The sequence below is a fragment of the Bos taurus genome, chromosome X (assembly GCF_002263795.3).
Source record: "Bos taurus isolate L1 Dominette 01449 registration number 42190680 breed Hereford chromosome X, ARS-UCD2.0, whole genome shotgun sequence".
Classification (NCBI taxonomy): Eukaryota; Metazoa; Chordata; class Mammalia; order Artiodactyla; family Bovidae; genus Bos; species Bos taurus.
Window position 1 is genome coordinate 89,583,184 of NC_037357.1, and position 70,086 is coordinate 89,653,269.

General features: G+C 50.0%; 3 protein-coding genes and 4 non-coding genes across 10 annotated transcripts; 5 read left to right on the forward strand and 2 right to left on the reverse strand.

Annotated features, from left to right (window-relative positions):
• Positions 1-4,612: 4,612 nt before the first annotated feature.
• Positions 4,613-12,164, reverse strand: MAGED4B (melanoma antigen family D, 4B). Of its 4 annotated transcripts, none has more exons than XM_015461704.3 (13): positions 12,087-12,164; positions 10,918-11,128; positions 9,701-10,534; positions 9,127-9,333; positions 8,954-9,017; positions 8,634-8,713; positions 8,142-8,233; positions 7,410-7,489; positions 7,279-7,321; positions 6,806-6,868; positions 5,747-5,861; positions 5,004-5,434; positions 4,613-4,819 (listed from the first exon to the last, which is right to left on the reverse strand). In XM_015461704.3, the coding sequence occupies exons 2-13, from the start codon at positions 11,125-11,127 to the stop codon at positions 4,810-4,812; spliced, it is 2,229 nt and encodes a 742-aa protein (XP_015317190.2). In that variant the 5' UTR covers position 11,128; positions 12,087-12,164; the 3' UTR covers positions 4,613-4,809.
• LOC112445262 (small nucleolar RNA SNORA11) lies at positions 6,108-6,234 on the reverse strand. The gene has a single exon (XR_003033628.1). It is a non-coding gene; the product is annotated as a small nucleolar RNA SNORA11 (small nucleolar RNA).
• A 28,656-nt stretch (positions 12,165-40,820) lies between the features above and the next one.
• LOC112445144 (melanoma-associated antigen D4-like) lies at positions 40,821-48,356 on the forward strand. Its single transcript, XM_024988732.2, is given in 15 exon segments — positions 40,821-40,898; positions 41,855-42,065; positions 42,453-43,286; positions 43,654-43,860; positions 43,970-44,033; positions 44,274-44,353; positions 44,754-44,845; positions 45,499-45,578; positions 45,667-45,709; positions 46,120-46,182; positions 47,128-47,245; positions 47,557-47,572; positions 47,575-47,684; positions 47,686-47,989; positions 48,174-48,356. Coding segments are annotated over 14 exon segments (2,340 nt in total). The 5' UTR covers positions 40,821-40,898; position 41,855; the 3' UTR covers positions 48,293-48,356.
• Positions 46,755-46,881, forward strand: LOC112445264 (small nucleolar RNA SNORA11). Its single transcript, XR_003033630.1, has one exon. It is a non-coding gene; the product is annotated as a small nucleolar RNA SNORA11 (small nucleolar RNA).
• Positions 48,357-56,040: 7,684 nt separating the features above from the next.
• Positions 56,041-56,170, forward strand: LOC112445267 (small nucleolar RNA SNORA11). The gene has a single exon (XR_003033633.1). It is a non-coding gene; the product is annotated as a small nucleolar RNA SNORA11 (small nucleolar RNA).
• A 4,486-nt stretch (positions 56,171-60,656) lies between these two features.
• Positions 60,657-66,818, forward strand: LOC112445044 (melanoma-associated antigen D4-like). The gene is given in 14 exon segments (XM_024988528.2): positions 60,657-60,746; positions 61,269-62,001; positions 62,004-62,125; positions 62,490-62,598; positions 62,601-62,694; positions 62,802-62,826; positions 62,828-62,867; positions 63,107-63,186; positions 63,585-63,676; positions 64,325-64,404; positions 64,493-64,535; positions 64,945-65,007; positions 65,950-66,064; positions 66,376-66,818. Coding segments are annotated over 14 exon segments (2,121 nt in total). The 3' UTR covers positions 66,811-66,818.
• LOC112445265 (small nucleolar RNA SNORA11) lies at positions 65,579-65,705 on the forward strand. Its single transcript, XR_003033631.1, has one exon. It is a non-coding gene; the product is annotated as a small nucleolar RNA SNORA11 (small nucleolar RNA).
• Positions 66,819-70,086: the final 3,268 nt, after the last annotated feature.

The window sequence follows — 70,086 nt, forward strand, 5'->3', positions numbered from 1 at the left end:
CCCCAGTACAACTGATGAAGAGAATCTTTGAGTATTTGGAGGAATTCGGGTTGCAAATAAGCAACATCCAAACCGTGGACCTCTGATAATGAAAATCTTCAGGGCTTTATCAGTCACGCAATGTTCTCTTTGTGGGCAGCAAGCAGGGGACTCTCGCCAGGCTCTGCAGTCTTCCGAAACCCGCCCACACACAGAAGAGCACAGTGTACTTTGGGCAAGAATGTGAAACTACAGCTGAGGTTGGACACCATTTCCTGGGAACAGCCTTCTGCGCTGATTCTTGCCCTTGCTGCCCTCGTCCCTCCTGCAGTCCGAACCTTGGGCCTAGGGCCCATTTCCTCCCCCGTGTTGGGGAAGGAAGGAAGAGGAGATTTGTCAGGGTGGCCTGATTCTAGGACCCCTCCTCTGCCTCCCCACTCTGGGCGCCAGGACACCACAGTGTCCTAGAGAGCTTCAGAGAGAAGCTAATTTGTAGATGTTGCCTTCCTGAAAGGTACACGATTGTCAGGATCTCAGCTCGCTCAGATTCCTGGCTAAAAGCGGCGCACTGCTCATAGTGAAGCTTCATCTTCCAATGTCTTCCTTCCTTGCTTTCAGAAGGCTCACTTTCACCTAGAGCTGATGTCTCATGCCTCCTCCATCCAGGTGGCTTCAAGTAGCCTCAAGCTTTCAGCTTAGTTCAGCTCAGTCGCTCACTCGTGTCCGACTCTTTGAGACCCCATGGACTGCAGCACACCAGGGCTCCCTGTCCATCACCAACTTCCGGAGTTTACTCAAACTCATGTCCATTGAGTGGCCATGATGGTGATGGTGTCCATCCAACCATCTCATCCTCTGTCGTCCCCTTCTCCCGCTTTCAATCTTTCCCAGCATCGGGGTCTTTTCAAATGAGTCAGCTCTTCGCATCAGGTGGCCCAAGGATTGGAGTTTCAGCTTCAGCATTAGTCCTTTCAATGAATATTCAGGACTGATTTCCTTTAGGATGGACTGGTTGGATCTCCTTGCAGTCCAAGGGACTCTCAAGAGTCTTCTCCAACACCACAGTTCAAAAGCATCAGTTCTCCTGAGCTCAGCTTTCTTTATAGTCCACCTCTCACATCCATACATGACTACTGGAAAAACCATAGCCTTGACTACATGGACCTTTGCTGGCAAAGTAATATCTCTGCTGTATAATACGCTGTCTACGTTGGTCATAACTTCTCTTCCGAGGAGTAAGCGTCTTTTAATTTCATGGCTGCAGTCGCCATCTGCAGTGATTTTGGAGCCCCCCAAAATAAAGTCTGTCACTGTTTCCACTGTTTCCCCATCTATTTGCCATGAAGTGATGGGACCGGATGCCATGATCTTAGTGTTCGGAATGTTGAGCTTGAGGCCAACTTTTTCACTCCCCTCTTTCACTTTCATCAAGAGGCTCTTTAGTTCTTCTTCGCTTTCTGCCATAAGGGTGGTGTCATCGGCATATCTGAGGTTATTGATATTTCTCCCGGCAATCTTGATTCCAGCTTGTGCTTCATCCAGCCCAGCGTTTCTCATGATGTACTCTGCATATAAGTTAAATAAGCAGGGTGACGATATACAAGCCTTGACGTACTCCTTTCCCTATTTGCTACCAGTCTGTTGTTCCATGGCCAGTTCTAACTATTGCTTCCTGACCTGTATACAGATTTCTCAAGAGGCAGGTCAGGTGGTCTGGTATGCCCACCTCTTTAAGAATTTCCACAGTTTGTGGTGATCCACACAGTCAAAGCCTTTGGCATAGTCAATGAAGCAGAAATAGATGTTTTTCTGGAACTCTCTTGCTTTTTCCACGAACCAACGGATGGATCCCTCCTGTTTTCCAGGGGCCTCGTACAAATGAAGACTTCTCTGGACAGTGTACGGGAGTTCATTGGCTCCACACTCCCCTCAGCTCTTAGCATCCACTGCCTTTTGCATCTTCGACTTTCATGTGTTCATTGGGAATGTACACCCCTTTTCACTTCTCGAAATTTTTAACCCCTGGAAAGTCGACTGTCTCAAAATAAATTGAATGTGTTTGCTTAACCGCACACTAGGGCAACTGGCCTGGAAAGGGACTGTTGTGTCCCCCTCAGGTGTGAGAGTCCATTTCTGACCAGGATGTTGAAGTGTTGGCCTCTCCAGGCCGCAGGAGTGAGGATGTGCCAGGAGGTTGGTGGGCAGTGGCAGGCCTCAAAAGCCTAGGGTGACCCTCAGGGGCAGGGAGGCCACGAGGGGTGGGGTTCTGGCTCAATGAAGGGATTTGGAATGCTGTATATGTTTCCTGGGCGATCAGGAGGGGGGGGTGTTTGCAGAGAGGTGTGAGAGGTGGGGGTGTCCCCGCATGGCACTCACTGGGACTCCCTCAAAGGCAGTGGCAACAGACTGCAGTGGTCAGAGCACACATTTGGGCTCAAAGCATCCTGGGTTCCAGTCCCAGCACTGCCACTTCCTGGATGTGGGACTCAGGGCAAGTGTCTTCCCTCTCAGAGCCTCAGGGTCCCCGTCCATGGAATGTGCCTGATCATCTGCTCCCTTGAGGCTATCTGGTGATTGACATCAAGGCCATGCCAGCCATTGCATGCGAATCGTCAGGAACCGGACACAAGTGAATCAATCGGTGAATGCTTGTCCATCAACAAGTGTCTGAGGAGTCAGAGGGCACAGGCCTGGGCTGGGGAGAGATCTGTGGGAGCTGCCAAGGTGCATGTACACCTCCGCCAAGGCCCTGGCGCATAGTAGGTCCTCAGAAAACACTGGCTGAGACCTGTTGTGGCCTTTGTGGTGGGGGACCCCGTGGAAGGGCTGACGCTGGGGGTGGCAGGGAGGTCTGCCTTGGTCTCATGTCTGCCCTGCGGTTGAAGGTCGGCCACCTCTGCGGTGCCAATCGTCAGTTTCTGGGGGACTCAGGGTCTGTCCCCGATCCCTGGGACCCGCCTTCCTCCTTGCTCCTGAGGCTGCCTCTCTGCTCACTTCCTCACTCCCCACCCGGCTCTCAGCACTGCCCCCTGCACGGTGTGGAGGGGCAGGAGCCAGGTGAAGATATCCATAGGGAAGGGGTTGGAAGGAGAGAGAGGCGCAAGCCTGGAGGCCCGGAGAGGCGGTGACTTCCCCAGCATCCTGCCTCTGAGAGCTGCTCTCGCCTCCTTTCCAGATGAGCTGCCTTATCTCAGGTGCCTGCGGTGCACAGTGCTCCCACTCACACCTACGGCTTGTGGTGAGTGCCCCGACCTCGTCCATGAGAAGGCAGGTACCTACTGAGTGCACAGTAGGGTCCTGGGAGGTCCCAGGTTGAGGGAGCCAGAAATAGTCCAGTGTCATTCATCACGCCAGAGCGGGGTTCCCCAAATCCCGACCATCAACCGGATACCTGCACCTGGGAGGGGACTGAATCTCTGTCAGAATCACAGAGTGTCCACGGGGCGAGGCATCAGCCCAGCAGCCAGGGAGGCAGACAGCAAAGCACCAACAAACAAGGCAGAAACCCACGTGAAGCCTGTCTTTAAGGGAGGGGTACACACAGAGCCTGCCTCCTGCGGGTACGGCCCAGGCCATCACTCAGAAGGGTTGCGCTAGTGGTGGACTCCTGCTGCCTGCTTGGAATTCTTACTCATTTTTGAGCCAAGTGATGGGTGTTTTTGCTTTCCACTGGGTCTGGAACATGATGCAGCTGGGTCTGGGTCAGGATGCAGGTCTGGTTGAGGGAGTGGAACCTGTTCTTGGGGCAAAGAGGCAAGCAATGGGTGGCTGGGCAGGTGGGCTGCGGTCTTTACACTACTCTCTCTTTCCTCTTAACCTGGAGCCTTGTCCTCCAAGCTGTGGACATCACTGAGATACCCAGAAAAGCCCCAGATGGCCCCTTCCTGCTACAGAATCCTTCCCAGAGTTCCAAAGTGTCTCTGCCCTCACTGTCGTCTGCCTGGGGAATGAAAATTTAGCCTCAGCCCTCTCAGGGATCACACAGCCCTTGAAGACTCAGGGACCTAGGCTGACCTTGGCCTCACTGGGAGAGCCCTGCTTCCATGGAGAAGTACCCTGGAGCCTCCCAAAGAGTCTCGGGTCATGGTCATGGGCAATGGGCTGTCCAGGTCTACCTGCAGCTTTCTCCCATGAAACAGGCTGTCTTGCCTATGATGGTTTCTGCTCTACCTGCTGGAGGTGTGAGGATGTCACCGTGAGGCCTACCTCGCTGTCCTTAGGACTCGGGAAGAGGCATGAGGTCCTACAATTGTGTGGCTGATGAGGGAAGGAATCCTGGACAGCGACTCCAGAGATGGGGAGGGGCAGGTAGGTCCTGGGGGATGTCTGTGGAGCCTGTGCCTTGGTGGGAGGGACAGTGGCACCAGCTCACAGCCCTCCACCCCACCCTTGCTCCTGTGAACCGCCCCTGTGTTTGACTGGGCACACGGTGTAGGAGATCATGATGCTGGGGACCAGAGCCTTTGGAAACTCATGGTTGCCCCCCCTCAGGGGCATCTCTGCCCTTCCCAGCACCGGACCCACCCACACCTGCCTGTCTTTTAGGCAGAGGCGGCCCCCGCCTGTCCCCGAGGGCCTGATCCTTGGGCTGCTCAGAGCCACACCTGCCCAGGAAAAAGAGGAAACAACCGACTGATTTCACAACTTTAATGTAACACAGATACCCAAAACACGACAGCACGAGAAAAGCACACAATGAAAGCAGGAAGGGCATAGAGTGTGTCATCTTGCATGCCATCTTCCATGGACGGGGAGAAGCGGGCCTGGAGTGCTCTGTCGGGGACCGGGCAGCGGAGGCACTCTGGCTCGGCGGGGGACTGCCGCAGCTCCTCAGGGCTGCCTGGAACCAGGAGACACAAAAGCCAGAGTAGAGGTGTCAATGCATGTGAGGGACAGCAAGCACAGACTGAGTGTCTTGTCCCGCTCTCCTCGTTCCCCCAGGACACCCCAGGCCTGCCCCTGATATCTCCCAGCCCCTCCCCACCCCAGCCTCCAGAGTCCCGTGTAATGACCTCCAATCTTACTGAATCCAGGAGAAGAAGCTGGCACTAGTTCTGGCGGCGTTTCTGGTCCGGATGGTGGAGCTGGTGCTGGGGCCATCGAGCATGCTGGCGCTGGCCGCGCCATTGGTGCCACTGCTGACACCAGCCCTCCAGGTACCTCTCCTGTTGGCACGGTTGCTATTCAGAATGTACTGATGGTATCTGGCCCAGAAAGCGAAGGGGATCCTGGACCAGGCGTCGCCAAAATCTCCGTCCTCATCCCAGGTCAGGAGCTCCACCTGGATATCGTCCCAGCTCCACCGTCCAATCAGAGCTTCCTCCCCGATGTTCATCTGGGCCCTCATCTGGGCCCTGGCATGCTCCTCGGCCATATCCACATCCATCGTCTTGAAAGCATCATCCACAGCCTCCAAGAAATGAGCCCTCCATTCCCGGGGGTCTCGGTTCTGATACTGCGATGGAAGCACAGCAACCGTTTGCACACTTACCCTACCTCGCTCAGCACCCGCTTCCCGCCTTTCACTCGCTTAAGCGCTTTGTGAAATCATGTTAAAGACCCACACGACTGAAATCAGGCTCCCGTCATTCTGTGCCAGACCTGGGATTTCACCCCGTCCACTCCCTACAGCCTGTGAACTGGTGTCAGCGACTTGGGAACCTTGCTGGGCCTTGGCGTCCTCACTGGACAAACGGCGTCAGGAGGCCGGGACCAAGACACAAACCAGGTATGGGAAGATGCAGCCAGAACACAGGCTCTGCCTTACCTGGGCGATGAATCTCAGCACCCTCATCTTGCTGGTCTCATGGCAGGCGCGCAGACCCCAGAGAAACTCATACTCGGGTGGGCTGCTATTGGGGACCTTCTTGTATTCCAAGTACCTGTGTGAGAGAGGACAACCAACCTCTGCTCCCAGACAGGCACACCTGTGGCTGCTCCGGTGGCTCCCAGGTAGTTCCTTCCCAGCCCCGAGGCTGCAGCTCAGCTGCTGCAGGAGGTCTGCCCTGGCCCCGCAGCCCCTGCCCCCACTTCCACACCGGCTCCCAGGGTTTCTGCCTCCTAAATGGAGGGACTCACATCCCTAGGCCACTGCTCCTGCCCAGTAGACATGGGGAGGTGCAGGAGGCACGTGTAGGGTACTTGTTCAGAGGAAGGCCACGAGTTTTGTGCCCCTTGTCACAATAACCCAGATTCCTGTTGGGTCTGGTGTAAGCAGGAGCCATTTCTTCAGGCTCCATGCTCTGAGCACAACCCACCATGGGGCTTGTCCGTGACCTGACTGAACCCTGGGAGAATCCATCCTAGAAAACGACTGTATGGGAAGAAACAGTCAACCAAGAGTAGGGGACTCCACGCATACTCCCAAACATCTGTGAACGTGTGTTTGTGGGGCGGCGGATGGATGAACATGCACACGGGGCCTTTGTGAGGGCACAAGAGATCTCCAAGCACTGATGATGGGGGGAGCCTGGGCTAGAAAATCGGCAGGGCCAGGCTCCAGGCCCAGATGGGCCTTACTCCAGTCAGGGCCGTGATCAGGTTTCCACTCTCGGAGTCCCAGGCCCCTGACATGTAAAGCCGGGACACTGCCTACAGGGCAGGTGCTGAAGGAGGTGGGGGCTGTACCGTCCCACCCGGTGTTTACAGACTGCCCCTTTCCCCAGGCTTCCCTGGAATTGTCCCCTCAACCCCCACACTCGCATCCTCCCAACCCACACTCACACCAGACACCCATCCCTCTGGTGTTAAGACATGGGCCGGGGAACGGCGTCCTCAGCCAGAGCAGCACACGAGGAAGGCCTGAATGGGGGGCAGAGATACTCACTTCTGCTTCACAAAGTCCTCTGTAATGAGTTTCCTCAGATCGCCAAGGAATGGGTGCCTCACCCTGAGTGCAAGGAAAGGAATGTGTGACTAGAGAGAGTGGCAGTGCCTGGGTTGGGCAGGAGCGCTCCCAGCAGGACTGAGGGCCTCCTAGCCTGTGAGGTGTCCTCATGGACACCTGGGCTGGCAGCAGAGGCCAGGCAGCCACTTGTCAGCAGGGCCCCAGGGAGGGGCTGGATGGAGCCCCCAGCTCCGATGGTGTCTCTGAGGTCTCGTGTGGGAACAGAGAGGGGACACGGGGCAGAAGAGGGCTCGGGGTTCAGGACTATTTCCCCACGCACCCTGGTGGACCCTTGGCACTCTACCTAGTCTAGGATGCCATGCCCCACAGAGACCGCTAGGCCACTGCAATCCTGGGGCCTCCTGTGCCCAAGGACACACTGAGGAGCGGGAGCCAAGAGACCCCAAACATACCCGGGGCGCAGTCCCATCTTGCGGAGTGCCTCCCAGAGGACAGCTGTGAGGAGAGATGAGGTACAAGAGTTTAGCAGACGGAGGGAGGTGAGACGACCGGCAACCCCCCAGCTGCCTGTCCAGCCACTCACCCTCGCTGGCGCGGTTGCCGTTCATGAAGATGACACCCAGAATCACCAAGAGGAGACTCAGCCTGGGAGTATCCTTGGTCCTGAAGGCGTAGAAAGAGGGATCCTGTCCAGCAGCCATTTGCCCAGGTGACCACAGCCGGCTCACCCAACTAGCCTCTCCCACACTGCTGGGCTACAGGGCAGTTCCTCCCACTCTGTACGGCTTGCTATACCTGGTGCAGACAATTCCTGCCTCGGCCTGAGACTGAGGCCCTTCATCCATCAAACGTGGATGCTAACACCTCTTCCCAGGGCTCTGTCGAGGATGGGGTTAGGCGGGGGAGCAGACAATTGGCAACCCGGAGTCCAGAGGCACACCCTGACCTTCCCTGCCCTTTGCCCACTGCATCTGGAGCATGACTCCATTGGAGACCCCAGCCCCCCACTCTCCCCTTTCCCTGCCCCCTGCCCGAGGCCCACTCTGCCAAGCCCTGGCTGGGACCTTAGCAGAGAGAGGCGATCAAGAAGCTTGCTTTCCCAGGAAGACAGGGGCGGGGAAGGGTGGGCAGGGCTGAAACCCAGAGAGCCGCAAAGCCTCTCCCCAAGCTACTTGCCCCTGCCTGCCCTTAGCTGCTCAGCACTGCTAACTCTGGGTGGGAGCCGTGCTAGGCCCCCCAGCCCTACTTTCCCGTTTCTCGAGAGGAGGGGGCAGGCACCACCAAGGAAGACCACCGGCCTCCTGTGCTTTCTCACTTTCCCAGGAGGCGGGCTGACGAATCCCGTGTGCAGACGAGAATGTACAGGTGCTCTTCCTTGTCAATTTCCTTCAGGTGGATCCCGAACTTCTACAGTGGGGAGAAAACGGGATGTGAGATCAAACATCCAAGCTGGGTGTCCTGCAGGCGGTCATTCAATTCCCTGTTAGAACTCCTTCTTGGCGGGGAACCCCAAGCCCTGGGGGAGGAGGGAGAGGAGAGGCCATGGACGAAGTGCCCTGTGGGAGCACTGCCACTGGCTGAGACAACGGGAGCCACCTCAGGAGACCACAGGCGCTCAGAGAGCACGAGCGGGAGGAAGGAGGGGAGGAGGCTTGCAGAGGAAGCTCCCAGGTGCAGAGGCCAGGGAGGGCTTCCCTCCAGAGCATGCAGTCCAGCCCCTGGGCCTTGAGGGGATGCAGAGGGGGGAGGCGGGCAAGGGTTCCCTGCTGCTCCTGCTCCACAGAGCTGCCCCCGGCCCCACACCCACCTTTTCCAGAGTGTACGTTGCTCGTTCAATGATCTCAGGGAAGTGTTCGTCATATTCTCGGATGACATCCTTCAGCATGTCTGCAGGAGGGGAGGGGTGGGCAAAGCACCGGGGCTGAGCAGCAGCCACAGAGCTACAGCCTTTCCGTCAGCCCTGCTGAGGGGAGCACGCTCAGGACCCCACACCGTGCCAATGGAGCCATCGGCCAGGCCTGATCTGTGTGTGTGTGGTGGGGAGAGGGCATCTGGTGGGAGGCCCACAGGGCAGGGTGGTGGGAGCGGGGAAGGACAGAGTTCAGGGAGGGGGCACAGGCTGCCCACCTGAGCGCTTGATGGGGATCTTCTTGTAGTCTTTAATCATCAGATATTTCACCAACTTATTTGCCTGGAGAAGGAAGAGCGCACGGGGAGATCAAAGCGTGGGTGACCTCAAAGAACTGGCCCGCAAGGGAGGAGAGGAGGGAGATAGGGGGAAGGGCAGGCTTCCTTCTTACCCTCTCTTGCAGAAGGGTCACATTGCGGGGTGGCAAGCACAGCACATGCCTTGAGGGTACCTGGGACCTCAGGGCCATGGAGGGCCGAGGGGCCACCTGAGGCCGCGCAGTCGTCAGCAGGGGCTGCGATGCCCTCCAGGTTGGTGGGACCGCAGGAGGCTCTCTCTCCTCCTCGCCGCTCTCATATTCGTCATCCAGGTGCTTGGACTGTACCATTAGACAGAGGAGAGACTCAGGGCGACCAGGCTCCCTGAGTCGCCTGGCACACATCTTAGCCAGAGCCAGGTACTTGGAAATAAGGCTAGTAGATGACACGTGGACGACACGTGCCCAGTGCTTACTAAGTGCCAGGCACTGAGCCAACCGCTTCTCCCTCCAGGCCCGAGGGTAGGGACTACGTGGAGTAAACTTGTAAAAGTAAAAACTGGTGAACTTGGCTTGGAGAAACATGTACAAGCTGAGAGAAGAGAGAGGGGGGAGAAGAGGGAGAGGAAGGGAGGGGAGGAGGCAGAGAGCTGAGAGGGCAGAGAAAGCAGGGGAGCAAGGAGGGTGGGAGAAAGCAGGGAGGTCTCACCTTCTTTGTCCTCTTGCCTCCCATTCTGGCCCAGGGCTCCGCACTCTGCTGAGAAGTGGCAGCTGCACTCTCAGGCTCAGGGATGCTCGTGGCCATCTTGGCCTTGGCGGCAGCTGCTGCCACAACATTCTGAGGCTCCACCCAGCGAGTCTTGGCGAGAGCCTTCCCGGACTTGGTCGTCTTGGGCCGGGTGGCCGCCCCCTCCCCGGCAGAGGCTGCCTGGGTGCCCCTGGAGGCAACACTGGGGCCCTCTGTGGCAGCCTCTTGGGCCGGGGCAGGTCTCTTGGGGCGTGGGAAGGCCATGCCACTGACACCTGCCGGCTGGCTGAAATCAAAGGCGTCGTTCTGACCCAGGAAGGCTGTCTTGGGCCGGGTGGCATCCATCTCACTTGCACGCGAGGCCTGGGGGAAAGCACAGGCCGTACTAGGGCCCTCGGCCGCAGCCTCCTGGGCCTGGGAGGATGTCTGCGGCTGTGGAGACCTTGCTGGAGCCCCAGGGGCAGCCATCTCGCTATTGACTAGCATCCGGGAGCTGTGCGGAGAAGCGACGCTTGTCTCAGGGGTGGCTGCCGGAGCCTGGGCAGCAGATGTCATGGGCTGGGTATCGCCTCCTGACGCCTGGTGTGTGGCCACCGGGTGGTGGTTAGTGACCACCTGATTGTAGGTGGCACGGGCAGCAGTGGCAGCGGCCCGAGCAGCTTGGTTAGAGGCGGCGGCCCGGGCTACGTTGGCAGCACGGGCAGCCGTCTCATTGGCAAGTGTTTCTGGATCCATCCGAAATGCCTCCAGCAGAGTTCTGGCCAGCACTGGGTTTTCCAGTTCCCAGGGCTCATTCTGCAAGACCAGGGAGGGGGAGGGAGGGCAGGGCAGAGCAAGGGAGGAGAGGGGAGGGCAGGGGAGGGCAGGGCAGGGCAGGGCATGGCAGGGGAGGGGAAGGCAGATAGCTCTACACAGATAGCTCCCCTTGTGTTGGCCAGCCTCCGACCAGCCCCCAGGCCCTCCCAGCACTGCCCGCCCCCTCGCCCCCGCCCCCCGCCCCCGGCACCCCCCCCCCCCCCCCCCCCCCCCGCTGCTCCCAGTAGGAGAGGGAAGGTTGGGGCAAGCTGGGCAGTCCTTCCCCCTTCAACTCCAGCCCTCATCGGCCCCCTCCTCCCATCCTCCCTGACGTCACAAGAGAGAAGGCCCAGGGCTAGCAGGTGGCCGAGGAGGGGCCTCACCGCTAAGATGCGAAAGCCTGGACCCAAGCTCCCAAAGGCTCTGAGGATGCGGATGTCAAAGCTGGTGAGGGCGCCGTAGCCTCCGAAAGCACCAAATTCTTCATAGTCGTTGCCTTCAACCATGTCTTCCTCCCCGACTTCATCACTACCCTCGTCCATGTCTTCAACGTTGTACCCTTCAGATTCCTTGCGGTAGCTTCCCTCTGCCATGCTGGGGGTCCCAAGGAGAAGAGGGCTCAGCCTGAGAGGGATGAGGAGGCCTCTTCAGGGGGAGGGGGCGGGATCCAGCAGGAGGCGGGATCTCTCAGGAGGTGGAGGGCTGCAGTCACCGGGTTCCCAGGCAGTGTAAGGTTGGGGCGGGGGTGAGGGCTGCTGGGGTAGATTCCCTCAGAGACAGAGCCCTAGGAGAAGGACAGAGGAGGTCGGAGGAGACCCGGCACTGAAAGGGGAGTTTAGGTCACACAGGCTCCCCAGACCAGCGGCTGGATTGGAACAAGGGGTGGACTGGCGGGCTTGGGTCCAGAGAGTCCCATAAGAGATGCTTTGAGACAGGGGAAATAAAGCGCCTCGATTTAACGGCCAGGATGCTGGGGAGGAGAAGACATGAGAAGGCTCAGACAACGGGGACCGCTGGAAGCTCTGGGAAAATGAATCCCAGGGACCCTCTAAGTCGCAGTGGAGGGGATTCAGGTGATTCAGGTCTAGGCTGGGCTCATACAGGAGGGCTCAAGATGGATGGAGTGGGGTGCGGGTCGGGGGGCGGTCCTCGGACTAGGTGAGGCTCGAACTGGAAGCGCTGGAGGTCTCAAAGGCCAGGATCGCAACTCGGGGAAGGGGAGCAAAGCCGTCAGTTGGGTTGCACCGATCTCAGAATGGTTGGAGTGGGGGTGGGGCCTCCGCGCTAAGGCAGCTCAGCACGGAGCACACGCGTCTGTTAAAGGTGTTCAGATGGTGGGCTCCGGTGTTAAGCAGGGCTCGAGTCGGGGAGCCTGGGTCTGGTGGTCATGGTAGGGGGCGGCTCCTTTGTTGACCACGGGTCTAACGGGGTTCAAGTACTGCGTGCTTGGGCTTTGTTCACATCCGGGGGCGGGGGTGGGGTGGGGAGGAAGGGCACAGCGTACCCGGTTCCACTTGCCCTCTCCCGGTCCTGTCTAGGGCTGGATCCTTACCTTCCCTGGGGCTCCAATGGCGTCCGTCCTCAGCACCAGGAACCCCGCAGCCGCGCCCTCGCCTACTGCTGCCAGCACAGCAGCTCCCACCACCCCGCCCCTTTTCTCCCCGCACCCCCCACCCCCCGCGGCTGGGCAGCCTGCGCATGCGCGGACCCCTCCAGCCGGCCCGCTCTCCCAACAAAAGCCTTTTCCACCAGGTCCCCTGTGCGCATGCGGTTCCGCCAGTGGGTGGGCGGGGTGGGGTGGGGGCGTTTTCTCCCTCCCGCCAGATTCCCCTCACCGTCAACCCCTCCGCCCCCGCGACACCGACCGGGGACGCGGGCACGCACGCCCTGTGTTGCGGTTCCAACCCATCCATCACATACCCTCAGTCCCCCCACCTTTGCACAATGCTTCTCAGCCCTGCCCTCCCGCTTGCCTCTAAGCTCCTCCGGTGTGGTCTGGAGTACACTGAGCCCTGCTTCCCCAGCATGAATGACCCCTAGGTCACCAATACAGAGGTCTCTAGCCCGGTCGGTAACTGCAACAGGAGAAATGGAAATGGCGAGAGGACACCAGTTCCCTGTGTGTTCTCCACTATCCATGTCTAGAGCCCCCAGACACACTGGGAACATCCGCTTCCCCAACCACTCTTCGGGCAGCTTGTGTGTGCTGGGCATTATCTTCCTCTCACAGTAGCCCTGGGTAGTGGATGTCAGCATCCCCATTTTACAGATCAGGAAGCTGAGGCACAGACAGACGCATTGCCCTGAACTCACTCGACAAGGCCACAGAGCCAGTGAGGTGAAAATGCAGCATTTGGGCTCGGGTCTTCCTGACTCCAAAACCCGTGTTCCATTAGCACTGGCCCCGGGGATCGAGGCACCCTCCCCTCTTCAGTTGGAGCAGCAGATCCACTCCACCTCCCCTGCCCTGTGAACGTCTGTCCCAACAAACTGGGTTTCCGCTCTCTGAGACGTAAGCTCATGCTCTGCATCCCAGGGGGAACAGGTAGGGGGCCCCAGGCCCACCCCTTGCCTGCTCTGTGTGGGTCCATCCAGGTGTGCGAATTGTTCCTTGGAGTCCACTCCCCGCTCTGACTGTCAGGCCCCTTCGCTGTGAGTGGCACAAATGGGCTGTCCCTGAGGCCTTCCTGGTGCCTGCTGGAGCGGCCAGGACAATCAGGCACTTGTGTGTCTGAGTCATGGCAAGCCCTGATTCAGAGTAAATGTTTGGCCTGGTTCCTTCCATGGCTGGGGCCTGGGGCAGCTGTGGTCTTGTGGATAGAAGCTCTCGGCTGGACTTCCAAATTCCAGGGACGGAGTGCTGGGTCAGTCTGTCACTAGCTGTGTGAGCCCACTCGGGTCACTGGACATCTCTGAGCCTGGTTTCTCAATATGCAAAATGGGAAGCAAAAAGAGAACTTACTGGGGTCCCACCCAAGGGCTCACATGCTCCAGAATCACTGAAGAAAGTCCTATGCTCCCATTTCAAATTGCACCTCTTTTTTTTTTTTTTTTAAACAAACTAACATAGTGGACTTTTATATTCGTTTTTATATCAGCCTCTCTAGGACCCCTGTGTCTGAATGGAAGCTATTGCTAGGACCAGAGCTTTTACTCTCCAGTGACCAACATCAGTTCTGCCTGGCTGGATGGCTTTCCTCAGCTGTTGCATAGCAACCTTCCCTGTCAGCTAGCTGCTTGTGTCTCTCAGCCCTTCTTGTGTAACACGTTTCTGTACGACGTGACCAGACCTTAGAAGTGAAAGTCTTGACGAGCCGCTGTGCGCTAATAGAAAATGCCGTGTTCCCTTCTCATTTTGAAACTGTTTTTTTTTTTTTTTAAACAAAATCCATAGTGGACTTTTACACTTGTTTTATTTTATTTTTACTCTTATTTTTTCTTTCTTCTTTTTTTAATGGAGATGTAATTGACATTGAACATTATACTACTTGACATCTCCACGTGGGTGTCTCAAGGACTCCTCACAGTGAGTCTGTCTCACTGTGGTATTGGGATAGCCACCCCTCCCACACACTCACATTCCCCCATCTCTCTTGTTTTTAAAACTCCTGTCTTCACAATCTCAGTACATGGCACCACGATGCACACAGCTACTCACTCCAGAAAAGGGAAGTCAACTACCACCGCTGCCCTTTTGTCATACACTGCACCCAGGTGGGAGACCTCTGCAGCTCTCCAGCACTACCTCTCTGTGCAGCTCTCACCCCTCCATTACTCCCAGAATATTCTAGTCACATTGGCCTCTTGGAATTCTCAACTCTGTCTCCTTCACTCATTGAGCTCTGTTTGTGTTCAGTCTTTCTGTACTGCAGCCTGGGAACTCTATCCAGGCAAGAAGTTGGGGTTGGGGGATATCGGACAACCCAGGGGATCACCTTGTTAATTTCCCTTATGTTGGGGACCCCTTATCCTGTGTGGCTCATGGTGCCATGATGTAAAGCTTTATAACATTTTTGACTTATAGATGTTTAGGTGGCAGAGCAAATCAGATTCCTGTTAATTCGTCGTGGCCAGAAGCACGATAAATTTTTCTTACGTTCAAATGTTTTAACTGTGAACTATGCTTTTAAGATGTATCCACTCTGCTATGCATAGTCTAATTCTGTCTACGTGACCCGCAGGAATAACACATAGTGTGCATGTGTGACATTTTACTTGTCTGTTCCCCCAGGGACAGACAATCATATTTCTCATCTAAGGTAATAAACACCCATTCAAGATTTCTCAGCAGGGGTTTGTCATATTGGGTTTCAATGGTCACTTTTTAAGAAAGAATTTTTTGAAGAAAAGTGGAGAGACTAGTAGAGGGGCAAGAATAGAAACATCCAGAAACCAGAGTGTTTGTCGTTCCATCATACTGATGAGAAACAATTATGAGTTGTACAAGAGAGATGGCAATGCTTGTTCCCCATTCATTCCTTGGTGTGACTTTGTTAATTTCCATTATCTTGAGAACCCCTTATTCTGTGTGGTACATGAAGCCATGATGTAAGCTTTATAACATTTTTGATTTATAGATATTTAGTTGACAGAGCAAATCAGATTCTTTGTAATATCTGGCAGTTTAAGTATCCATCCTGACTTTTAGTTTTTTTCAGTGATTGTTATGCTTTTAATATTGTATCCAAATTGCTATTGTCAACTGTAAATTGTCCCTTGCAACTCCTAGAACAGGTCTTCAGATAGTTAGGCATTTTCACAAGTTAATTTTATGAGACCAATCCTTGCATCTTCTCATATCTAGAAAAGCACTAAATCTCTTCATCTGACATCAGCTCCTCATGACCAGCAGAAAACTTTTGTAAAGATAAGTACTTGATTATATGAAATCCCCTTTCACCAAAATCATGTATATCGACCTTCTCCCCCTATCTCTTTGGAGCAGTTTCTCAGAGCTATCTGAGGTGCTATCTCCTGGGCTATGGTCCTCAAATAAAACTTGCCCCAAATAAAAGTTAATGTACAACTTTTACATTGTGCAATTTTTTAAAGTCAACACTATGTACAGTTAATGCACGATAAGCATTCATGATATTTTTCCATCTCTTTTCCCCAAGGTTTAGGTTTTACCTTTATTCCTAGACAAGTATAAAATGAGAAAAGTATAGGCTCATTAAGAAGACCAAAGACAAGAATTAGAGGACACTAAAGAAGGAACAACATAAGTCAGAAGAAAGTGGCATACCATTTTTAAAACAATAAAACAATAAACATCCACTCAGAATTTTATACTCAGTGAATATCTATTTAAAAATGATGTTGAAATAAAAGGTTTTACACATACTCAAGCTGAAATAATTAATCACCAATAGATTTGCCCACAGGAGATGTTACAGGATGTCCTTCATGCACAAGAAAAATGACTGTAAATGGAAATATGGTCTACACAAATGAGTAAACAATACTGTAATGGTAGATATTAAAGTAGATATAATCAATTAATTTTTACAATTAAGAATAATCTATTATTGATGATGTAAAACAAAAATTCATAACAATACATTATTACTGTGTATATATGCGCTTTAGTCACTCAGTTGTGTCCGACTCTTGCAACCCCATAGGCTGTAGCCTGCCAGTTTCCTGTGTCCATGGGATTCTCCAGGCAAGAATACTGGAGTGGGTTGCCATTTCCTTCTCCAGGGGATCTTCTCGACCCAGGGATCAAACCCAGGTCTCCTGCATTGCTGTCAGACTCTTATAAAAAGTCATGTGAAATTAATTTCTTGGGAAATAATAGCACAAAGACTGGGGTGGCGGGGTGTACATAAGATTCTAAATCTACTTGTGAAGTGGTATAATATTATTTGGATGCAGATTGTGATATACTAAAGAAGCATCAAATGTAAACACTAATGTACCTATTGAAAGAATTATGGCTAGTGAACCTACATGGGAGATAATGAAATCATGAAATGCTCATTTAATTTAAAATGTTTTAAAGAGATAAAATGAAACAACAGATGACCAAATAGAAAAAAACATGGCAGCTTTAAATCCAACCATATCAATAACAAAATACAAATTGTCTAAACATACCAATTAAATTTAGAGGTTGAGAAATTGGATTCCTTTTTCTTTTAATTGACTTTATTTTTAAAAGCAGTTTTAGGTTCGTGTCAAAATTGAGCAGAAGTTACAGAGCCATCCCATATACCTCCTGCCCCAACAGAGACAGAGCCTCCCCACTATCAACATCCTGCACCAAAGGGGTGTACTTCTTACAATCAATGAACCTATACTGACATATCATTATCACCCAAAGTCCACAGTTTACATTAGGAATCGCTATTATCCTTACCATGGGTTTGAACAATATGTAGCCACTATTATAATATCACACAGATTAATTTCACTGCCTCTCAAATCCTCTGTGCTCCACATAGTTATCCCCTACTCTCTCCTAAGTGCTAGCAAGCACTGTTTTTTAAAAACTTATCTGCATAGGTTTGCCTTTTCCAGAATGTCATATAGTTGGAATCATACAGTATGTACCATTTTCAGATTGGTTTCTTTCACTGGGTAATATATTTAAGCTTCTTGAGTGTCTTTTTAGGGCTTGATAGCTCATTTCTTTTTAGTGCTGAATTATATTCCATTATCTGGATGTGTCACAGTTTGTTCATCCATTTGCCTACTGAAGTACATCCTGGTTGCTTCAGAAGTTATGGCAATTATTAATAAAAGTGCTGTAAACATTCATATGCAGGTTTTTTTGTGGACACAAATTTTCAGCTCATTTGGGTAAATACCAAGGAGCATGGCTGCTGGATTACAGGGTTAGAATAGGTTTAATTTTGTAAGAAACTCTCAAACTGTCTTCCCAAGTGGTTGTACGGTTTTGAACTCCCACCAACAATGAAAGGAGAGTTCCTGTTGATACACATCTTTGCAGGCATTTGGTATTGCCAGTGTTCTGGATTTTGGCCATCCTGATGGGTGTGTAATGGTATCTCATTTTTTAAATTTGTATTTCTCTAATAACATACAATATGGAGCATGAAAATTGGATTTTAAAAAGTTCCAGCTATATGCTGCTATATGAATCCCATTTTAAATGTAAAGGTACATATAGGTTAAAAATAAAAGTACGGGAAAAGATATATCAGGCTACTAAAAATCAAAACAGGGTTGTAATGGATATATTAATATCAGATAAAGCAGAATTCATAATAAAATATATTGCCAAGGATAAGAAGATTTATAAGAAGATCATCTATATTTATGATTGCCTGTGCTGTTCTTAGTCGCTCAGTCATGTCCGACTCTGTGACCCCATGGACTGTAGCCTGCCAGGCTCCTCTATCCATGGGAATTCTCCAGGCAAGAATACTGGAGTAGGTTGCCATGCCTTCTTCCAGGGGATCTTCCCAACCCAGGTATTAAACCCAGGTCTCCTGCATTGCAGGCGGATTCTTTACCATAAGGCCAATTCATCAAGAGGGCATAAAAATTCTAGATGTTTATACATCTATGAATGGAATTTAGAAATATATGAAAGAAAGGAAAATCCACAATTAGGGTCAGAGATTTTAAGTCTTTTCTCTCCCCAGTTGAACAAGTTGACAAAAAAATCAGTAAGTGTATAGAATACTTGAAAATGCTGTCACTCAAATTAATCTAATTTATATATATATATTTAAATTTTATTGGAGTATAATTTATTTACAATGTTGTGTTAATTTCAGGTGTACAGCAAAGTGACTCTGTTATACAAGTACATATATCTACTAGATTCTTTCCTCATTAGGCCATTATAGAGTATTGAGTAGACTTTCCTAAACAATAGGTCCTTATTAGCTATCTATTTTATATATAGTAGTATGTATGTGTCAATCTCAATCTTCCAATTTATCCCTCTTCTCCTTACCTCCCCCCAGTAACTATAAGTTTATTTTCTACATATGTAACTCTATTCAGTTTTGTAGATAAGTTCATTGTCTTACCTTTTTATAGATTCCACATATAAGCCATATCATGATATTTGTCTTTTTCTTACTTCACTCAGTATGATAATTTCTAGGTTCATCCATGTTGCTGTAAATGGCATTATTTTGTTCTTTTTTAAAGGCTAAATAATATTCCATTGTATGTATGTACCACATCTTCTTTATCCATTTCTCTGTTGATGGACATTTAGGTTGCTTCCATGTCCTGGCTATTGTAAATAGTGCTACAATGGACATTGGGGTGCATGTATCTTTTCAAATTATGTTTTTCTCTGGATTTATGCCTATGACTTGGATTGCTGGATCATGTGGTAGTTCAATTTTATTTTTTTAAGGAACCTCCATACTGCGCTCTATTTTAAGGACACAATCCCCAAGAACAACAACAACAACAAAATATTGTTTTCATATGTACATGAAAATTTACCATGATAGACAATATTCTGGGCCATAAATACATCTTACAAATAAAAGGATTAATATCACCTAAAGGGTTTTCCTGAAGAACAATGAAATTAAATTAGATGTAAATAACAGGCATGTATCTGTAAAATTCCCCAAATATTTGCAAATGACATAGCATACTCTTCAATAACATATGGGTGAAAGAAAAAAGAAGTTTAGAAAGTAATTAGAATTTAATGAAAGGTAAAGTACAACTTATTAAAATTTGTAGGATGCATTTAAAGCAGTCTTTAAAAGCCAATTTATAGCACAAAATGCTTATAATTTTTAAAGTCAGAATTAAGTCAAGTTTAATATATATTAACAAGAGCAAACCCAAATACAATTAAAACTGAAATAGCAAAAGAAAGTAAATATGGGAAAGTGTAGAAGTCACTGAAGTAAACAACAACAACCAAAAAAAGGACAGGAAATTAAACAGATCAAATCTGATCTTTAAGAATATAAATACAATTGATAAGCCTCTATCCAAAATAATTAGAGAAATAAAAAAGAGAATGCATGAATTATCAATATTAGGAAAGAGAAAATTACTGTTAATTGTATCACTAACATTAAAAATTTATGTCAGTATTCAATAACTTTATTCTAGTCAATGGGCATTTATGCAACAGAAATAATCAAGAAAATGGAATTTTAAATACCATTTCCAATAGCAAAAACACCACTTGTTAGAGCACAAAAAGAATTACATAAGAGAGATGTGACAAAAATTGAGCAACTCTTTACTTGGAAACATTAAGACATTGCTGAGAACAATTAAAGAGGACCTAGATAAATGGAATATATAATTGTACATTTATATGGAAACAAAAAGTTTTTCAAATAGCCAAGCAATTTTAGGAAAGAAAAATGAAACTGAAGGTATCACAGGCTGTGATTTCAAACTATACTACAAAGCTACATTCATCAAAATACTACAGTACTGGCACAAAAGCAGACATATAGATAAATGGAACAGAATAGAGAGCCAAGAAATAAAGCCACAGTTATACGGGCAATTAAACTATGACAAAGGAGGTAAGAATATATGATGGGGAAAAGTCAGCCTTTTCAATAAAAGCTGTTGAGAAAACTGAAGAACTACATGTGAAAGAATCAAACTGGTTAATTTTCTCACATCACATACAAAAATAAACTCAAAATGGATTAAAGATTTAAATGTGAGACCTGAAACCATAAAACTTATAAGAAAAACATTGGCAGTACAGTTTTTAATATCATTCTTAGCAATTTTTTTTGGATACGTCACCTGAGGCAAAGGAAACAAAAGCAAAAATAAACAATTGGAACCACATGAAACTAGAAGGGTTTTGCACGCTGAAGGAAACTATCAACGAATGAAAAGGCAGCCTGCTCAATTGGAGGGAGGAGGTATTAGCAAACAATATATTGATATGGGGTAAATATAAAAAAATATAAAGGACTGATACAACTCAACATCAAGAAAAAAGAAAACCCTAACAACTCAACTAAAAATAGGCAGAGGAACTGAATAGACAGTTTTCCAAAGATGGCCAAGAAACATATGAAAATATGCTCAGTGTCACTAACAATCAGGGGAATACAAGTCAAAAAGATGATGAGCTATGACCTCACACTTGTCAGAAGGATAACCATCAAAAGACAACAAATAACAAGTGTTGGCAAGGATATGGAGAAAAGAAAGGGCTCCTTGTGGACTTTGCTGGAAATGTAAACTGGTGCAGCCAATGCAGCACAAAGTTTCCTCAAAAAAATTAAAAATATCCTGCAACTTTACTATAATCATTGATTAGTTCTAGTAATTTTCTGGTGGAGTCTTTAGGGTTTTCTATGTAGAGGATCATGTCATCTGCAAACAGTGAGAGTTTTACTTCTTCTTTTCCAATTTGGATTCCTTTTATTTCTTTTTCTGCCCTGATTGCTGTGGCCAAAACTTCCAAAACTATGTTGAATAGTAATGGTGAATGTGGGCACCCTTGTCTTGTTCCTGACTTTAGAGGAAATGCTTTCAATTTTTCACCATTGAGGATAATGTTTGCTGTCGGTTTGTCATATATAGCTTTTATTATGTTGAGGTATGTTCCTTCTATTCCTGCTTTCTGGAGAGTTTTTATCATAAATGGATGTTGAATTTTTTCAAAGGCTTTCTCTGCATCTATTGAGATAATCATATGGTTTTTATTTTTTCAATTTGTTAATGTGGTATATAACATTGATTGATTTGTGGATATTGAAGAATCCTTGCATCCCTGGGATAAAGCCCACTTAGTCATGGTGTATGATCTTTTTAATGTGTTGTTGGATTCTGATTGCTAGAATTTTGTTAAGGATTTTTGCATCTATGTTCATCAGTGATATTGGCCTGTAGTTTTCTTTTTTGGTGGGATCTTTGTCAGGTTTTGGTATTAGGGTGATGGTGGCCTCATAGAATGAGTTTGGAAGTTTACCTTCCTCTGCAATTTTCTGGAAGAGTTTGAGCAGGATAGGTGTTAGCTCTTCTCTAAATTTTTGGTAGAATTCAGCTGTGAAGCCATCTGGACCTGGGCTTTTGTTTGCTGGAATATTCTTGATTACAGTTTCAATTTCCGTGCTTGTGATGGGTCTGTTAAGATTTTCTATTTCTTCCTGGTCCAGTTTTGGAAAGTTGTACTTTTCTAAGAATTTGTCCATTTCTTCCACGTTGTCCATTTTATTGGCATATAATTGTTGATAGTAGTCTCTTATGATCCTTTGTATTTCTGTGTTGTCTGTTGTGATCTCTCCATTTTCATTTCTAATTTTATTGATTTGATTTTTCTCCCTTTGTGTCTTGATGAGTCTGGCTAATGGTTTGTCAATTTTAATCAACACACAGAAATCCCTTGCATTCCTATACACTAATAATGAGAAAACTGAAAGAGAAATTAAGGAAACAATTCCATTCACCATTGCAACGGAAAGAATAAAATACTTAGGAATATATCTACCTAAAGAAACTAAAGACCTATAATAGAAAACTATAAAACACTGGTGAAAGAAATCAAAGAGGACACTAATAGATGGAAAAATATACCATGTTCATGGATTGGAAGAATCAGTATAGTGAAAATGAGTATACTACCCAAAGCAATTTATAGATTCAGTACAATCCTATCAAGCTACCAACGGTATTCTTCACAGAGCTAGAACAAATAATTTCACAATTTGTATGGAAATACAAAAAACCTCAAATAGCCAAAGCTATCTTGAGAAAGAAGAATGGAACTGGAGGAATCAACCTACCTGACTTCAGGCTCTATTACAAAGCCACAGTTATCAAGACAGTAAAAAAAAAAAAAGACAGTATGGTACTGGCACAAAGACAGAAATATTGATCAATGGAACAAAATAGAAAGCCCAGAGATAAATCCATGCACATATGGACACCTTATCTTTGACAAAGGAGGCAAGAATATACAATGGATTAAAGACAATCTCTTTAACAAGTGATGCTGGGAAAACTGGTCAACCACTTGTAAAAGAATGAAACTAAAACACTCTCTAACACCATACAGAAAAATAAACTCAAAATGGATTAAAGATCTCAATGTAAGACCAGTAACTATAAAACTCCTAGAGGAGAACATAGGCAAAACACTCTCCGACATACATCACAGCAGGATCCTCTATGACCCACCTCCCAGAATATCGGAAATAAAAGCAAAAATAAACAAATGGGACCTAATTAAACTTAAAAGCTTCTGCACAACAAAGGAAACTATTAGCAAGGTGAAAAGGCAGCCTTCAGAATGGGAGAAAATAATAGCAAATGAAGCAATGGACAAATAACTAATCTCAAAAATATACAAGCAACTCCTACAGCTCAACACCAGAAAAATAAATGACCCAATCAAAAAATGGGCCAAAGAACTAAATAGACATTTGTCCAAAGAAGACATACAGATGGCTAACAAACACATGAAAAGATGCTCAACATCATTCATTATCAGAGAAATGCAAATCAAAACCACTATGAGGTACCATTTCACGCCAGCCAGAATGGCTGCGATCCATAAGTCTACAAGCAATAAATGCTGGAGAGGGTGTGGAGAAAAGGGAACCCTCTTACACTGTTGGTGGGAATGCAAACTAGTACAGCCACTATGGAGAACAGTGTGGAGATTCCTTAAAAAACTGGAAATAGAACTGCCTTATGATCCAGCAATCCCACTGCTGGGCATACACACTGAGGAAACCAGAAGGGAAAGAGACACGTGTACCCCAATGTTCATCGCAGCACTGTTTATAATAGCCAGGACATGGAAGCAACCTAGATGTCCATCAGCAGATGAATGGATAAGAAAGCTGTGGTACATATACACAATGGAGTATTACCCAGCCATTAAAAAGAATACATTTGAATCAGTTCTAATGAGATGGATGAAACTGGAACCTATGATACAGAGTGAAGTAAGCCAGAAAGAAAAACACCAATACAGTATACTAACGCATATATATGGAATTTAGAAAGATGGTAACAATAACCCTGTGTACGAGACAGCAAAAGAGACACTGATGTATAGAACAGTCTTATGGACTCTGTGGGAGAGGGAGAGGGTGGGGAGATTTGGGAGAATAGCAGTGAAACATGTATAATATCATGTATGAAATGAGTCGCCAGTCCAGGTTCGATGCACGATACTGGATGCTTGGGGCTGGTGCACTGGGACTACCCAGAGGGAGGGTATGAGGAGGGAGGAGGGAGGAGGGTTCAGGATGGGGAACACAGGTATACCTGTGGCGGATTCATTTCGATATTTGGCAAAACTAATACAATATTGTGAAGTTTAAAAATAAAAAAAAAATAACATTGAAAAAATTAAAAATAGAACTATCATATCATAGCACTTGTGCTATTTTTGGAAAAGCCTTTCAGCTATTATTAGTATATTCATAATGTTATGCACTATTCTTTCTGGTTTCTCACCACTCACCACCTTCATCCCTGAAAAAAAGGATAAAAAAAATATTTATCCAGTAATAACTTTCCCTTGATGACCAGTCCCTAAATAAGCCTCACAAGTATGCTGATTGATCAGCCTCTTGCTTAGGCCTGTGTTAACTGTCCTAGGACTGCTGTTAACTATTGGGAAACTGATGTTTCACTGTCATTGACTCTCATCCTGTTTGCTTCTCTCGTCTTCCCTAAATATTTCATTGAGAGGTCATACCCGTGCTGCATACACCATCACACAAAGGTGCCCACCTGGGCTCACTGTAAACTCTTAGTCATTTTCTCAGGGGAAGGGAGGGAAGATCTTATGGCAGAACTAAAATCGGTGTGTCCAGTGGAATCAGTGTGGCTAGCCCTTCTCTGTTTAAGTCCACATAAGTCCTCAAGATGTTGCCTGTAAGCCTCTATCAGCTTAGGATACAATTCAGGCCCATGGTGAATTATAATAAAACATGAAAGTATTAGTCACTCAGTCATGTCTGATTCTTTGCCAGCCAGGCTTCTCTGCCCGTGGGGTTTTCTAGGCAAGAATACTGGAGTAGGTTGCCATTTCCTCCTCCAGGGGATCTTCCCAACTCAGGGATCAAACCTGGGTCTCCTGAATTGCAGGCAGATTCTTTATTGTCTGAACCACCAAGGAAGCTCATACAGCTTGGGAAATATTGGCATTTAAATGTCAAAATATGGCTGTTTTATTTCCACTGAGTCTCATTACTCTAACACCACATGCAAGAATATCCTTGGGATTGAGTGATCATGGTTACAACCTTTTCATGGCTTGTGGTATTAAATTCTCTATTTCATTTTAGATATTTGATATAATAAATTCCCAATATAGCAGCAGGGCAAATCCCACCTGGAATGCTTGTTTTGCTCCTGAGAGGATTCAATTTCTTGCCAGTGCCCCCACGATGGGGAATTTTTCATGGTATATATACAAAGGACTTGATATTTGCATTTTCCTTACTACAAAACCATTGCATACATCAGTCTATTGCCTTCCCTGGGTACGCTTCCCACACAGACTCGTGAATGGAGCTTGCTTCAAAATGAGGAGTGTCTACTTGTCCCTGTCCCTTTTTCTGTAGCCTTATCACTGGTAAGACCTCCAGACACTAGGCTTTCACCAGAAGCAATGAATGGAGTCAGACCTTTGTTGCCCTGATTTTTTTTACAAACAGCTCTAATTTTTCATGGCTAATGTTAAGAGCTAGAATGAAAAGGAGGAATGTATGAAATTCATTATTTCGATCACTACCCAGTAAGGTGTGTTTTGGGGGAGACATGTTCCTTTACTTTCTGCCTGCTTTCTGCATGTCACCTTATGGTCCCACTTGCTGTCTCTCTTCTCCATCTCTCCTGAGCTCCCCTGCATCCTCCCCTGCTTTCTGCTGCTACCTGTCTGTCTCCCTCTTTCCTATGTCTTTTCAGTTCTCTAACTGGTTTTTCTACTCAGTCTCCCCTTCTCCTTCCATCACGTACCCCCGTTCCACATCTATGTGTCTGCCATTTCCTGGCTCTCCCTGGCATATCCCTGTCTGTTTTCCCATTGCTGGGCCCATGTGAAACCGCATATGGGAAGACCATGGATATATATTTAATACTTTCATACCCAATGCCTCTATGGATTCTTCCATTCTTTTCATTCTGTTTCTCAATTCATTGATTCCTCTGTTTATTCATTTATTCCTCCCACAAACATATTTGAGACCCCAGAAGGGAAGAAGCACTGGACTATATCCTCAAGATATACAGTGGAGAACAGAACAGACAATGGCAAATTTCACCATTGGACTTGCACTGGAATGGGCAGCAGGGGTTTCAAAAAGTGTTTCAAACATATATACACAAATACATTAATTATGACAGATTCTGATAAGTGCTATGGAGGAAGTTTTCAATGTGCTAAGAAAAAAGAGAAGAGGAAAAGTAATTTATTAATTTTATTTATTCATTTATTTTTAATTGTTATTTTTATTGGATTATAGTTGACTTACAATGTTTTAAGTGTACAGAAAAGTGATTCAATTACACACACATATATATTTTTCAGATTATTTTGCATTATAGATTATTACAAGATATTGAATATAGTTCCTTGGGCTATACATTAGGATTTTGTTGTTTATTTATTTTATATATAGTAGTGTATCTGGTAATTACAAATTTACCCCTACCCTCCATTTTCCAATTGGCAACCATAAGTTTGTTTTCTATGTCTATAAGTCTAGTTCTGATTGGTAAATAAATTCATTAATATCATTTTTTAGATTCCACAAATGAATGATATCATACGATATTTGTCTTTCTCTCTCTGATTTGCTTCACTTAGCATGATTATCTCTAGATAATCTACATTTTGCCACAAATGGCATTATTTTATTATTTTTTGTGGCTGAGTAGTATTCCATAATAAATTTATAACACGTCTTCTTTATTCATCTGTTGATGGACATTTTGGTTGATTCCATGTCTTAGTTATTTAAATAGTGCTGCAATGAACATTGGAGTGTATGTATCTTTTCACATTATGGTTTTCTCCAGATATATCCCAGGAGTGGGATTGCAGGGTCACACGATAGTTCTATTTTTAGTTTTTCAAGGAACCTCCATACTGGCTGTACCAATTAACATTCCCACAAACAATATTGAAGGGTTCCCTTTTCTCCACATCATCTCCACCATTTACCATTTGTATACATTTTGATGATGGCCTTTCTGACAGGTGTGAGGTGATACTTTATTATAGTTTTGATGTGTATTTCTCTAATAATTAGCAATGTTGAACATCTTTTCATGTGCCTTTTGGCCATCTGTGTGTCTTCTTTGGAGAAATGTCTATTTAGGTCTTCTGCCCATTTTTTTTATTGGGTTGTTTGTTTTCTGATATTGATTTATATACACTGTTGTATATTTTAGAAATTAGTCCCTTGTCAGTTGCATCATTTGAAAATATTTTTTCTCAGTCCATCAGTTGTCTTTTTGTTTTGTTGATAGTTCCCTCTGTTTTACAAAAGATTTTAAGTTTTATTAGTTCCCATTTGGTCATTTTTGCTCTCATATCTTTTGCCTTGGGAGACTGATCTAAGGAAATATTGCTATGAATTATGTCAAAGAATGTCTTGTCTATATTCTCTCCTAGGAGTATTATGGTGTCAGGTCTTACATTTAGGTCATTAAACAATTTTGAGTTTATTTTTGTGTATGGTGTTAGGGATTCTTCTAATTTCATTCTTTTACATGTAGCTGCCCACTTTTTTTCAGCACCACTTATTGAAGAGACTGTTTTTTCTCCATTGTATATTCTTGTCCCCTGTGTCATAGATTAATGGATCATAAGTGTGTGAGTTTATTTCTGGGCTTTCTATACTGTTTCATTGATCTATGTGTCTTTTTTTGGTCAGTACCATACTGTTTTGATGACTGTAGCTTTGTAGTATAGTCTGAAGTCAGGGAACGTGATTGCTCCAGCTCCATTCTTCTATCTCAGTATTGGTTTGGCTATTCAACATCCTTTGTGTTTCTGTACAAGTTTTAAAATTTTTTGTTCTAATTCTGTGAAAAACACCATTGGTAATTGATAAAGATTGCATTGAATCTGTAGATTGCTTTGGGTAATGCAGTCATTTTAATAATATTGATTCTTCCAATTGGATGAGTAATTTAAATTGAGGATGAAATGGTTTCTGGCCAGGAAAGACCTTCCGGAAGAAGTGATATTTGAGACCTCAGAAATAAGTATGAGGTAGACAGGTGAACAGGAGAAGATGAAGAGTTATCACTTCAGATTTCCCAGGAGCAGCACCATACAGTCTCTAAGGCAGTAAGTAGTATGGCTCCTGAAGGTACTAAGAGAGTGCCATACTAGTTCAAGCGAAGGAAAGATGGGAATACTTTAGGGTCAGACAGTGGAGAAAACCTTATTCCAGTTCATATCTATGCCTCTCAAGGAGACAAAGTATTCTAGTTTGTTTAATGAAGTGAAAGTGAAAGTTGCTCAGTTGTGTCTGACTCTATGTGACCCCATGGAATGTAGCCCACCAGGCTCCTCTGTCCATGGAATTCTCCAGGCAAGAACATACTGCAGGCAGATTCTTTACTGTCTGAGCCACCAGGGAAGCCCTACTTTGTTTAATATATATCCTTTTTCTATTTTTATTCCAGTTTTTTTTCAGATATTATTGGTATACAGTACTGTATAAGTTTAAGATACACAGTATAATAATTTGACTTAGATATATCATGAAACAATTACCACAATAAGTTCAGTGAACATCCATCATATCATAAAGACACAAAAGTAAAGAAATAGAAGAAGCTCTTTTCCTTGTGATGATAACACTGAGGATTTACCCTTTCAAAACTTTCATATATAATGTACAGCAGTGTTAATCATATTTATCATGTTGTACATTACATCACTAGTACTAGTTTATCTTGTCACTGGAAGTTTGTACCTTTTGACTCAGTTCAGTTCAGTTCAGGCGTTCAGTTGTGTCTGACTCTTTGTGACCCCATGGATGCCAGGCATTCCTGTCCATCACAAACTCCTAGAGCTTGTTCAAACTCATGTCCATTGAGTCAGTAATGCCATCCAACCATCTTATCCTCTGTTGTCCACTTCTCCTCCTGCCCCCAATCCCTCCCAGCATCAGGGTCTTTTCCAATGAATCAATTCTTTGCATGAGGTGGCCAAAGTATTGGAGCCTCAGCTTCAGCATCAGTCGTTCCAATGAATATTCAGGACTGATTTACTTTAGGATTGACTGGTTTGAACTCCTTGCTGTCCAAGGAACTCTCAAGAGTCCTCTCCAACACCACAGTTCAAAAGCATCAATTCTTCAGAGTTTAGCTTTCTTCATGGTTCAACTCTGACATCCACACATGACTACTGGAAAAACCATAGGTTTGACTAGATGGACTTTTTTCAGTAAAGTAATGTCTCTGCTTTTCAATATGCTGTCTAGTTTGGTCATAGCTTTTCTCCCAAGGAGCAAGCATCTTTTAATTTCATAGCCACAGTAGCCATCTGCATTGATTTTGGAGCCCAAGAAAATTAAGTCTGTCACTGTTTCCATTGTTTCCTCATCTATTTACCATGAAGTGATGGGACCAGATGCCATGATCTTTGTTTTCGGAATGTTGAGCTTTAAGCCAACTTTTTCACTCTCCTCTTTCACTTTCATCAATAGGCTTTTTAGTTCCTCTTCACTTTCTGCCATAAGGGTGGTATCATCTACATATCTGAGGTTATTAATATTTCTCCCTGCAATCTTCGTTCCAGCTTCTGCTTTATCCAGTCCAGTATTTTGCATGATGTACTCTGCATATAAGTTAAATAAACAAGGTGACAATATACAACCTTGACATACTCCTTTCCCAATTTGGAACCAGTCCATTGTTCCATGTCCCATTCTAACTGTTGCTTCTTGACTTGCATACAGATTTCTCAGGAAATGAAAGGCAAAGGAGAAAAGGAAAAGTATATGAATTTGAATGCAGAGTTCCAAAGAATAGCAAGGGGAGATAATGAAACCTTCCTGAGTGATCAATGCAAAGAAGTAGGAGAAAACAATACAATGGGAAAGACTAGAGATCACTTCAAGAAAATTAGAGATACCAAGGGAACATCTCATACAAAGATAGGCACAATAAAGGATAGAAATGGTATGGACCTAACAGAAGCAAAGATATTAAGAAGAGGTGGCAAGAATACACAGAATAACTATACAAAAAATATCTGAATGATCTGGATAACCATGATGGTGTGATCACTCACCTAGAGCCAAACATCCTGGAGTGTGAAGTCAAGTGGGCCTTAGGAGGCATTACTATGAACAAAGCTAGTGGAGGTGATGGAATTCCAGTTGAGCTATTTCAAATCCTAGAAGATGATGCTGTGAAAGTGCTGCACTCAATATGCCAGCAAATTTGGAAAACTCAGCAGTGGCCACAGGACTGGAAAAAGTCAGTTTTCATTCTAATCCCAAAGAAAAGCAATACCAAAGAATGTTCAAACTATCACACAATTGCACTCATCTCAGTTCAGTTCAGTTCAGTTGCTCAGTCATGTCCAACTCTTTGAAACCCCATGAACTGCAGCACGCCAGGCCTCCCTGTCCATCACCAACTCCCAGAATTTGCTCAAACACATGTCCATTGAGTCAGTGATGCCATCCAACCATCTCATCCTCTGTTGTCCCCTTCTCCTCTCCCCTTCAATCTTTCCCAGCATCGGGGTCTTTTCAAATGAGTCAACTCTTTGCATCAGGTGGCCAAAGCATTGGAGTTTCAGTTTCAACATCAGTCCCTCCAATGAACATTCAGGACTGATTTCCTTTAAGATTGACTGGTTGGATCTCCTTGCAGTCCAAGGGACTCTCAAGAGTCTTCTCCAACACCACAGTTCTAATACATGAATTCTTCAGCGCTCAGCTTTCTTTATAGTCCAATTCTCATATCCATACATGACTACTGGAAAAACCATAGCCTTGACTAGATGGACCTTTGTTGGCAAAGTAATGTCTTTGCTTTTCAATATGCTGTCTAGGTTGGTCATAACTTTTCCTCCAAGGAGCAAGTGTCTTTTAATTTAATGGCTGCAGTCACCATCCACAGTGATTTTGGAGCCCCCCAAAATAAAGTCTGCCACTGTTTCCATGGTTTCTCCATCTACTTGCCATGAAGTGATGGGACTAGATTCCATGATCTTCATTTTCTGAATGTTGAGCTTTAAGCCAACTTCTTCACTCTCCTCTTTCACTTTCATCAAGAGGCTCTTCAGTTCCTCTTCACTTTCTGCCATAAGAGTGGTGTCATCTGAATATCTGAGGATATTGATATTTCTCCCAGCAATCTTGATTCCAGCTTGTGCTTCATCCAGCCCAGCATTTCTCATGATGTACTCTGCATATAAGTTAAATAAGCAGGGTGACAATATACAAGCCTTGACGTACTCCTTTTCCTATTTGGAACCAGCCTGTTGTTCCATGTCCAGTTCCAACTGTTGCTTCCTGACCTGTATACAGGTTTCTCAAGAGGCAGGTCAGGTGGTCTGGTATTCCCATCTCTTTCAGAATTTTCCACAGTTTATTGTGATCAACACAGTCAAAGGCTTTGACATAGTCAATAAAGCAGAAATAGGTGTTTTTCTGGAAGTCTTGTGCTTTTTCAATGATCCAGCAGATTTTGGCAATTTGATCTCTAGTTTCTCTGCCTTTTCTAAAACCAGCTTGAACATCTGGGATTTCACAGTTCACGTATTGTTGAAGTCTGGCTTGGAGAATTTTGAGCATTACTTTACTAGTGTGTGGGATTTCCCTGGTGGCTCAGACGGTAAAGCGTCTGTCTACAATGTGGGAGACCCGGGTTCGATCCCTGGGTTGGGAAGATCCCTTGGAAAAGGAAATGGCAATCCACTCCAGGACTATTGCCTGGAAAAATTCCATGGACAGAGGAGCCTGGTAGGCTACAGTCCATGGGGTCGCAAAGAGTCGGACACGACTGAGAGACTTCCCTTTACTAATGTGAGATGAGTGCAATTGTGTGGTAGTTTGCGCATTCTTTGGCATTGCCTTTCTTAGGGATTGGAGTGAAAACTGATCTTTTCCAGGCCTGTGGCCACCAGTGAGTTTTCCAAATTTGCTGACATATTGAGTGCAACACTTTCACAGCATCATCTTTTAAGATTTGACATAGCTCAACTGGAATTCCATCACCTCCACTAGCTTTGTTCATAGCAATGGTTCGTAAGGCCCACTTGACTTCACATTCCAGGATGTCTGGCTCTAGGTGAGTGATCACACCATCGTGATTATCTTGGTCTTGAAGATCTTTTTTGTACAGTTTTTCTGTGTATTTTTGCCACCTCTTTTTAATATCTTCTGCTTCTATTAGGTCCATACCATTTCTGGACATGCCATCTCATCTCACATGCTAGCAAACTAATGTTGAAAATTCTCCAAGCCAGGCTTCAACAGTACATGTACAGTGAACTCCCAGATGTTCAAGCTGGATTTAGAAAAGACAGAGGAACTAGAGAAGATCAAGTTGCCAACATTTGTTGGCAATTTTTTAGTGGCTGAATATTCCATTGTAAATATACCACATCTACTTTATCCATTCATCTGTTGATGACCATCTAGGTTGTTACCATATCTTTGCCATTGTAAATAATGTTCCAATGGACATAGGGTTCTTTTCAAATTAGTGTTTCTGTTTTCTCTGGAAAAATACCCAGAAATGGGATTACTGGATGATATGATAGTTTTACTTTTTTGAGGAAACTTTGTGCTGCATTGGCTGCACCAGTTTACATTTCCAGCAAAGTCCACAAGGAGCCCTTTCTTTTCTCCATATCCTTGCCAACACTTGTTATTTGTTGTCTTTTGATGGTTATCCTTCTGACAAGTGTGAGGTCATAGCTCATCATCTTTTTGACTTGTATTCCCCTGATTGTTAGTGACACTGAGCATATTTTCATATGTTTCTTGGCCATCTTTGGAAAACTGTCTATTCAGTTCCTCTGCCTATTTTTAGTTGAGTTGTTAGGGTTTTCTTTTTTCTTGATGTTGAGTTGTATCAGTCCTTTATATTTTTTTATATTTACCCCATATCAATATATTGTTTGCTAATACCTCCTCCCTCCAATTGAGCAGGCTGCCTTTTCATTCGTTGATAGTTTCCTTCAGCGTGCAAAACCCTTCTAGTTTCATGTGGTTCCAATTGTTTATTTTTGCTTTTGTTTCCTTTGCCTCAGGTGACGTATCCAAAAAAAATTGCTAAGAATGATATTAAAAACTGTACTGCCAATGTTTTTCTTATAAGTTTTATGGTTTCAGGTCTCACATTTAAATCTTTAATCCATTTTGAGTTTATTTTTGTATGTGATGTGAGAAAATTAACCAGTTTGATTCTTTCACATGTAGTTCTTCAGTTTTCTCAACAGCTTTTATTGAAAAGGCTGACTTTTCCCCATCATATATTCTTACCTCCTTTGTCATAGTTTAATTGCCCGTATAACTGTGGCTTTATTTCTTGGCTCTCTATTCTGTTCCATTTATCTATATGTCTGCTTTTGTGCCAGTACTGTAGTATTTTGATGAATGTAGCTTTGTAGTATAGTTTGAAATCACAGCCTGTGATACCTTCAGTTTCATTTTTCTTTCCTAAAATTGCTTGGCTATTTGAAAAACTTTTTGTTTCCATATAAATGTACAATTATATATTCCATTTATCTAGGTCCTCTTTAATTGTTCTCAGCAATGTCTTAATGTTTCCAAGTAAAGAGTTGCTCAATTTTTGTCACATCTCTCTTATGTAATTCTTTTTGTGCTCTAACAAGTGGTGTTTTTGCTATTGGAAATGGTATTTAAAATTCCATTTTCTTGATTATTTCTGTTGCATAAATGCCCATTGACTAGAATAAAGTTATTGAATACTGACATAAATTTTTAATGTTAGTGATACAATTAACAGTAATTTTCTCTTTCCTAATATTGATAATTCATGCATTCTCTTTTTTATTTCTCTAATTATTTTGGATAGAGGCTTATCAATTGTATTTATATTCTTAAAGATCAGATTTGATCTGTTTAATTTCCTGTCCTTTTTTTGGTTGTTGTTGTTTACTTCAGTGACTTCTACACTTTCCCATATTTACTTTCTTTTGCTATTTCAGTTTTAATTGTATTTGGGTTTGCTCTTGTTAATATATATTAAACTTGACTTAATTCTGACTTTAAAAATTATAAGCATTTTGTGCTATAAATTGGCTTTTAAAGACTGCTTTAAATGCATCCTACAAATTTTAATAAGTTGTACTTTACCTTTCATTAAATTCTAATTACTTTCTAAACTTCTTTTTTCTTTCACCCATATGTTATTGAAGAGTATGCTATGTCATTTGCAAATATTTGGGGAATTTTACAGATACATGCCTGTTATTTACATCTAATTTAATTTCATTGTTCTTCAGGAAAACCCTTTAGGTGATATTAATCCTTTTATTTGTAAGATGTATTTATGGCCCAGAATATTGTCTATCATGGTAAATTTTCATGTACATATGAAAACAATATTTTGTTGTTGTTGTTGTTCTTGGGGATTGTGTCCTTAAAATAGAGCGCAGTATGGAGGTTCCTTAAAAAAATAAAATTGAACTACCACATGATCCAGCAATCCAAGTCATAGGCATAAATCCAGAGAAAAACATAATTTGAAAAGATACATGCACCCCAATGTCCATTGTAGCACTATTTACAATAGCCAGGACATGGAAGCAACCTAAATGTCCATCAACAGAGAAATGGATAAAGAAGATGTGGTACATACATACAATGGAATATTATTTAGCCTTTAAAAAAGAACAAAATAATGCCATTTACAGCAACATGGATGAACCTAGAAATTATCATACTGAGTGAAGTAAGAAAAAGACAAATATCATGATATGGCTTATATGTGGAATCTATAAAAAGGTAAGACAATGAACTTATCTACAAAACTGAATAGAGTTACATATGTAGAAAATAAACTTATAGTTACTGGGGGGAGGTAAGGAGAAGAGGGATAAATTGGAAGATTGAGATTGACACATACATACTACTATATATAAAATAGATAGCTAATAAGGACCTATTGTTTAGGAAAGTCTACTCAATACTCTATAATGGCCTAATGAGGAAAGAATCTAGTAGATATATGTACTTGTATAACAGAGTCACTTTGCTGTACACCTGAAATTAACACAACATTGTAAATAAATTATACTCCAATAAAATTTAAATATATATATATAAATTAGATTAATTTGAGTGACAGCATTTTCAAGTATTCTATACACTTACTGATTTTTTTGTCAACTTGTTCAACTGGGGAGAGAAAAGACTTAAAATCTCTGACCCTAATTGTGGATTTTCCTTTCTTTCATATATTTCTAAATTCCATTCATAGATGTATAAACATCTAGAATTTTTATGCCCTCTTGATGAATTGGCCTTATGGTAAAGAATCCGCCTGCAATGCAGGAGACCTGGGTTTAATACCTGGGTTGGGAAGATCCCCTGGAAGAAGGCATGGCAACCTACTCCAGTATTCTTGCCTGGAGAATTCCCATGGATAGAGGAGCCTGGCAGGCTACAGTCCATGGGGTCACAGAGTCGGACATGACTGAGCGACTAAGAACAGCACAGGCAATCATAAATATAGATGATCTTCTTATAAATCTTCTTATCCTTGGCAATATATTTTATTATGAATTCTGCTTTATCTGATATTAATATATCCATTACAACCCTGTTTTGATTTTTAGTAGCCTGATATATCTTTTCCCGTACTTTTATTTTTAACCTATATGTACCTTTACATTTAAAATGGGATTCATATAGCAGCATATAGCTGGAACTTTTTAAAATCCAATTTTCATGCTCCATATTGTATGTTATTAGAGAAATACAAATTTAAAAAATGAGATACCATTACACACCCATCAGGATGGCCAAAATCCAGAACACTGGCAATACCAAATGCCTGCAAAGATGTGTATCAACAGGAACTCTCCTTTCATTGTTGGTGGGAGTTCAAAACCGTACAACCACTTGGGAAGACAGTTTGAGAGTTTCTTACAAAATTAAACCTATTCTAACCCTGTAATCCAGCAGCCATGCTCCTTGGTATTTACCCAAATGAGCTGAAAATTTGTGTCCACAAAAAAACCTGCATATGAATGTTTACAGCACTTTTATTAATAATTGCCATAACTTCTGAAGCAACCAGGATGTACTTCAGTAGGCAAATGGATGAACAAACTGTGACACATCCAGATAATGGAATATAATTCAGCACTAAAAAGAAATGAGCTATCAAGCCCTAAAAAGACACTCAAGAAGCTTAAATATATTACCCAGTGAAAGAAACCAATCTGAAAATGGTACATACTGTATGATTCCAACTATATGACATTCTGGAAAAGGCAAACCTATGCAGATAAGTTTTTAAAAAACAGTGCTTGCTAGCACTTAGGAGAGAGTAGGGGATAACTATGTGGAGCACAGAGGATTTGAGAGGCAGTGAAATTAATCTGTGTGATATTATAATAGTGGCTACATATTGTTCAAACCCATGGTAAGGATAATAGCGATTCCTAATGTAAACTGTGGACTTTGGGTGATAATGATATGTCAGTATAGGTTCATTGATTGTAAGAAGTACACCCCTCTGGTGCAGGATGTTGATAGTGGGGAGGCTCTGTCTCTGTTGGGGCAGGAGGTATATGGGATGGCTCTGTAACTTCTGCTCAATTTTGACACGAACCTAAAACTGCTTTTAAAAATAAAGTCAATTAAAAGAAAAAGGAATCCAATTTCTCAACCTCTAAATTTAATTGGTATGTTTAGACAATTTGTATTTTGTTATTGATATGGTTGGATTTAAAGCTGCCATGTTTTTTTTCTATTTGGTCATCTGTTGTTTCATTTTATCTCTTTAAAACATTTTAAATTAAATGAGCATTTCATGATTTCATTATCTCCCATGTAGGTTCACTAGCCATAATTCTTTCAATAGGTACATTAGTGTTTACATTTGATGCTTCTTTAGTATATCACAATCTGCATCCAAATAATATTATACCACTTCACAAGTAGATTTAGAATCTTATGTACACCCCGCCACCCCAGTCTTTGTGCTATTATTTCCCAAGAAATTAATTTCACATGACTTTTTATAAGAGTCTGACAGCAATGCAGGAGACCTGGGTTTGATCCCTGGGTCGAGAAGATCCCCTGGAGAAGGAAATGGCAACCCACTCCAGTATTCTTGCCTGGAGAATCCCATGGACACAGGAAACTGGCAGGCTACAGCCTATGGGGTTGCAAGAGTCGGACACAACTGAGTGACTAAAGCGCATATATACACAGTAATAATGTATTGTTATGAATTTTTGTTTTACATCATCAATAATAGATTATTCTTAATTGTAAAAATTAATTGATTATATCTACTTTAATATCTACCATTACAGTATTGTTTACTCATTTGTGTAGACCATATTTCCATTTACAGTCATTTTTCTTGTGCATGAAGGACATCCTGTAACATCTCCTGTGGGCAAATCTATTGGTGATTAATTATTTCAGCTTGAGTATGTGTAAAACCTTTTATTTCAACATCATTTTTAAATAGATATTCACTGAGTATAAAATTCTGAGTGGATGTTTATTGTTTTATTGTTTTAAAAATGGTATGCCACTTTCTTCTGACTTATGTTGTTCCTTCTTTAGTGTCCTCTAATTCTTGTCTTTGGTCTTCTTAATGAGCCTATACTTTTCTCATTTTATACTTGTCTAGGAATAAAGGTAAAACCTAAACCTTGGGGAAAAGAGATGGAAAAATATCATGAATGCTTATCGTGCATTAACTGTACATAGTGTTGACTTTAAAAAATTGCACAATGTAAAAGTTGTACATTAACTTTTATTTGGGGCAAGTTTTATTTGAGGACCATAGCCCAGGAGATAGCACCTCAGATAGCTCTGAGAAACTGCTCCAAAGAGATAGGGGGAGAAGGTCGATATACATGATTTTGGTGAAAGGGGATTTCATATAATCAAGTACTTATCTTTACAAAAGTTTTCTGCTGGTCATGAGGAGCTGATGTCAGATGAAGAGATTTAGTGCTTTTCTAGATATGAGAAGATGCAAGGATTGGTCTCATAAAATTAACTTGTGAAAATGCCTAACTATCTGAAGACCTGTTCTAGGAGTTGCAAGGGACAATTTACAGTTGACAATAGCAATTTGGATACAATATTAAAAGCATAACAATCACTGAAAAAAACTAAAAGTCAGGATGGATACTTAAACTGCCAGATATTACAAAGAATCTGATTTGCTCTGTCAACTAAATATCTATAAATCAAAAATGTTATAAAGCTTACATCATGGCTTCATGTACCACACAGAATAAGGGGTTCTCAAGATAATGGAAATTAACAAAGTCACACCAAGGAATGAATGGGGAACAAGCATTGCCATCTCTCTTGTACAACTCATAATTGTTTCTCATCAGTATGATGGAACGACAAACACTCTGGTTTCTGGATGTTTCTATTCTTGCCCCTCTACTAGTCTCTCCACTTTTCTTCAAAAAATTCTTTCTTAAAAAGTGACCATTGAAACCCAATATGACAAACCCCTGCTGAGAAATCTTGAATGGGTGTTTATTACCTTAGATGAGAAATATGATTGTCTGTCCCTGGGGGAACAGACAAGTAAAATGTCACACATGCACACTATGTGTTATTCCTGCGGGTCACGTAGACAGAATTAGACTATGCATAGCAGAGTGGATACATCTTAAAAGCATAGTTCACAGTTAAAACATTTGAACGTAAGAAAAATTTATCGTGCTTCTGGCCACGACGAATTAACAGGAATCTGATTTGCTCTGCCACCTAAACATCTATAAGTCAAAAATGTTATAAAGCTTTACATCATGGCACCATGAGCCACACAGGATAAGGGGTCCCCAACATAAGGGAAATTAACAAGGTGATCCCCTGGGTTGTCCGATATCCCCCAACCCCAACTTCTTGCCTGGATAGAGTTCCCAGGCTGCAGTACAGAAAGACTGAACACAAACAGAGCTCAATGAGTGAAGGAGACAGAGTTGAGAATTCCAAGAGGCCAATGTGACTAGAATATTCTGGGAGTAATGGAGGGGTGAGAGCTGCACAGAGAGGTAGTGCTGGAGAGCTGCAGAGGTCTCCCACCTGGGTGCAGTGTATGACAAAAGGGCAGCGGTGGTAGTTGACTTCCCTTTTCTGGAGTGAGTAGCTGTGTGCATCGTGGTGCCATGTACTGAGATTGTGAAGACAGGAGTTTTAAAAACAAGAGAGATGGGGGAATGTGAGTGTGTGGGAGGGGTGGCTATCCCAATACCACAGTGAGACAGACTCACTGTGAGGAGTCCTTGAGACACCCACGTGGAGATGTCAAGTAGTATAATGTTCAATGTCAATTACATCTCCATTAAAAAAGAAGAAAGAAAAAATAAGAGTAAAAATAAAATAAAACAAGTGTAAAAGTCCACTATGGATTTTGTTTAAAAAAAAAAAAAAACAGTTTCAAAATGAGAAGGGAACACGGCATTTTCTATTAGCGCACAGCGGCTCGTCAAGACTTTCACTTCTAAGGTCTGGTCACGTCGTACAGAAACGTGTTACACAAGAAGGGCTGAGAGACACAAGCAGCTAGCTGACAGGGAAGGTTGCTATGCAACAGCTGAGGAAAGCCATCCAGCCAGGCAGAACTGATGTTGGTCACTGGAGAGTAAAAGCTCTGGTCCTAGCAATAGCTTCCATTCAGACACAGGGGTCCTAGAGAGGCTGATATAAAAACGAATATAAAAGTCCACTATGTTAGTTTGTTTAAAAAAAAAAAAAAAAAGAGGTGCAATTTGAAATGGGAGCATAGGACTTTCTTCAGTGATTCTGGAGCATGTGAGCCCTTGGGTGGGACCCCAGTAAGTTCTCTTTTTGCTTCCCATTTTGCATATTGAGAAACCAGGCTCAGAGATGTCCAGTGACCCGAGTGGGCTCACACAGCTAGTGACAGACTGACCCAGCACTCCGTCCCTGGAATTTGGAAGTCCAGCCGAGAGCTTCTATCCACAAGACCACAGCTGCCCCAGGCCCCAGCCATGGAAGGAACCAGGCCAAACATTTACTCTGAATCAGGGCTTGCCATGACTCAGACACACAAGTGCCTGATTGTCCTGGCCGCTCCAGCAGGCACCAGGAAGGCCTCAGGGACAGCCCATTTGTGCCACTCACAGCGAAGGGGCCTGACAGTCAGAGCGGGGAGTGGACTCCAAGGAACAATTCGCACACCTGGATGGACCCACACAGAGCAGGCAAGGGGTGGGCCTGGGGCCCCCTACCTGTTCCCCCTGGGATGCAGAGCATGAGCTTACGTCTCAGAGAGCGGAAACCCAGTTTGTTGGGACAGACGTTCACAGGGCAGGGGAGGTGGAGTGGATCTGCTGCTCCAACTGAAGAGGGGAGGGTGCCTCGATCCCCGGGGCCAGTGCTAATGGAACACGGGTTTTGGAGTCAGGAAGACCCGAGCCCAAATGCTGCATTTTCACCTCACTGGCTCTGTGGCCTTGTCGAGTGAGTTCAGGGCAATGCGTCTGTCTGTGCCTCAGCTTCCTGATCTGTAAAATGGGGATGCTGACATCCACTACCCAGGGCTACTGTGAGAGGAAGATAATGCCCAGCACACACAAGCTGCCCGAAGAGTGGTTGGGGAAGCGGATGTTCCCAGTGTGTCTGGGGGCTCTAGACATGGATAGTGGAGAACACACAGGGAACTGGTGTCCTCTCGCCATTTCCATTTCTCCTGTTGCAGTTACCGACCGGGCTAGAGACCTCTGTATTGGTGACCTAGGGGTCATTCATGCTGGGGAAGCAGGGCTCAGTGTACTCCAGACCACACCGGAGGAGCTTAGAGGCAAGCGGGAGGGCAGGGCTGAGAAGCATTGTGCAAAGGTGGGGGGACTGAGGGTATGTGATGGATGGGTTGGAACCGCAACACAGGGCGTGCGTGCCCGCGTCCCCGGTCGGTGTCGCGGGGGCGGAGGGGTTGACGGTGAGGGGAATCTGGCGGGAGGGAGAAAACGCCCCCACCCCACCCCGCCCACCCACTGGCGGAACCGCATGCGCACAGGGGACCTGGTGGAAAAGGCTTTTGTTGGGAGAGCGGGCCGGCTGGAGGGGTCCGCGCATGCGCAGGCTGCCCAGCCGCGGGGGGTGGGGGGTGCGGGGAGAAAAGGGGCGGGGTGGTGGGAGCTGCTGTGCTGGCAGCAGTAGGCGAGGGCGCGGCTGCGGGGTTCCTGGTGCTGAGGACGGACGCCATTGGAGCCCCAGGGAAGGTAAGGATCCAGCCCTAGACAGGACCGGGAGAGGGCAAGTGGAACCGGGTACGCTGTGCCCTTCCTCCCCACCCCACCCCCGCCCCCGGATGTGAACAAAGCCCAAGCACGCAGTACTTGAACCCCGTTAGACCCGTGGTCAACAAAGGAGCCGCCCCCTACCATGACCACCAGACCCAGGCTCCCCGACTCGAGCCCTGCTTAACACCGGAGCCCACCATCTGAACACCTTTAACAGACGCGTGTGCTCCGTGCTGAGCTGCCTTAGCGCGGAGGCCCCACCCCCACTCCAACCATTCTGAGATCGGTGCAACCCAACTGACGGCTTTGCTCCCCTTCCCCGAGTTGCGATCCTGGCCTTTGAGACCTCCAGCGCTTCCAGTTCGAGCCTCACCTAGTCCGAGGACCGCCCCCGACCCGCACCCCACTCCATCCATCTTGAGCCCTCCTGTATGAGCCCAGCCTAGACCTGAATCACCTGAATCCCCTCCACTGCGACTTAGAGGGTCCCTGGGATTCATTTTCCCAGAGCTTCCAGCGGTCCCCGTTGTCTGAGCCTTCTCATGTCTTCTCCTCCCCAGCATCCTGGCCGTTAAATCGAGGCGCTTTATTTCCCCTGTCTCAAAGCATCTCTTATGGGACTCTCTGGACCCAAGCCGCCAGTCCACCCCTTGTTCCAATCCAGCCGCTGGTCTGGGGAGCCTGTGTGACCTAAACTCCCCTTTCAGTGCCGGGTCTCCTCCGACCTCCTCTGTCCTTCTCCTAGGGCTCTGTCTCTGAGGGAATCTACCCCAGCAGCCCTCACCCCCGCCCCAACCTTACACTGCCTGGGAACCCGGTGACTGCAGCCCTCCACCTCCTGAGAGATCCCGCCTCCTGCTGGATCCCGCCCCCTCCCCCTGAAGAGGCCTCCTCATCCCTCTCAGGCTGAGCCCTCTTCTCCTTGGGACCCCCAGCATGGCAGAGGGAAGCTACCGCAAGGAATCTGAAGGGTACAACGTTGAAGACATGGACGAGGGTAGTGATGAAGTCGGGGAGGAAGACATGGTTGAAGGCAACGACTATGAAGAATTTGGTGCTTTCGGAGGCTACGGCGCCCTCACCAGCTTTGACATCCGCATCCTCAGAGCCTTTGGGAGCTTGGGTCCAGGCTTTCGCATCTTAGCGGTGAGGCCCCTCCTCGGCCACCTGCTAGCCCTGGGCCTTCTCTCTTGTGACGTCAGGGAGGATGGGAGGAGGGGGCCGATGAGGGCTGGAGTTGAAGGGGGAAGGACTGCCCAGCTTGCCCCAACCTTCCCTCTCCTACTGGGAGCAGCGGGGGGGGGGGGGGGGGGGGGGGGGGGGTGCCGGGGGCGGGGGGGGGGGGCGAGGGGGCGGGCAGTGCTGGGAGGGCCTGGGGGCTGGTCGGAGGCTGGCCAACACAAGGGGAGCTATCTGTGTAGAGCTATCTGCCTTCCCCTCCCCTGCCATGCCCTGCCCTGCCCTGCCCTCCCCTGCCCTCCCCTCTCCTCCCTTGCTCTGCCCTGCCCTCCCTCCCCCTCCCTGGTCTTGCAGAATGAGCCCTGGGAACTGGAAAACCCAGTGCTGGCCAGAACTCTGCTGGAGGCATTTCGGATGGATCCAGAAACACTTGCCAATGAGACGGCTGCCCGTGCTGCCAACGTAGCCCGGGCCGCCGCCTCTAACCAAGCTGCTCGGGCCGCTGCCACTGCTGCCCGTGCCACCTACAATCAGGTGGTCACTAACCACCACCCGGTGGCCACACACCAGGCGTCAGGAGGCGATACCCAGCCCATGACATCTGCTGCCCAGGCTCCGGCAGCCACCCCTGAGACAAGCGTCGCTTCTCCGCACAGCTCCCGGATGCTAGTCAATAGCGAGATGGCTGCCCCTGGGGCTCCAGCAAGGTCTCCACAGCCGCAGACATCCTCCCAGGCCCAGGAGGCTGCGGCCGAGGGCCCTAGTACGGCCTGTGCTTTCCCCCAGGCCTCGCGTGCAAGTGAGATGGATGCCACCCGGCCCAAGACAGCCTTCCTGGGTCAGAACGACGCCTTTGATTTCAGCCAGCCGGCAGGTGTCAGTGGCATGGCCTTCCCACGCCCCAAGAGACCTGCCCCGGCCCAAGAGGCTGCCACAGAGGGCCCCAGTGTTGCCTCCAGGGGCACCCAGGCAGCCTCTGCCGGGGAGGGGGCGGCCACCCGGCCCAAGACGACCAAGTCCGGGAAGGCTCTCGCCAAGACTCGCTGGGTGGAGCCTCAGAATGTTGTGGCAGCAGCTGCCGCCAAGGCCAAGATGGCCACGAGCATCCCTGAGCCTGAGAGTGCAGCTGCCACTTCTCAGCAGAGTGCGGAGCCCTGGGCCAGAATGGGAGGCAAGAGGACAAAGAAGGTGAGACCTCCCTGCTTTCTCCCACCCTCCTTGCTCCCCTGCTTTCTCTGCCCTCTCAGCTCTCTGCCTCCTCCCCTCCCTTCCTCTCCCTCTTCTCCCCCCTCTCTCTTCTCTCAGCTTGTACATGTTTCTCCAAGCCAAGTTCACCAGTTTTTACTTTTACAAGTTTACTCCACGTAGTCCCTACCCTCGGGCCTGGAGGGAGAAGCGGTTGGCTCAGTGCCTGGCACTTAGTAAGCACTGGGCACGTGTCGTCCACGTGTCATCTACTAGCCTTATTTCCAAGTACCTGGCTCTGGCTAAGATGTGTGCCAGGCGACTCAGGGAGCCTGGTCGCCCTGAGTCTCTCCTCTGTCTAATGGTACAGTCCAAGCACCTGGATGACGAATATGAGAGCGGCGAGGAGGAGAGAGAGCCTCCTGCGGTCCCACCAACCTGGAGGGCATCGCAGCCCCTGCTGACGACTGCGCGGCCTCAGGTGGCCCCTCGGCCCTCCATGGCCCTGAGGTCCCAGGTACCCTCAAGGCATGTGCTGTGCTTGCCACCCCGCAATGTGACCCTTCTGCAAGAGAGGGTAAGAAGGAAGCCTGCCCTTCCCCCTATCTCCCTCCTCTCCTCCCTTGCGGGCCAGTTCTTTGAGGTCACCCACGCTTTGATCTCCCCGTGCGCTCTTCCTTCTCCAGGCAAATAAGTTGGTGAAATATCTGATGATTAAAGACTACAAGAAGATCCCCATCAAGCGCTCAGGTGGGCAGCCTGTGCCCCCTCCCTGAACTCTGTCCTTCCCCGCTCCCACCACCCTGCCCTGTGGGCCTCCCACCAGATGCCCTCTCCCCACCACACACACACAGATCAGGCCTGGCCGATGGCTCCATTGGCACGGTGTGGGGTCCTGAGCGTGCTCCCCTCAGCAGGGCTGACGGAAAGGCTGTAGCTCTGTGGCTGCTGCTCAGCCCCGGTGCTTTGCCCACCCCTCCCCTCCTGCAGACATGCTGAAGGATGTCATCCGAGAATATGACGAACACTTCCCTGAGATCATTGAACGAGCAACGTACACTCTGGAAAAGGTGGGTGTGGGGCCGGGGGCAGCTCTGTGGAGCAGGAGCAGCAGGGAACCCTTGCCCGCCTCCCCCCTCTGCATCCCCTCAAGGCCCAGGGGCTGGACTGCATGCTCTGGAGGGAAGCCCTCCCTGGCCTCTGCACCTGGGAGCTTCCTCTGCAAGCCTCCTCCCCTCCTTCCTCCCGCTCGTGCTCTCTGAGCGCCTGTGGTCTCCTGAGGTGGCTCCCGTTGTCTCAGCCAGTGGCAGTGCTCCCACAGGGCACTTCGTCCATGGCCTCTCCTCTCCCTCCTCCCCCAGGGCTTGGGGTTCCCCGCCAAGAAGGAGTTCTAACAGGGAATTGAATGACCGCCTGCAGGACACCCAGCTTGGATGTTTGATCTCACATCCCGTTTTCTCCCCACTGTAGAAGTTCGGGATCCACCTGAAGGAAATTGACAAGGAAGAGCACCTGTACATTCTCGTCTGCACACGGGATTCGTCAGCCCGCCTCCTGGGAAAGTGAGAAAGCACAGGAGGCCGGTGGTCTTCCTTGGTGGTGCCTGCCCCCTCCTCTCGAGAAACGGGAAAGTAGGGCTGGGGGGCCTAGCACGGCTCCCACCCAGAGTTAGCAGTGCTGAGCAGCTAAGGGCAGGCAGGGGCAAGTAGCTTGGGGAGAGGCTTTGCGGCTCTCTGGGTTTCAGCCCTGCCCACCCTTCCCCGCCCCTGTCTTCCTGGGAAAGCAAGCTTCTTGATCGCCTCTCTCTGCTAAGGTCCCAGCCAGGGCTTGGCAGAGTGGGCCTCGGGCAGGGGGCAGGGAAAGGGGAGAGTGGGGGGCTGGGGTCTCCAATGGAGTCATGCTCCAGATGCAGTGGGCAAAGGGCAGGGAAGGTCAGGGTGTGCCTCTGGACTCCGGGTTGCCAATTGTCCTGCTCCCCCGCCTAACCCCATCCTCGACAGAGCCCTGGGAAGAGGTGTTAGCATCCACGTTTGATGGATGAAGGGCCTCAGTCTCAGGCCGAGGCAGGAATTGTCTGCACCAGGTATAGCAAGCCGTACAGAGTGGGAGGAACTGCCCTGTAGCCCAGCAGTGTGGGAGAGGCTAGTTGGGTGAGCCGGCTGTGGTCACCTGGGCAAATGGCTGCTGGACAGGATCCCTCTTTCTACGCCTTCAGGACCAAGGATACTCCCAGGCTGAGTCTCCTCTTGGTGATTCTGGGTGTCATCTTCATGAACGGCAACCGCGCCAGCGAGGGTGAGTGGCTGGACAGGCAGCTGGGGGGTTGCCGGTCGTCTCACCTCCCTCCGTCTGCTAAACTCTTGTACCTCATCTCTCCTCACAGCTGTCCTCTGGGAGGCACTCCGCAAGATGGGACTGCGCCCCGGGTATGTTTGGGGTCTCTTGGCTCCCGCTCCTCAGTGTGTCCTTGGGCACAGGAGGCCCCAGGATTGCAGTGGCCTAGCGGTCTCTGTGGGGCATGGCATCCTAGACTAGGTAGAGTGCCAAGGGTCCACCAGGGTGCGTGGGGAAATAGTCCTGAACCCCGAGCCCTCTTCTGCCCCGTGTCCCCTCTCTGTTCCCACACGAGACCTCAGAGACACCATCGGAGCTGGGGGCTCCATCCAGCCCCTCCCTGGGGCCCTGCTGACAAGTGGCTGCCTGGCCTCTGCTGCCAGCCCAGGTGTCCATGAGGACACCTCACAGGCTAGGAGGCCCTCAGTCCTGCTGGGAGCGCTCCTGCCCAACCCAGGCACTGCCACTCTCTCTAGTCACACATTCCTTTCCTTGCACTCAGGGTGAGGCACCCATTCCTTGGCGATCTGAGGAAACTCATTACAGAGGACTTTGTGAAGCAGAAGTGAGTATCTCTGCCCCCCATTCAGGCCTTCCTCGTGTGCTGCTCTGGCTGAGGACGCCGTTCCCCGGCCCATGTCTTAACACCAGAGGGATGGGTGTCTGGTGTGAGTGTGGGTTGGGAGGATGCGAGTGTGGGGGTTGAGGGGACAATTCCAGGGAAGCCTGGGGAAAGGGGCAGTCTGTAAACACCGGGTGGGACGGTACAGCCCCCACCTCCTTCAGCACCTGCCCTGTAGGCAGTGTCCCGGCTTTACATGTCAGGGGCCTGGGACTCCGAGAGTGGAAACCTGATCACGGCCCTGACTGGAGTAAGGCCCCATCTGGGCCTGGAGCCTGGCCCTGCCGATTTTCTAGCCCAGGCTCCCCCCATCATCAGTGCTTGGAGATCTCTTGTGCCCTCACAAAGGCCCCGTGTGCATGTTCATCCATCCGCCGCCCCACAAACACACGTTCACAGATGTTTGGGAGTATGCGTTGGAGTCCCCTACTCTTGGTTGACTGTTTCTTCCCCATACAGTCGTTTTTAGGATGGATTCTCCCAGGGTTCAGTCAGGTCACGGACAAGCCCATGGTGGGTTGTGCTCAGAGCATGGAGCCTGAAGAAATGGCTCCTGCTTACACCAGACCCAACAGGAATCTGGGTTATTGTGACAAGGGGCACAAAACTCGTGGCCTTCCTCTGAACAAGTACCCTACACGTGCCTCCTGCACCTCCCATGTCTACTGGGCAGGAGCAGTGGCCTAGGGATGTGAGTCCCTCCATTTAGGGAGGCAGAACCCTGGGAGCGGTGTGGAAGTGGGGGCAGGGGCTGCGGGGCCAGGGCAGACCTCCTGCAGCAGCTTGAGCTGCAGCCTCGGGGCTGGGAAGGAACTACCTGGGAGCCACCGGAGCAAGCCACAGGTGTGCCTGTCTGGGAGCAGAGGTTGGTTGTCCTCTCTCACACAGGTACTTGGAATACAAGAAAGGTCCCCAATTAGCAGCCCACCCCGAGTATGAGTTTCTCTGGGGTCTGCGCGCCTGCCATGAGACCAGCAAGATGAGGGTGCTGAGATTCATCGCCCAGGTAGGCAGAGCCTGTGTTCTGGCTGCATCTTCCCATACCTGGTTTGTGTCTTGGTCCCGGCCTCCTGACGCCGTTTGTCCAGTGAGGACGCCAAGGCCCAGCAAGGTTCCCAAGTCGCTGACACCAGTTCACAGGCTGTAGGGAGTGGACGGGGTGAAAATCCCAGGTCTGGCACAGAATGACGGGAGCCTGATTTCAGTCGTGTGGGTCTTTAACATGATTTCACAAAGCGCTTAAGCGAGTGAAAGGCGGGAAGCGGGTGCTGAGCGAGTAGGGTAAGTGTGCAAACGGTTGCTGTGCTTCCATCGCAGTATCAGAACCGAGACCCCGGGAATGGAGGGCTCATTCTTGGAGGCTGTGTGATGATGCTTTCAAGACGATGGATGTGGATATGGCCGAGGAGCATGCCAGGGCCCAGATGAGGGCCCAGATGAACATCGGGGGAGGAAGCTCTGATTGGACGGTGGAGCTGGGACGATATCCAGGTGGAGCTCCTGACCTGGGATGAGGACGGAGATTTTGGCGACGCCTGGTCCAGGATCCCCTTCGCTTTCTGGGCCAGATACCATCAGTACATTCTGAATAGCAACCGTGCCAACAGGAGAGGTACCTGGAGGGCTGGTGTCAGCAGTGGCACCAATGGCGCGGCCAGCGCCAGCATGCTCGATGGCCCCAGCACCAGCTCCACCATCCGGACCCAGAAACGCCGCCAGAAACTAGTGCCAGCTTCTTCTCCTGGATTCAGTAAGATTGGAGGTCATTACACGGGACTCTGGAGGCTGGGGTGGGGAGGGGCTGGGAGATATCAGGGGCAGGCCTGGGGTGTCCTGGGGGAACGAGGAGAGCGGGACAAGACACTCAGTCTGTGCTTGCTGTCCCTCACATGCATTGACACCTCTACTCTGGCTTTTGTGTCTCCTGGTTCCAGGCAGCCCTGAGGAGCTGCGGCAGTCCCCCGCCGAGCCAGAGTGCCTCCGCTGCCCCGGTCCCCGACAGAGCACTCCAGGCCCGCTTCTCCCCGTCCATGGAAGATGGCATGCAAGATGACACACTCTATGCCCTTCCTGCTTTCATTGTGTGCTTTTCTCGTGCTGTCGTGTTTTTGGGTATCTGTGTTACATTAAAGTTGTGAAATCAGTCGGTTGTTTCCTCTTTTCCTGGGCAGGTGTGGCTCTGAGCAGCCCAAGGATCAGGCCCTCGGGGACAGGCGGGGGCCGCCTCTGCCTAAAAGACAGGCAGGTGTGGGTGGGTCCGGTGCTGGGAAGGGCAGAGATGCCCTGAGGGGGGGCAACCATGAGTTTCCAAAGGCTCTGGTCCCCAGCATCATGATCTCCTACACCGTGTGCCCAGTCAAACACAGGGGCGGTTCACAGGGAGCAAGGGTGGGGTGGAGGGCTGTGAGCTGGTGCCACTGTCCCTCCCACCAAGGCACAGGCTCCACAGACATCCCCCAGGACCTACCTGCCCCTCCCCATCTCTGGAGTCGCTGTCCAGGATTCCTTCCCTCATCAGCCACACAATTGTAGGACCTCATGCCTCTTCCCGAGTCCTAAGGACAGCGAGGTAGGCCTCACGGTGACATCCTCACACCTCCAGCAGGTAGAGCAGAAACCATCATAGGCAAGACAGCCTGTTTCATGGGAGAAAGCTGCAGGTAGACCTGGACAGCCCATTGCCCATGACCATGACCCGAGACTCTTTGGGAGGCTCCCAGGGTACTTCTCCATGGAAGCAGGGCTCTCCCAGTGAGGCCAAGGTCAGCCTAGGTCCCTGAGTCTTCAAGGGCTGTGTGATCCCTGAGAGGGCTGAGGCTAAATTTTCATTCCCCAGGCAGACGACAGTGAGGGCAGAGACACTTTGGAACTCTGGGAAGGATTCTGTAGCAGGAAGGGGCCATCTGGGGCTTTTCTGGGTATCTCAGTGATGTCCACAGCTTGGAGGGACAAGGCTCCAGGTTAAGAGGAAAGAGAGAGTAGTGTAAAGACCGCAGCCCACCTGCCCAGCCACCCATTGCTTGCCTCTTTGCCCCAAGAACAGGTTCCACTCCCTCAACCAGACCTGCATCCTGACCCAGACCCCAGCTGCATCATGTTTCCAGACCCAGTGGAAAGCAAAAACACCCATCACTTGGCTCAAAATGAGTAAGAATTCCAAGGCAGGCAGCAGGAGTCCACCACTAGCGCAACCCTTCTGAGTGATGGCCTGGGCCGTACCCGCAGGAGGCAGGCTCTGTGTGTACCCCTCCCTTAAAGACAGGCTTCACGTGGGTTTCTGCCTTGTTTGTTGGTGCTTTGCTGTCTGCCTCCCTGGCTGCTGGGCTGATGCCTCGCCCCGTGGACACTCTGTGATTCTGACAGAGATTCAGTCCCCTCCCAGGTGCAGGTATCCGGTTGATGGTCGGGATTTGGGGAACCCCGCTCTGGCGTGATGAATGACACTGGACTATTTTCTGGCTCCCTCAACCTGGGACCTCCCAGGACCCTACTGTGCACTCAGTAGGTACCTGCCTTCTCATGGACGAGGTCGGGGCACTCACCACAAGCCGTAGGTGTGAGTGGGAGCACTGTGCACCGCAGGCACCTGAGATAAGGCAGCTCATCTGGAAAGGAGGCGAGAGCAGCTCTCAGAGGCAGGATGCTGGGGAAGTCACCGCCTCTCCGGGCCTCCAGGCTTTGCGCCTCTCTCTCCTTCCAACCCCTTCCCTATGGATATCTTCACCTGGCTCCTGCCCCTCCACACCCGTGCAGGGGCAGTGCTGAGAGCCGGGTGGGGAGTGAGGAAGTGAGCAGAGAGGCAGCCTCAGGAGCAAGGAGGAAGGCGGGTCCCAGGGATCGGGGACAGACCCTGAGTCCCCCAGAAACTGACGATTGGCACCGCAGAGGTGGCCGACCTTCAACCGCAGGGCAGACATGAGACCAAGGCAGACCTCCCTGCCACCCCCAGCGTCAGCCCTTCCACGGGGTCCCCCACCACAAAGGCCACAACAGGTCTCAGCCAGTGTTTTCTGAGGACCTTACTATGCGCCAGGGCCTTGGCGGAGGTGTACATGCACCTTGGCAGCTCCCACAGATCTCTCCCCAGCCCAGGCCTGTGCCCTCTGACTCCTCAGACACTTGTTGATGGACAAGCATTCACCGATTGATTCACTTGTGTCCGGTTCCTGACGATTCGCATGCAATGGCTGGCATGGCCTTGATGTCAATCACCAGATAGCCTCAGGGAGCAGATGATCAGGCACATTCCATGGACGGGGACCCTGAGGCTCTGAGAGGGAAGACACTTGCCCTGAGTCCCACATCCAGGAAGTGCAGTGCTGGACTGGGAACCCAGGATGCTTTGAGCCCAAATGTGTGCTCTGACCACTGCAGTCTGTTGCCACTGCCTTTGAGGGAGTCCCAGTGAGTGCCATGCGGGGACACCCCCCACCTCTCACACCTCTCTGCAAACACCCCCCCCTCCTGATCGCCAGGAAAACATATACAGCATTCCAAATCCCTTCATTGAGCCAGAACCCACCCTCGTGGCCTCCCTGCCTGAGGGTCACCCTAGGCTTTTGAGGCCTGCCACTGCCCACCAACCTCCTGGCACATCCTCACTCCTGCGGCCTGGAGAGGCCAACACTTCAACATCCTGGTCAGAAATGGACTCTCACACCTGAGGGGGACACAACAGTCCCTTTCCAGGCCAGTTGCCCTTAGTGTGCGGTTAAGCAAACACATTCATTTATTTTGAGACAGTCGACTTTCCAGGGGTTAAAAATTTCGAGAAGTGAAAAGGGGTGTACATTCCCAATGAACACATGAAAGTCGAAGGATGCAAAAGAGCAGTGGATGCTAAGAGCTGAGGGGAGTGTGAGCCAATGAACTCCCGTACACTGTCCAGAGAAGTCTTCATTGTACGAGGCCCCTGGAAAACAGGAGGGATCCATCCGTTGGTTCGTGGAAAAAGCAAGAGAGTTCCAGAAAAACATCTATTTCTGCTTCATTGACTATGCCAAAGGCTTTGACTGTGTGGATCACCACAAACTGTGGAAATTCTTAAAGAGGTGGGCATACCAGACACCTGACCTGCCTCTTGAGAAATCTGTATACAGGTCAGGAAGCAATAGTTAGAACTGGCCATGAACAACAGACTGGTAGCAAATAGGAAAGGAGTACGTCAGGCTTGTATATCGTCACCCCTGCTTATTTAACTTATATGCAGAGACATCATGAGAAACGCTGGGCTGGATGAAGCACAAGCTGGAATCAAGTTGCCGGGAGAAATATCAATAACCTCAGATATGCCGATGACACCACCCTTATGGCAGAAAGCGAAGAAGAACTAAAGAGCCTCTTGATGAAAGTGAAAGAGGGGAGTGAAAAAGTTGGCCTCAAGCTCAACATTCCGAACACTAAGATCATGGCATCCGGTCCCATCACTTCATGGCAAATAGATGGGGAAACAGTGGAAACAGTGACAGACTTTATTTTGGGGGGCTCCAAAATCACTGCAGATGGCGACTGCAGCCATGAAATTAAAAGACGCTTACTCCTCGGAAGAGAAGTTATGACCAACGTAGACAGCGTATTATACAGCAGAGATATTACTTTGCCAGCAAAGGTCCATGTAGTCAAGGCTATGGTTTTTCCAGTAGTCATGTATGGATGTGAGAGGTGGACTATAAAGAAAGCTGAGCTCAGGAGAACTGATGCTTTTGAACTGTGGTGTTGGAGAAGACTCTTGAGAGTCCCTTGGACTGCAAGGAGATCCAACCAGTCCATCCTAAAGGAAATCAGTCCTGAATATTCATTGAAAGGACTAATGCTGAAGCTGAAACTCCAATCCTTGGGCCACCTGATGCGAAGAGCTGACTCATTTGAAAAGACCCCCGATGCTGGGAAAGATTGAAAGCGGGAGAAGGGGACGACAGAGGATGAGATGGTTTGGATGGACACCATCACCATCATGGCCACTCAATGGACATGAGTTTGAGTAAACTCCGGAAGTTGGTGATGGACAGGGAGCCCTGGTGTGCTGCAGTCCATGGGGTCTCAAAGAGTCGGACACGAGTGAGCGGACTGAGCTGAACTAAGCTGAAAGCTTGAGGCTACTTGAAGCCACCTGGATGGAGGAGGCATGAGACATCAGCTCTAGGTGAAAGTGAGCCTTCTGAAAGCAAGGAAGGAAGACATTGGAAGATGAAGCTCACTATGAGCAGTGCGCCGCTTTTAGCCAGGAATCTGAGCGAGCTGAGATCCTGACAATCGTGTACCTTTCAGGAAGGCAACATCTACAAATTAGCTTCTCTCTGAAGCTCTCTAGGACACTGTGGTGTCCTGGCGCCCAGAGTGGGGAGGCAGAGGAGGGGTCCTAGAATCAGGCCACCCTGACAAATCTCCTCTTCCTTCCTTCCCCAACACGGGGGAGGAAATGGGCCCTAGGCCCAAGGTTCGGACTGCAGGAGGGACGAGGGCAGCAAGGGCAAGAATCAGCGCAGAAGGCTGTTCCCAGGAAATGGTGTCCAACCTCAGCTGTAGTTTCACATTCTTGCCCAAAGTACACTGTGCTCTTCTGTGTGTGGGCGGGTTTCGGAAGACTGCAGAGCCGGCGAGAGTCCCTGCTTGCTGCCCACAAAAGAGAACATTGCGTGACTGATAAAGCCCTGAAGATTTTCATTATCAGAGGTCCACGGTTTGGATGTTGCTTATTTCGCAACCCGAATTCCTCCAAATACTCAAAGATTCTCTTCATCAGTTGTACTGGGGTTTCATTGTCCAGCAAAAAAATGTGTCCATTTTAAGTGTACAGGTCCAAGGCCTTTGATAAATCTACCATGTAACTAGCACCTCAGTCAAGAAAGAGAACATTTCCATCACCTATATAAAGTTCCCTTCTGCTCCCTCCCAGTGAATCCCTACCATCCACGTGCAGCCTTAGGCAACCACTGATCTCCTTTCTATTTCGCTTATAGGGTTAGAATGCTCTTCACTAGAGCCTGTAATACACATCAATGTGCAACATATAATCTTCTCGGTCTGCCTGCTTTCCCCTCTGCCTCAATGCTTTGGAAATTCATCCATGCTGTGCACAAATCAGCAGACTAAATTAAAATTGTTCCAAATCACAAGCTGATTATCTCTGTTGAAACGACGCAGATATCACACAATCTCCCAGAACTAGTGAGTGAATTTACCTAGAGTGCAGGATTTACAAGATTAGAACAAAATCAACACACATTTCTATATCATAGCCTAGCAAGAAGTGTCGGAAAATGAAAACTGAAGAGAAGTGCTACCACGTACCACTCACAAATACCGCTCTCGGATTCTGCGTCGTGAATCTAACAAATGACACACTTTTGTTGTATGCCGTAAACCGCAAAACAGTGAAACAAAAAATTGAAAATAGCCTAAGTAAATAGAAGAACATGCCACGATCATGGATTGGCATGTTTACCACAGAAAAGATGAATGTTCTCCCTCAATTTATCTATAGATTTAATGCAAGTCTAATAAAACCTGGCAGCAAGTTTAGCAGGTGTAGACAAGTTGATTCTAAAGCTTATGAAAAAAGCAAAGAAACTAAACTAACCCAAACACTGTGAAAGGAAGAATAAAAATGGAAGGAGTCATATTATCTCATTTAAAACGTACTAACCCACAACAAGAAATTGGCTTGCATTCCTGCACATTAACAATAAAGATGAGAAATACAAATCAGGAATACAATATCTCATTTACCACTGCAAACTGAGATAAAGAAGTAAGATACCTAGGAATCCGCCTCCTGGGAAAGGGAGAAAGCACAGGAGCCGGTGGTCTTCCCTTGGGTGGTGCCTGCCCCCTCCTCGAGATAAACGGGAAAGGTAGATGACTATAATAACTTATTTAGAGCTGGGGGCCTAGCACGGCTCCCACCCCAGAGTTAGCAGTGCTGAGCAGCTAAGGGCAGGCAGGCGGCAAGTAGCTTGGGGAGAGCTTTGCGGCTCTCTGGAGTTATCAGCCCTGCCCACCCTTCCCCGCCCCTGTCCTTCCTGGGAAGCCAGCTTCTGCATCGCCTCTCTCTCTAAAGCAGTCCCAGCCAGGCTTGGCAGGTAGGTACAGGCCTTCGGGCAGGGGCAGGGAAAGGGAGATGGGGCGTCTGGCTGTCTCCAATGGAGTCATGCTCAGATGCAGTGGGCAAAGCGAGGCAAGGTCAGGTTGTGGCCTCTTGCGACTCCGGAGTTGCCAATTGTTCTGCTCCCGCCTAACCCAACAATCCTCGTATCCAGATAAGCCACTGCGAAGAGTGTGAGGCATCCACGTTTCGTGGATGAAGGGCCTCAGTCTCAGTCCGAGCGCAGGAATTGTCTGCACCAGTATAGGCAAAGCCGTACAAGAGTGGGAGGATAACTGCCCTGATAAGCCAGCAGTGTGGAGGGCCTAGTTTTGGTGAGCCGGCTGTGGTCACCTGCGGCAATGGCTTGCTGGACAGGATCCCTGCTTTCTACGCCTTCAGGACCAAGGTACTCCCAGGCTGAGTCATCCTCTTGGCTGATTCTGGGTGTCATCTTCGAATGAACGGGCAACCGCGCAGCGAGGGTGAGTGGCGGTGACAGGCCAGCTGGGGCGTTGCCGGTCGTCTCACACTCCCCTCCGTCTGCTAAACTCTTGTACCTCATCTCTCCTCACGAAGCTGTCCTCTGGGAGGCACTCGCAAGATGGACTGCGCCCCGCGTATAAGTTTGGGCGGTCTCTTGGCTCCCGCTCCTCAGTGTGTCCTTGGGTCACAGAGGCCCCAGAAGATTGCAGTGGCCTAGCGGTCCTGTGGGGCATGGCATCCCTAACTAAGGTTTAGAGTTCCAAGGGTCCACCAGGGTGCGTGGGCGAAATAGTCCTGAACCCCGAGCCTCTTTCTGCCCCGTGTCCCCTCTCTGTTTCCCACACGAGACCTCAGAGAACACCATCGGAGCATGGGCGTGCTCCATCCAGCCCTCCCTGGGGCCCTGCTGACAATTTGGCTGCCTGGCCTCTGCTGCCAGCCCAGGTGTCCATGAGGACCACCGGCACAAGGCTAGGAGGCCCTCAGTTCCGCTGGGAGGCGCTCCTCTGCCCCCAACCCAGGCACTGCCACTCTCTCATCCACATTCCTTCCTTGCACTCAGGGTGAGGCACCCATTCCTTGCGATCTGAGGAAACTCATTTACCAGAGGAACTTTGTGAAGCAGAAGGTGAGTATCTCTAGCACCCCCATTCAGGCCTTCCTCGTGGTGCTGCTCTGGCTGAGGACGCCCTGGTTCCCCGGCCCATGTCTTAACACCAGAGGGAATGCGTGTGTCTGGGTGTGAGTGTGGGTTAGGGAGGATGCTAGAGTGTTGGGGGTTGAGGTGGGACCAAATTCCAGGGAAGCCTGGGGAAAAGGGGCAGTCTGTAACACCGGGTGGGACGGTACAGCCCCACCTCCTTCAGCACCTGCCCTGTAGGCAGTGTCCGGCTTTACATGCTCAGGGGCCTGGGACTCCCGTTTTAGAGTGGGAAACCTGATCACGGCCCTGACTGGAGTAAGGCCCATGCTGGGCCTGGAGCCTGCCCTTGCCGATTTTTCTAGCCAGGCTCCCCCCATCATAGTGCTTGGAGATCTCTTGTGCCCTCACAAGCCCGCGTGTGCATGTTCCATCCATCCGCCGCTCCCACAAAACACACCGGTTCACAGATGTTTGGGAGTTAATATGCGGTGGAGTCCCTACTTCTGGTTAGACTGTTTCTTCCCATACAGTCGGTTTTCTAGATGGATTCTCGCCAGGGTTCAGTCAGGTCACGACAAGCCCCATGCGTGGGTTGTGCTCAGTAGCATGCAGCCTGAAGAAATGGCTCCTGCTTACACCAGACCCAACAGGAATCTGGTTATTTGACAAGGGGAACACAAAACTCCGTGGCCTTTCCTCTGAACAAGTACCCTACAACGTGCGCTCCTGCACCTTCCCCATGTCTACTGGCAGGAGCAGTGCCTAGGATGTGAGTCCCTCCATTTAGGAAAGCAGAACCCTTGGGAGCCGTGGCTTGTGGAAATGGAGGGTGCGGCCTGCGGGCCAGGGCAGACCTCCTGCAGCAGCTGGAGCATGGCAGCCTTCGCGGTGCTGGAACGAACTACTGGGAGCCACCGCGAGCAGCCACAGGTGCTTGCCTGATCTGGAGCAGAGGTTGGTTGCCTCTTCTTCACACAGGTACTTGGAATACAAGAAGTCCCCAATAGGTCAGGCCACCGAGTACGTGGAGCGTTATACTCTGGGGTCTGCGCGTCCTGCCATTGAGACCACAGCAAAGATGAGGGTGCTGAGAATTCCATCCCACCAGGTAAGGCAGAGACTGTTGTTTCTGCTGCCATTCTTCCCATACCTAGGTCTTGTGTCTTGGTCGCCGCCTTCCTAGACGCCCCGTTTGTCCAGTGAGCCGACGCCAAGGCCCACCCGCAAAGGCCTTCCCACGCTCGCTGACACCAGTTCACAGTCTGTAGGGAGTGGACGGCTGGTCGAAATCCCAGGTCTGCACAGCAATGGACTTGTAGCCTGATTTCAGTCGTCTGGTCTTTAACGATGATTTCAACAAGCGCTTAAGCGAGTGAAAAGGCGTGGAGCGGTGCTGAGCGAGGTAGGGTAAGTGTTGCAAACGGTTGCTGTGCTGTTCCAATCCGCAGTATCAGAACCGAGACCCCCGGAAGAGGCTCAATTTCTTGGAGGCTGTGATGATGCTTTTCAGGACGATTGGATGTAATATGGCGAGGAGCATGCCAGGGCCCAGCATGAGGGCCCAGATGAAACATGGGAGGAGCTCTGATTGACGGCTTGGAGCTGGCGACGTTCATCCAGGTGAAGCTTCCTGACCTGGGATGAGGACGGAGATTTTGGCGACGCCGGGTCCAGGATCCCGCTTCGCTTTCTGGCCAGATTACCATCAGTACATTCTGAATAGCAACCGTGCCAACAGGAGGATGTTACCTGGAGGGCTGTGTCAGCAGTCGCACCAATCGGCCGGCCAGCGCCAGCTGATGCTCGATGGCCCAGCACCAGCTCCAACCCACTCCGGACCACGCGGCGAAACGGCCGCCAGAACTAGTGCCAGCTTCTTCTCCTGGATTTCAGTAAGATTGGAGCCTCATTACACGGGACCTCTGGGAGGCTGGCGGTGGGGAGGGGCTGGGAGGATATCTTTAGCGGGCAGGCCTGGGGTGTCCTGGGGGAACGAGTGAGAGCGCGGACAAGACCTCAGGTCTGTGCGTTGCTGTCCTCACATGCAATTGACAACCTCTACTCTGGCGTTTTGTGGTCTCCCTGGTTCCAGGCAGCCTCTGAGGAGCTGCCCGGCCAGTCCACCCCCGAACACAGAGTGCCTCCGTGCCCGGTCCCCGACAGAGGCTACTCCAGGGTCCCGTTTCTCCCCGTCCATGGAACGATGCGCATGGCAAGATGACAACACTCTATGCCCTTCCTGCTTTCATTGTTGTGCTTTTCGCGTGCTGTCGGTCGTTGTTTTTGCGTATCTGTGTTACATTAAAGTTGTTGATAATCAGTCGGTTTTCCTCTTTATTCCTGGCAGGTGTGGCTCGGAGCAGCCCAAGGATCAGCCCTCGCGGACAGGCGGGGCCGCCTCTGCCTAACAAGCACAGGCAGGTGTTGGGTGGCCGTGCCGGTGGCTTGGGAAGGGGCACAGAGATGCCCCCCGCACCCATGAGGGGGGGCAACATGAGTTTCCAAAGCTCTGGCTTCCCCAGCATCGATGATCTCCTACACCGTGTGCCCAGTCAAACACAGGGGCGTTCACAGAGCAAGGGTGGGGGGAGGGTCCTGTGCAAGCTGTGCGCACTGTCCCTCCACGCAAGGCACAGGCCTCCACAGACATCCCCAGGACCTACCTGCCCCTCCCCATCTCTTGGAGTCGCTGTCCCAGGCATTCCTTCTCATCAGCCACAGCAATTGTAGGACCTCATGCCTCTTTCCCCGAGTTTCCTACACAAGGACAGCGGGTAGGCCTCACGGTGACATCCTCACACCTCCAGCCAGGTAGAGCAAAAACCATCATAGGCAAGACAGGCCTGTCATGGAGAATAGCTGCAGGTAGACCTGGACAGCCCATTGCCCATGACCATGGACCGCGACACTCTTTGGGCAGGCTCCAGGGGTACTTCGCCATGGGAAGCAGGGCTTCTCCAGTGAGGCCAAGGTCCCTCAGCCCTAGGTCCTGAGTCTTCAAGGGCTTGTTTGATCCCTGAGAGGGCTCGACTTAAATGTCATTCCCCAGGCAGACGACAGTGGCAGGGCAGAGACACTTTGGATCTGGAAGGATTCTGTAAGCAAAGGAACGGGCCTCTTTGGGCTTTTCTCGCGTAATGCTCAGTGATGTCCACTAGCTTGTGAGGACAAGGCTCCAGTTAAGAGGAAAAGAGAGAGTAGTGTAAAGACCGCAGGCCCACCTCCCCAGTCACTTCTCATTGCTTGCCTCTTTGCCCCAAGAACAGCGCTTCACTCCCTCCAACCAGACCTGCATCCTGACCCAAGACCCAGCTGCCATTCATGTTCAGACCCAGTGGAAAGCAAAAACACCCATCACTTGGCTCAAAAGGGAGTAAGTGAATTCCAAGCAGCAGCAGGAGTTCCGACCCTAGCAGCAACCCTTCTGAGTGATGTCTGGGCGTACCCGCAGGGAGGCAGGCTCTGTGTGTACCCCTCCCTTAAAGGACAGGCGTTCACGTGGGGTTTCGGTGCCTTGTTTGTTGGTGCTTTGCTGTCTGCTCCTCCCTGGCTTGCTGGGCTTATGCCTCGCCCCGTGGACACTCTTGATTCTGACAGAGATCTTCAGTCCCCTCCCAGGGCTGCAGGTATCCCGGTTGCGATTGGTTTCGGCGATTTGGGAACCCCGCTCTGGCCGTGAATGAATGACACTGACTATTTCTGGCTCCCTCAACCTGGTGACCTCCAGAACCCTTAATGTGACACTCAGTAGGTACCTGCTTCTCATGGACGAGGTCGGGGCCCCACTCACCTTTTTACAAGCCGTTTAGGTGTGTGAGTGGCGAGCACTTGTGCACGCAGCCAGCCTGAGATAAGGCAGCTCATCTGGCAAAGGAGCAGAGAGCTAGCTTTCTCAGATGCAGGATTGTCTGGGGACCAGTCACCGCCTCTCCGGCCTCCAGGCTTCGCCTCTCTCTCCTTTCCAACCCCTTCCCTATGGATATCTTCACCTGGCTCCTGCCCCTCCACACCGTGCAGCGGGCCAGTTGCTCCTGAGGAGCGGGTGGGGAGTGAGGAAAGTGAGCAGCAGAGGCAGCGACCTCAGGAGCAAGGAGGAAGGCCGGGTTCCCAGGCACTCGGGGACAGACCCCTGAGTTCCCCAGAAAATTCTGACGAATTTGCGCCCAACGCAGAGGTGCGACCTTCGTAACCGCAGGGGCAGCACATTGAGACCAAGGCGCAGACCCTCCCTGCCACCCCCAGCGTAAACAGCTCCTTCCACGGGGTCCCCCACCACAAAGGCCACAACAGATACTCTACAGCCAGTTGTTTTCTGAGGATCTATCTATGCGACCAGGGCCTGGCGTGAGGTGTACATTGCACCTTGGCAGCTTCCCTACAGATCTTCTCCCCAGCCAGGGCCTGTGCCCTCTGACTCCCTCAGACACTTGTTGATGTGAACAAAGCATTCACCGTATTGATTCACTTGTGGTCCGGTTCCTTGACGATTCGCATGCATTATGTTCTAAGGCATGGCCTTGATTTGTGTCAATCACCAGATAGCCTCACAGGGAGCAGATGATCAGGCAACATTCCATGGACGGGGTACCCTGAAGGCTCTGAGAGGGGCAAGACACATTGCCCTGATCCCACCATCCAGGACAGTGGCAGTGCTGGGACTAAACCCAGGATGCCTTTGAGCCCAAATTGTTGCACTGACCACTGCCAGTCTGTGGCCACTGCCTTATGAGGGAGTCCCAGCTGAGTTGCCATAGCGGGGACACCCCAGCCTCTCAACACAAACTGCTCGCAAACACCCCCCCCTCCTTATCGCCCAAGGAAACGATTATACCCAGCAATTCCAAATCCCTTCATTTGAGCCAGGAAACCCCACCCCTCGTGGCCTCCTCCCTGCCCCTAGTCACCTATGAAAAATTTTGAGGCCCTGCCACCTTCCGCCCATCCAAACCCTCCTAGGACACATCCTCACTCCTGCGGCCTGGAGAGGCCAACACTTCAACATCCTGGTTTCAAAATGCCGACTCTTCACCACCTGAGGGGGACACAACAGTCCCTTTCCATGTCGCCAGTTGCCCTAGTCGTGCGGTTAAAGCAAACACATTTACAATTTATTTTGAGACAGTTCGACTTTCCAGGGGTTATAAAATTTGTGGAGAAGTTGAAAAAGGGTGTACAATTCCCAATGAACACATGAAAGTCGTCAAGATGCAAAAGCAGTGGATCGTCTACAGAGCTGAGGGGAGTGTGGAGCCAATGAACTCCCGTTACACTGCTACCAAGCAGAAGTTCTTCATTGTACGAGGCCCCTGGAAAAACAGGAGGGATCCATCCGTTGGTTCGTGGAAAAAGCAAGAGAGTTCCAGAAAAACATCTATTTCTGCTTTCATTGACTATACCAAAGGCTTTGACTGCTGTGGCATCACCACAAACTTGTGGAAATTCTTAAAGAGAAAGTGGTGCATACCAGCTACACCTGATACTCCTCTGAGAAAATCTGTTATACAGGTCAGGAAGCAAATAGTAAGAAACTGGCCATTCGGACACAAGACTGGTAGCAAATAGGAAAGGAGTACGTCAAGGTTTATATCGTCACCCGCTTATTCTAACTTATATGCAGATACATCATGGCAGAAACGCGGGCTGATGAAGCAACAAGGCATGGAATCAATATTGCCGGGGCAAAGATATCAAATAAACCTACAGATATTGCCCGATGACACACAAGGGGAGCTATCTGTGTAGAGCTATCTGCCTTCCCCTCCCCTGCCATCCTGCCCTGCCCTGCCCTCCCTGCCTCCTCTCCCCTTGCTCTCCTGCCCTCCCTCCCCCTCCCTGGTCTTGCAGAATGAGCCCTGGGAACTGGAAAACCCAGTGCTGGCCAGAACTCTGCTGGAGGCATTTCGGATGGATCCAGAAACACTTGCCAATGAGACGGCTGCCCGTGCTGCCAACGTAGCCCGGGCCGCCGCCTCTAACCAAGCTGCTCGGGCCGCTGCCACTGCTGCCCGTGCCACCTACAATCAGGTGGTCACTAACCACCACCCGGTGGCCACACACCAGGCGTCAGGAGGCGATACCCAGCCCATGACATCTGCTGCCCAGGCTCCGGCAGCCACCCCTGAGACAAGCGTCGCTTCTCCGCACAGCTCCCGGATGCTAGTCAATAGCGAGATGGCTGCCCCTGGGGCTCCAGCAAGGTCTCCACAGCCGCAGACATCCTCCCAGGCCCAGGAGGCTGCGGCCGAGGGCCCTAGTACGGCCTGTGCTTTCCCCCAGGCCTCGCGTGCAAGTGAGATGGATGCCACCCGGCCCAAGACAGCCTTCCTGGGTCAGAACGACGCCTTTGATTTCAGCCAGCCGGCAGGTGTCAGTGGCATGGCCTTCCCACGCCCCAAGAGACCTGCCCCGGCCCAAGAGGCTGCCACAGAGGGCCCCAGTGTTGCCTCCAGGGGCACCCAGGCAGCCTCTGCCGGGGAGGGGCGGCCACCCGGCCAAGACGACCAAGTCCGGGAAGGCTCTCCCAAGACTCGCTGGGTGGAGCCTCAGAATGTTGTGCAGCAGCTGCCGCCAAGGCCAAGATGGCCACGAGCATCCCTGAGCCTGAGAGTGCAGCTGCCACTTCTCAGCAGAGTGCGGAGCCCTGGGCCAGAATGGGAGGCAAGAGGACAAAGAAGGTGAGACCTCCTGCTTTCTCCCACCCTCCTTGCTCCCCTGCTTTCTCTGCCCTCTCAGCTCTCTGCCTCCTCCCCTCCCTTCCTCTCCCTCTTCTCCCCCTCTCTCTTCTCTCAGCTTGTACATGTTTCTCCAAGCCAAGTTCACCAGTTTTTACTTTTACAAGTTTACTCCACGTAGTCCCTACCCTCGGGCCTGGAGGGAGAAGCGGTTGGCTCAGTGCCTGGCACTTAGTAAGCACTGGGCACGTGTCGTCCACGTGTCATCTACTAGCCTTATTTCCAAGTACCTGGCTCTGGCTAAGATGTGTGCCAGGCGACTCAGGGAGCCTGGTCGCCCTGAGTCTCTCCTCTGTCTAATGTACAGTCCAAGCACCTGGATGACGAATATGAGAGCGGCGAGGAGGAGAGAGAGCCTCCTGCGGTCCCACCAACCTGGAGGGCATCGCAGCCCCTGCTGACGACTGCGCGGCCTCAGGTGCCCCTCGGCCCTCCATGGCCCTGAGGTCCCAGGTACCCTCAAGGCATGTGCTGTGCTTGCCACCCCGCAATGTGACCCTTCTGCAAGAGAGGGTAAGAAGGAAGCCTGCCCTTCCCCCTATCTCCCTCCTCTCCTCCCTTGCGGCCAGTTCTTTGAGGTCACCCACGCTTTGATCTCCCCGTGCGCTCTTCCTTCTCCAGCAAATAAGTTGGTGAAATATCTGATTGATTAAAGACTACAAGAAGATCCCCATCAAGCGCTCAGGTGGGCAGCCTGTGCCCCCTCCCTGAACTCTGTCCTTCCCCGCTCCCACCACCCTGCCCTGTGGGCCTCCCACCAGATGCCCTCTCCCACCACACACACACAGATCAGGCCTGGCCGATGGCTCCATTGGCACGGTGTGGGGTCCTGAGCGTGCTCCCCTCAGCAGGGCTGACGGAAAGGCTGTAGCTCTGTGGCTGCTGCTCAGCCCCGGTGCTTTGCCCACCCCTCCCCTCCTGCAGACATGCTGAAGGATGTCATCCGAGAATATGACGAACACTTCCCTGAGATCATTGAACGAGCAACGTACACTCTGGAAAAGGTGGGTGTGGGGCCGGGGCAGCTCTGTGGAGCAGGAGCAGCAGGGAACCCTTGCCCGCCTCCCCCTCTGCATCCCCTCAAGGCCCAGGGGCTGGACTGCATGCTCTGGAGGGAAGCCCTCCCTGGCCTCTGCACCTGGGAGCTTCCTCTGCAAGCCTCCTCCCCTCCTTCCTCCCGCTCGTGCTCTCTGAGCGCCTGTGGTCTCCTGAGGTGGCTCCCGTTGTCTCAGCCAGTGGCAGTGCTCCCACAGGGCACTTCGTCCATGGCCTCTCCTCTCCCTCCTCCCCCAGGGCTTGGGGTTCCCCGCCAAGAAGGAGTTCTAACAGGGAATTGAATGACCGCCTGCAGGACACCCAGCTTGGATGTTTGATCTCACATCCCGTTTTCTCCCCACTGTAGAAGTTCGGGATCCACCTGAAGGAAATTGACAAGGAAGAGCACCTGTACATTCTCGTCTGCACACGGGATTCGTCAGCCCGCCTCCTGGGAAAGTGAGAAAGCACAGGAGGCCGGTGGTCTTCCTTGGTGGTGCCTGCCCCCTCCTCTCGAGAACGGGAAAGTAGGGCTGGGGGCCTAGCACGGCTCCCACCCAGAGTTAGCAGTGCTGAGCAGCTAAGGGCAGGCAGGGCAAGTAGCTTGGGGAGAGGCTTTGCGGCTCTCTGGGTTTCAGCCCTGCCCACCCTTCCCCGCCCCTGTCTTCCTGGGAAAGCAAGCTTCTTGATCGCCTCTCTCTGCTAAGGTCCCAGCCAGGGCTTGGCAGAGTGGGCCTCGGGCAGGGGGCAGGGAAAGGGGAGAGTGGGGGCTGGGGTCTCCAATGGAGTCATGCTCCAGATGCAGTGGGCAAAGGGCAGGGAAGGTCAGGGTGTGCCTCTGGACTCCGGGTTGCCAATTGTCTGCTCCCCCGCCTAACCCCATCCTCGACAGAGCCCTGGGAAGAGGTGTTAGCATCCACGTTTGATGGATGAAGGGCCTCAGTCTCAGGCCGAGGCAGGAATTGTCTGCACCAGGTATAGCAAGCCGTACAGAGTGGGAGGAACTGCCCTGTAGCCCAGCAGTGTGGGAGAGGCTAGTTGGGTGAGCCGGCTGTGGTCACCTGGGCAAATGGCTGCTGGACAGGATCCCTCTTTCTACGCCTTCAGGACCAAGGATACTCCCAGGCTGAGTCTCCTCTTGGTGATTCTGGGTGTCATCTTCATGAACGGCAACCGCGCCAGCGAGGGTGAGTGGCTGGACAGGCAGCTGGGGGGTTGCCGGTCGTCTCACCTCCCTCCGTCTGCTAAACTCTTGTACCTCATCTCTCCTCACAGCTGTCCTCTGGGAGGCACTCCGCAAGATGGGACTGCGCCCCGGGTATGTTTGGGGTCTCTTGGCTCCCGCTCCTCAGTGTGTCCTTGGGCACAGGAGGCCCAGGATTGCAGTGGCCTAGCGGTCTCTGTGGGGCATGGCATCCTAGACTAGGTAGAGTGCCAAGGGTCCACCAGGGTGCGTGGGGAAATAGTCCTGAACCCCGAGCCCTCTTCTGCCCCGTGTCCCCTCTCTGTTCCCACACGAGACCTCAGAGACACCATCGGAGCTGGGGGCTCCATCCAGCCCCTCCCTGGGGCCCTGCTGACAAGTGGCTGCCTGGCCTCTGCTGCCAGCCCAGGTGTCCATGAGGACACCTCACAGGCTAGGAGGCCCTCAGTCCTGCTGGGAGCGCTCCTGCCCAACCCAGGCACTGCCACTCTCTCTAGTCACACATTCCTTTCCTTGCACTCAGGGTGAGGCACCCATTCCTTGGCGATCTGAGGAAACTCATTACAGAGGACTTTGTGAAGCAGAAGTGAGTATCTCTGCCCCCCATTCAGGCCTTCCTCGTGTGCTGCTCTGGCTGAGGACGCCGTTCCCCGGCCCATGTCTTAACACCAGAGGGATGGGTGTCTGGTGTGAGTGTGGGTTGGGAGGATGCGAGTGTGGGGGTTGAGGGGACAATTCCAGGGAAGCCTGGGGAAAGGGGCAGTCTGTAAACACCGGGTGGGACGGTACAGCCCCCACCTCCTTCAGCACCTGCCCTGTAGGCAGTGTCCCGGCTTTACATGTCAGGGGCCTGGGACTCCGAGAGTGGAAACCTGATCACGGCCCTGACTGGAGTAAGGCCCATCTGGGCCTGGAGCCTGGCCCTGCCGATTTTCTAGCCCAGGCTCCCCCCATCATCAGTGCTTGGAGATCTCTTGTGCCCTCACAAAGGCCCCGTGTGCATGTTCATCCATCCGCCGCCCCACAAACACACGTTCACAGATGTTTGGGAGTATGCGTGGAGTCCCCTACTCTTGGTTGACTGTTTCTTCCCATACAGTCGTTTTCTAGGATGGATTCTCCCAGGGTTCAGTCAGGTCACGGACAAGCCCCATGGTGGGTTGTGCTCAGAGCATGGAGCCTGAAGAAATGGCTCCTGCTTACACCAGACCCAACAGGAATCTGGGTTATTGTGACAAGGGGCACAAAACTCGTGGCCTTCCTCTGAACAAGTACCCTACACGTGCCTCCTGCACCTCCCCATGTCTACTGGGCAGGAGCAGTGGCCTAGGGATGTGAGTCCCTCCATTTAGGAGGCAGAAACCCTGGGAGCCGGTGTGGAAGTGGGGCAGGGGCTGCGGGCCAGGGCAGACCTCCTGCAGCAGCTGAGCTGCAGCCTCGGGGCTGGGAAGGAACTACCTGGGAGCCACCGGAGCAGCCACAGGTGTGCCTGTCTGGGAGCAGAGGTTGGTTGTCCTCTCTCACACAGGTACTTGGAATACAAGAAGGTCCCCAATAGCAGCCCACCCGAGTATGAGTTTCTCTGGGGTCTGCGCGCCTGCCATGAGACCAGCAAGATGAGGGTGCTGAGATTCATCGCCCAGGTAAGGCAGAGCCTGTGTTCTGGCTGCATCTTCCCATACCTGGTTTGTGTCTTGGTCCCGGCCTCCTGACGCCGTTTGTCCAGTGAGGACGCCAAGGCCCAGCAAGGTTCCCAAGTCGCTGACACCAGTTCACAGGCTGTAGGGAGTGGACGGGGTGAAATCCCAGGTCTGGCACAGAATGACGGGAGCCTGATTTCAGTCGTGTGGTCTTTAACATGATTTCACAAAGCGCTTAAGCGAGTGAAAGGCGGGAAGCGGGTGCTGAGCGAGGTAGGGTAAGTGTGCAAACGGTTGCTGTGCTTCCATCGCAGTATCAGAACCGAGACCCCCGGGAATGGAGGGCTCATTTCTTGGAGGCTGTGGATGATGCTTTCAAGACGATGGATGTGGATATGGCCGAGGAGCATGCCAGGGCCCAGATGAGGGCCCAGATGAACATCGGGGAGGAAGCTCTGATTGGACGGTGGAGCTGGGACGATATCCAGGTGGAGCTCCTGACCTGGGATGAGGACGGAGATTTTGGCGACGCCTGGTCCAGGATCCCCTTCGCTTTCTGGGCCAGATACCATCAGTACATTCTGAATAGCAACCGTGCCAACAGGAGAGGTACCTGGAGGGCTGGTGTCAGCAGTGGCACCAATGGCGCGGCCAGCGCCAGCATGCTCGATGGCCCCAGCACCAGCTCCACCATCCGGACCAGAAACGCCGCCAGAACTAGTGCCAGCTTCTTCTCCTGGATTCAGTAAGATTGGAGGTCATTACACGGGACTCTGGAGGCTGGGGTGGGGAGGGGCTGGGAGATATCAGGGGCAGGCCTGGGGTGTCCTGGGGGAACGAGGAGAGCGGGACAAGACACTCAGTCTGTGCTTGCTGTCCCTCACATGCATTGACACCTCTACTCTGGCTTTTGTGTCTCCTGGTTCCAGGCAGCCCTGAGGAGCTGCGGCAGTCCCCCGCCGAGCCAGAGTGCCTCCGCTGCCCGGTCCCCGACAGAGCACTCCAGGCCCGCTTCTCCCCGTCCATGGAAGATGGCATGCAAGATGACACACTCTATGCCCTTCCTGCTTTCATTGTGTGCTTTTCTCGTGCTGTCGTGTTTTGGGTATCTGTGTTACATTAAAGTTGTGAAATCAGTCGGTTGTTTCCTCTTTTTCCTGGGCAGGTGTGGCTCTGAGCAGCCCAAGGATCAGGCCCTCGGGGACAGGCGGGGGCCGCCTCTGCCTAAAAGACAGGCAGGTGTGGGTGGGTCCGGTGCTGGGAAGGGCAGAGATGCCCCTGAGGGGGGGCAACCATGAGTTTCCAAAGGCTCTGGTCCCCAGCATCATGATCTCCTACACCGTGTGCCCAGTCAAACACAGGGGCGGTTCACAGGAGCAAGGGTGGGGTGGAGGGCTGTGAGCTGGTGCCACTGTCCCTCCCACCAAGGCACAGGCTCCACAGACATCCCCCAGGACCTACCTGCCCCTCCCCATCTCTGGAGTCGCTGTCCAGGATTCCTTCCCTCATCAGCCACACAATTGTAGGACCTCATGCCTCTTCCCGAGTCCTAAGGACAGCGAGGTAGGCCTCACGGTGACATCCTCACACCTCCAGCAGGTAGAGCAGAAACCATCATAGGCAAGACAGCCTGTTTCATGGGAGAAAGCTGCAGGTAGACCTGGACAGCCCATTGCCCATGACCATGACCCGAGACTCTTTGGGAGGCTCCAGGGTACTTCTCCATGGAAGCAGGGCTCTCCCAGTGAGGCCAAGGTCAGCCTAGGTCCCTGAGTCTTCAAGGGCTGTGTGATCCCTGAGAGGGCTGAGGCTAAATTTTCATTCCCCAGGCAGACGACAGTGAGGGCAGAGACACTTTGGAACTCTGGGAAGGATTCTGTAGCAGGAAGGGGCCATCTGGGGCTTTTCTGGGTATCTCAGTGATGTCCACAGCTTGGAGGACAAGGCTCCAGGTTAAGAGGAAAGAGAGAGTAGTGTAAAGACCGCAGCCCACCTGCCCAGCCACCCATTGCTTGCCTCTTTGCCCCAAGAACAGGTTCCACTCCCTCAACCAGACCTGCATCCTGACCCAGACCCAGCTGCATCATGTTCCAGACCCAGTGGAAAGCAAAAACACCCATCACTTGGCTCAAAAATGAGTAAGAATTCCAAGCAGGCAGCAGGAGTCCACCACTAGCGCAACCCTTCTGAGTGATGGCCTGGGCCGTACCCGCAGGAGGCAGGCTCTGTGTGTACCCCTCCCTTAAAGACAGGCTTCACGTGGGTTTCTGCCTTGTTTGTTGGTGCTTTGCTGTCTGCCTCCCTGGCTGCTGGGCTGATGCCTCGCCCCGTGGACACTCTGTGATTCTGACAGAGATTCAGTCCCCTCCCAGGTGCAGGTATCCGGTTGATGGTCGGGATTTGGGGAACCCCGCTCTGGCGTGATGAATGACACTGGACTATTTCTGGCTCCCTCAACCTGGGACCTCCCAGGACCCTACTGTGCACTCAGTAGGTACCTGCCTTCTCATGGACGAGGTCGGGGCACTCACCACAAGCCGTAGGTGTGAGTGGGAGCACTGTGCACCGCAGGCACCTGAGATAAGGCAGCTCATCTGGAAAGGAGGCGAGAGCAGCTCTCAGAGGCAGGATGCTGGGGAAGTCACCGCCTCTCCGGGCCTCCAGGCTTGCGCCTCTCTCTCCTTCCAACCCCTTCCCTATGGATATCTTCACCTGGCTCCTGCCCCTCCACACCGTGCAGGGGGCAGTGCTGAGAGCCGGGTGGGGAGTGAGGAAGTGAGCAGAGAGGCAGCCTCAGGAGCAAGGAGGAAGGCGGGTCCCAGGGATCGGGGACAGACCCTGAGTCCCCCAGAAACTGACGATTGGCACCGCAGAGGTGGCCGACCTTCAACCGCAGGGCAGACATGAGACCAAGGCAGACCTCCCTGCCACCCCCAGCGTCAGCCCTTCCACGGGGTCCCCCACCACAAAGGCCACAACAGGTCTCAGCCAGTGTTTTCTGAGGACCTACTATGCGCCAGGGCCTTGGCGGAGGTGTACATGCACCTTGGCAGCTCCCACAGATCTCTCCCCAGCCCAGGCCTGTGCCCTCTGACTCCTCAGACACTTGTTGATGGACAAGCATTCACCGATTGATTCACTTGTGTCCGGTTCCTGACGATTCGCATGCAATGGCTGGCATGGCCTTGATGTCAATCACCAGATAGCCTCAAGGGAGCAGATGATCAGGCACATTCCATGGACGGGGACCCTGAGGCTCTGAGAGGGAAGACACTTGCCCTGAGTCCCACATCCAGGAAGTGGCAGTGCTGGGACTGGAACCCAGGATGCTTTGAGCCCAAATGTGTGCTCTGACCACTGCAGTCTGTTGCCACTGCCTTTGAGGGAGTCCCAGTGAGTGCCATGCGGGGACACCCCCACCTCTCACACCTCTCTGCAAACACCCCCCCTCCTGATCGCCCAGGAAACATATACAGCATTCCAAATCCCTTCATTGAGCCAGAACCCCACCCCTCGTGGCCTCCCTGCCCCTGAGGGTCACCCTAGGCTTTTGAGGCCTGCCACTGCCCACCAACCTCCTGGCACATCCTCACTCCTGCGGCCTGGAGAGGCCAACACTTCAACATCCTGGTCAGAAATGGACTCTCACACCTGAGGGGGACACAACAGTCCCTTTCCAGGCCAGTTGCCCTAGTGTGCGGTTAAGCAAACACATTCAATTTATTTTGAGACAGTCGACTTTCCAGGGGTTAAAAATTTCGAGAAGTGAAAAGGGGTGTACATTCCCAATGAACACATGAAAGTCGAAGATGCAAAAGGCAGTGGATGCTAAGAGCTGAGGGGAGTGTGGAGCCAATGAACTCCCGTACACTGTCCAGAGAAGTCTTCATTTGTACGAGGCCCCTGGAAAACAGGAGGGATCCATCCGTTGGTTCGTGGAAAAAGCAAGAGAGTTCCAGAAAAACATCTATTTCTGCTTCATTGACTATGCCAAAGGCTTTGACTGTGTGGATCACCACAAACTG

Coding starts and splice junctions, on each gene's coding strand:
- MAGED4B (XM_015461704.3), bottom strand. CDS start 11,127: ATGGCAGAGGGAAGCTACCGCAAGGAATCTGAAGGGTACAACGTTGAA. Junction 10,535..10,917: donor CAGGCTTTCGCATCTTAGCG/GTGAGGCCCCTC, acceptor CTGGTCTTGCAG/AATGAGCCCTGGGAACTGGA. Junction 5,435..5,746: donor TGCTGAGATTCATCGCCCAG/GTAAGGCAGAGC, acceptor CTTCCATCGCAG/TATCAGAACCGAGACCCCCG.